Source organism: Anabrus simplex, chromosome 1, assembly GCF_040414725.1.
Source record: "Anabrus simplex isolate iqAnaSimp1 chromosome 1, ASM4041472v1, whole genome shotgun sequence".
NCBI lineage: Eukaryota > Metazoa > Arthropoda > Insecta > Orthoptera > Tettigoniidae > Anabrus > Anabrus simplex.
Window position 1 is genome coordinate 148310350 of NC_090265.1, and position 72089 is coordinate 148382438.

Consider the following 72089-nt stretch of genomic DNA (forward strand, 5'->3'; position numbering starts at 1 on the left):
ACTGATCAGGACACCCAAGAGAATATTCACGGGAGGAAGGGCGAGCATAACCCGGTTCTACAGGCGCTAGATCTGGGAGGCCAACACTTCCCGCTTCCCGATCTAGTCAGCTAACATTTGGCTTACGCGAACACTGCCGCGCCACGTGGCCAGGAACCCCACACCTGAAACATACAACGCTAGAAGGCCTAGACTGAACCCTGGTGCCCGAACTGACACCCGACCCCTGTGCGCCAGTAGGACGAGCAGGGCACTGATTTCGAAGATGATCGGAAGCCCCGCAACCAAAACATCTTTTTAATGGGGCAGGTTTATTAACCAACGAAGAAGCAGAATTATCACAGGACAAGGAAGAAGTATTCTCAACTCGAAGTGAATCAGCATGCCGAAAACCCTCCGCAGACACAACCATCGCTTCCAACTCTTCAAAATTACGAGGCTGGGACGCGAAGCATAAACATGAACGGTATAAGGGAGAAATGCCCTCCACAATTGTAGCTACAATTTGCTCTTCAGTGAAATTCAGCGCAAAAAACCTTGGCATAAAACTTGATATCCGAAATAAACTCCGATAGAGACTCATCCAGGCGCTGCACTCTGAAATAAAATTTCTGGACTAACGAATGAAGAGCCCTAGGAGGAATGAACTGAGCCAATAAATGAGCATGGAACTGATGTAGTGAGGATTGACTCGAAATAGCGTTTACTATTTTATTTGACAAAACCCCAATCGTATATGGATAAATAATCTGTAGAATTTGAGCATGCGTTAACCCAAAGACTAAGGCATGATCCAAAAACTCAACCAGAAACCGAAGAAAAGAAACCACATCGCTTGCCGAGTTTACTGAGTAACGAGGGACACCTTTCAACATCATATTCAAAGGATGAGGCATATTCGAAAAAGGTGAGCTCAAAGATGGCACAGTTGATTGTTGATTCAACGGGCGACAATCGGAAGGAGCATTTAAACGAACAGACTGCTGCGGTGGAAGCGCAGCTCTCTCCTCGTCAAGCTCACAGCTACGAGTCTGTTGATTCAACTCGCCTTCCGCCTGGGCAGGTGGGGGAAGAACGGGCTTTGATTTAATGGAAAGCCCTGCTAACCATGCCTCCACCTTCTCTAAAAGGTCAGCTGATGTGTCCTTTAATTCAAGAACCTGACCCGATATCTCTTCCTTCAATTCCAGGGAAAGGAGATCTTCCACTCGTTGACAATAATGATTTAATCTACCCTGGAGTCTCTTGAGTTGATGAGGAGAAGCCACATCATTCTCCAGAAAATCCATGACAGATGCAATATTAGAAAGGTTAGCCTGAATAAGGGACAGCGCGCTAGCGACCTCACCTTCAGCATAATGGGGTACAGTAATCGGTCTATTTAAGTTATTCCGTAACAAAATTTCATCGGCCTTGACGGTGCCTTTAGACTCTAAGTTACGTATCCCAAGTTCATACAGAAGCTCCTCCTTCCGCAGGGAACCCGGATAAGGTATGTCTCGAATGGACATGGTTGAATTGATATAAACCACACAACGACTAGAGAAATCCCGGAAACGGAAAGAATGTTACGGGCTCAAATTCCTCGGCTAATCAAAAACAAGTCCAGATCCAACCACGCTCTGCTACCAGTTTTGTTCCGTGAATTATCACTGGCGAAACTTACAGAAGGTGCGGCCTCCATAGGGTCTGGACTTCCCGAGAATATAGTACAACCCAGAGGGCAAGAACACAGATAGCCGAGGGAATCAGGTTAACAAAGTTTATTAAACAAATAGGTAAACACGAAGAAAAGGTAAAAAGAATTAAAGTATTTAAACACCAACATCACTCAGGTTCCTCCGACACGTGCCCTATTGTAATTTACAGGGATCCAGCCCCTGTTCACAGTTCATCACCAAAAAACAGTGTAAAAGGTAATTCTGGATAAGACTTATTGATAAAGCGCCACCTCAGGTGGCTCAAGGAGGAGCGCAATGTTCCCTTAACATGGCATACCATGATACCATATACATATATATACTTCCAACCGCTAAGGGCACAAGCGCCCAATAAGTTAAGTTGCAGTAAGACTGCAATAAACGATCCCAAGAGGTTCACACATACATTACGATTTAGAGGCAACTGTACTTTTATAACAACTTGAAACAACTCCAGCGCCTATTCAGTGGTTTACAATCAATAATGTCCTCCCATCGTCTGTGATCGTTACGTAAGTTCAGGGTGCTTACCTCCCATACCCCCTAGCGGTCCGGGGTTCGAAGGCGGTGCGTGAGATGCTCAAGTCAGAGAGCGATGCAAGAATGACTCTTGCTTCTAGCCAGGCCGCACGGCCTGGCCAAGAGTAGCCGTGACGCGAGACCACGTGACGCAAGGCGACACGGGGTGTCTGCGTAAAGAGCTTGGCGCATCCGCAGGGGTACGGGAGGGAAGGCAGAGGGGAGGCAGCACAGGCCGGGCCGTTCCCAGGGCGGAAATACTTCCTTTACCCTGGGAGCATCTTTTAGGAATAATTTTATTATAATTTGCCCAAAGGGACAACAACGGGCGAAAAAACACAATAATGCACAAAAATTGAAAAGCATAAAACAGGCACAATAAATAGTATAGGAGGGGAGAGAATATCAAATACATGGCTCACTCAGTATTAATCAAACGGTTACTCAACACGAATATTATTATATTTCGTACATTATTCTGTAATTTTTACTCGAGACGGTGATCGTAATAAAAGCAAGGTCGTTGATAATTTGATTTTTAATAAACAAACAAACTAGGCATGTACTCTCACTGGAGAAATATTAGAAAAAAGCTGACTAATAAATTGTTTATTATTATTATTATTATTATTATTATTATTATTATTATTATTATTATTATTATTATTATTATTATTATTATTACATTATTAATAATTATAATAGATTGTTCGTAAGCTATATGCCGCGGTACCGTCAGATGAAATGAGAGACACGGTGGTATTGATATAGGCTACTGTCATTATAAATCGTGGAATTCGGCGTGGTAATCGGTCATTGTCAACGATATATAAAATTTGATATAAGAATTTGATACCATATTACCTCAGTCGGTATTTCATACTTTCGTGAAAATGATTCAGCACTATTTTCAATGTTGTCGGAACAATAAGAAAAATATTCTTCGAACAAAAATAACGCTGAAGTATGCTGTACGAAGACGAACACACCTCAGTAATTGGGATTCTTTAAGTTTATTTCTTTTTCTAAAATTTAGTCCTTTTCGTATTTACCATTATTTAAAAAAAATCATTCTATGTGCAAAATAAACTTAAATTTTGTTGAGCGTTATGAATTTCATCTGCTTATGCAGTTGTAATGAACAGAGGATTTTAGGTTGTTTAACCGAACAATCATGAAACGAATGTTATATTATTATAAATTACATTCGGGAAGAAAATAGAGAATAGAGTAACTACTTCTGTAGCTGAATCTTCTCTCCCAACCTGAAGTATTGCACTGATAATCAGTTACCAGTGACTGTGGAGAATATCGAAAAATTTTTACTTTGGTTAAGTTAACAGCACTTTTTTTTTTTACAGAGATTCCTCTGGTTTGAGAAGAAGTAGTATTATTGCTCAACTCGACTCGTCTTATTAAACTTCAAAGTGTCGCAACATTGGTAAACTTGCTAAGGCAGCAAATTAAAAAGATATACATTTAAGTAATATTTTACAAATTTACTGCTTCCTTTTATTACAGGATTTACAAAACAATAGCATTCCCATCCGTACATTCTGTTTAAAGTCCGCAACAGCATAGGATCAAATTTTGAAGAAGTGTCTCACAATGTTGCTGTTTTAAATTACAGTACGTTGGAGAACATGTACTGGTACATTTATCATTCAGAATTTTCTCCGTTACAAGATTTGCACCATTTTGCATTACATAATGCTTATAGTGCCTATAGAAGACCTTACAGTTACAATTTAATTTCATAACTTCACAATTTGGTTTCATTAGACCACCCAAATTTAAAAGAATACGACTGTTTCAGAGCTTCTGTCAGAAAGCTCATAGTTTAAAACGTGTCTGCATATAGGCCTACCACAGATCTTGGTTTTTAATAATGCATTTCGTCGTTGCCGGGACAAAGCTTCCTATGTGATAATGTTTTTGGAGATATACTGACCCGCAGCACAAACATCATGAAGAGCAAGAATGCCTTGACAGTATTCACACAATATTGCACCTTAGATGACAGAACCTTACTGGCCAAAATTCTAAGCTAAAATATTTCACATAGGAGGTTTTGTCCCGGCAACGACGGTTTGTTGTACTGCCGCCAGGTTTAAACAAATAAATTATTTCTATCGTATGAAATGAGTTTTGACAAATATTGTAACTGTGATGTTTGGATGTTGAACTCCAGTTGCCGGACTTCGGGGGCAGTACTAAATATTGAATGATCATTGTGACTTAATTAAGGGGTGTAGTAATATCAGTGGGAGTTGGATGCAGGTTTAAGTCAACAGTTGAAACAGAAGGTATAGCAGAGGCAGTGGAGGCATAATGCAGACCAGAAGGGATTCTAAAGAACCTATATCCCGCAGTAGAGATACTACTGCAATTAGGTGCAGAACATCCCAACATTATGTAATAAATATCCACAAAAATATAACACTATTCTGTCCCTGCATGCGGTGATTAAAGCGATACGTTCAATGTAACGAAGCGAGCGCTCGTAGGAGAAACTAGAGTTTGATCACATGAGGCATTGCGCATGCATGAACCAAAATGGCGGCTAAGAGAGCCGCAGTGCTCTACTACGGATTTCTACATTGTATACAGAATTATATGTGAAGTAGTGTATACTTGTAATATTTAATCAAACCACACTGCTCTTTGCCTTACACGAGAAACACCCTGATTTTTTTAAATGACACATAGTCCTTGTTACCCGCAATATAATCTTTCAAATGGTGCAAGAAATTTCAAAACCGACCCGGTAATTTCTGATATTACCCATTACATATAAATAAACTCACTGTATCTCTTTATATGGGGTATTAACACAAACAAATTTCTACGAAACTTTGTCAGGGCGCCTATGCGTCAAAGAGGTTATTAAGTTGGAGCGAATGAAGTATTCCCAACTAATAGTTTAGTCATGAACATCAGACCGTAATGCAGAATCCACAATGGAGGTGGACTTGGACCACATCCCACGGTGTACTTTCTCTTTCAAATGTGAGGTTAACCAAAAGCGATGCTATATAAAATAATCAACGCCGATCATGTTCACAACAACCGCACAATTAATTATATTGAAAATAAACCGCGTCTCCAAAGTTGAAAACTGCTAAATGATATTACTTTACATTAAAATAAACATTCAAAGCATAAATATTTCTTCCACCTTCGTCCATAATCCTACAACTAGCTAAGATGAAAATCACAAAAAATTATCGGCGTTTACCTGTAAATCGTTACATGTAATATAAATGAATATAATAATACAAAACACGTTCAAATTCCATTCGAAATTACGATTAATTACGGTAACCGTATTCAAATGTGGATATAAAGATGTATATTTAAGAATATCAGCCCCCTTTCAATGATCCCAGATTACACTGACGGCAAACAGTTTGAGCAGCTACGTTACTCTCTGAGGATGATTTGGTGCCAAATTTCATTATGTCACATCCCCTTGCCTTTACTTTTGGGAGTTCACACGTATTATCACAGTTACTTCTCCTTACATATTTGGTCCGGAGGTTCTTAGCAAATACGTTCGGGAAAAGGTTTCACTAGATAGTATTTCTGTAATATTCGATACAAAAGCATATATAAAATAATTAACGCTGATAACGATTGCTAATTTTCGTAATGAACTGTTATATTCAACATAAACCGATTTTCCAATTTTTTAAAAAAAAGAATACTGCTGTATAGCCTAAAATGCAGTAAAACATAATCACATATTCTACCTACGTACCTAAACCTGAGTCCGACTCGTTGTCTGAACGGTCAGCGTACTGGCCTTCGGTTCAGAGGGTCCCGGGTTCGATTCCCGGCCAGGTCGGGGATTTTAACCTTAATTGGTTAATTCCAATGGCACGGGGGCTGGGTGTATGTGTCGTCTTCATCATCATTTCATCCTCATTACGACGCGCAGGTTGCCTACGGGAGTCAAATAGAAAGACCTGCACCTGCCGAGCCGAACCCGTCCTGGGATATCCCGGCACTAAAAGCCATACGACATTTCATTTTACCTAAACCTGAAAGCAGCAAACTTTAAAATCACAAACTTAATTAACATTTATTAGTAAATCGTAACAGCGTAAAAGAGATAAAATAGAAGGCTTCCAACTTAGCGAACGATTTAATGACTACTTTCGACAGAACATCACATAGACATCAAGGTTACAAACATTTTTCTTAGTTAACTGAACTACCTTTTATTCTGTAACTGGATGAATTCAGATTAATAATTAGCATTAATCAACACCAGTAAAGTTATGAAAACACACGCACGTAAACATTGAAAATGGACACTTCAGGCCTTCCTTTTATCAATAGTTGTTGGTTCAAGGTAAGGCTATAATTTTTCACCGTTTTTGTTCATAACACACATTTATCATTTCGTCGTTGCCGGGACAAAACCTCCTATGTGAAATATTTTAGCCTAGAACTTTGGCCGGTAAGGTTCTGTCATCTAAGGTGCAATATTGTGTGAATATTGTCAAGGCATTCTTACTATTCACAATGTATGTGCTGCGGGTCAGTATATCTCCAAAAATATTATCACATAGGAGGTTTTGTCCCGGCAACGACGATTTACTGAAAGGTGTAAAATGGCTGGGAGGGATTGAGGATTGAGTTTTGTTCAAATGTGGTAGGCAGTTTGGTCTATGCTAAGGTTACCATACGTGTCGGTTTAGCCGTGACCGTACCGTTTTCGAAGTTCTGTCCCGGAATCCCGCCCGTTTCATAGTTTTGTCCCAGTTGTAATGGAAACCGTTGTTATGAAATAATTCACACTGTTTCGTTGTTTGTAAGAGGTCTCGTTCTTTTGGCGTATGTTCATAACACGTTCACCTTTAACATTGACTAGCTAAAATCTATATGATTACTAGCTAAACCCTACCACGCATCACTGTGGCTCTGTCTGATATGAAATTAATATGTAAGTAAATGAATGTAATCTAGCGAACATGAGGTCAATCGCACTTCTGAACAACCGAATTAAATTATTATCATCATGTAACATTTTTTGCAACGCACTCAACGACATACCTTTTAGTTCTAGTAGAGATTTGGCAGCGTGAATTTTATTTGTTATTTTCATCTCCGATGACATAGATATGGAGAAATTTATGATTATTGCTGAGAAGACTTTTCCTGAATTTTAAATGTCGACAAAAAGAAGCTCTGCTATAACTTTAGCGCGGAATGAATTCATCTGAAATAGGAATTGTAATTTCTTATGTTTTTCAGGAAATGTTTTGTATCATCAGTAACTTAATTTATTTTAACAAACTTTTCAGTGGTTCTTTAGGCTGCTGAAGTTCAGATAGCTTCAATTTTCTGCTCGCGCAGCACATTGTCGCGCCTTCCCATTTAAATTTCATTTCTGTGCAGCGCGCACAAACTTTGTCCATTTTTCCAATATGAAAGAATTTACATGAGGTGTTTTATTGAATATCCGGTTCGTATGAAAAGAAATTCGGTGATATGAAGCTCGATCATTCAGATATTGCAACTGCATACGTCTTCGCTGTTGATCTAATTGTTTTTGGCGTTGTCGAGAGGATTGTGCTGCACCTCTTCTTCTCTTCGATTCAACTCGTAAGACTTCAAGCTTTTCTTCCCGCTGATCTGCCGGTTCTTCTGCTCGCCTTTGAGAAATTCTGACTCTAACACGTTCATTCTCGCCTAAACATTCTTGATCAGTGTGGTTTGATATACATTAACGTTCTGTGATTGCGTGTCGAGAATGACGGCCTATGTTCGAACTTCGGGGAGGCATTACACATGATTAATTTATCGACGGCTTTCTTCTAAAACCCCGTATCGCGCAATGCTCTTTCTACCTCTTATTTTCCCTAAGACTGGTGACGCCCCCCAGCCACATATGGATATGCAGCACATCTGGACAATTTTCGTTGTGTTCATTTTCATATGCGGATGTGTAAAGGAAATTGAACCCTAATGCATTATACTGTAGAAGTGCGTAAATACGTGATGCAAACAACATCCCTGCTATACGGTACGTTAAGGTCCATTTTCCTTTACACGTCGGCACACAATGAAAATTGTTCTGATGGACTGCATATCCCTAAGTGGCCGGGAGGCGTGGCCAGCCCTAAGGAAAATAATGCGTAGGAAGAGCATGGGGACATACGAGATTTTAGAAGTAAGCCGTCGATATGTGGTGCTCTGACTTAAGACTAAAGACTGCCATACTATGACTAAGAATATTATATTATTACTTAAGGATATGAAGCTCGATCATTCAGATATTGCAACTATATACGTTGTTGGTGACGCGATCTGAGAGTGATACATGTTCTTTAGATTGTTATTTATTCTATTTGCATCTTGTTATTCTTATGTTTTAAGTGGAAATAAACACGGCTCTGCACAAAACTTTTTGTGGTCCTCGAAAGGCCGGATTTTTCCGGAATTTGGTTAGAACTTCAAGTTCGGAGATAATTTTTTACGGTACGTGGATAGTGTTATTTGCTATAGACTGTAAGTATCAATATTTGCGAGTGCTTATTGATAAACCACTAATTCTTTCGTGATGCGTGTGTGCAATGGATCTTCGAGAGACTGAATCATTGTGTGACGTCAGCCTGTGATACAATCATTTATCTCAATATATATCAATAGAGTTCTCTGGATACAATCAACGACCTCTAGTGAGGATTGGATCCATTAACCAAAGAGTACTATAGAACTATACGAGAAAACGTTTGAACGAGCCTACGCAGAGCCATCTGTGTCGGACATCCAAAGCTGTTGCATTAACACTAAATACCTACGTGAGTTAATCTAGTTTATTCCTTGTTTCTCAGTACTTCCTCCTTTCTACAATGGAAGAAGCTCAGAAGAGAGCTCTTATAAAAAGACGAGCTACCATCAAGGCCCGCGTAACTAGAGTAGCTACATTTGTTAATAATTTCTCTGTGCGCTCTAATCTTAACGATATAAAAGTAAGACAGAAACACATATAGTATAGAGGAATACAACGAGATTCAGACACAATTAGAAGCTAATGACGTAAATGAACCTCATGATTTAGATCGAGAGGGATTTGAAGAATTCTATTTCCAGTTGCAGTCAAAGATGGAAACGTTATTAGAGGTTAAACCGCTGTCATCTATTAGTGAAAGTAGTGACATAAGCCATAACAATAATAGTGATCAGAAATTGCCTGCCATTTAACTTCCTAAATTTAATGGGCCACTGTCAGAGTTCATGCATTTTCATGATATATTTAAAAATTTAGTAATTGATAACGATGCCCTGACAGATATTCAGAGATACCACTATTTACTGTCGTGCTTATCAGATAAGCCACATAAGTTGATAGAGAATTTACCAGTTACACAGAATAACTTCAAATTAGCATGGGAATTGATCTGTAACCGATACAACAATCCTAGGTTGATTCTGGATATGCATGTTAGACAGTTGTTATCGTTGCCCTCTGCCATGAGTGATCATCCAAAGGAGCTGAGGGCATTAATAAACCAAACGTGCAGTAATTTAAGTGCCATTGAAGTAATGAAGGATCAAACCCATTTACATGAAATTATAATGTTGCATTACAGTTTAGAACGAAACAGTGTTAGCCTTAGAATACAATGGGAGGTCAAAACGTCAGGCCAACCATATCCTAGGTTGAAAGAACTAATATCATTCCTTGAAAGTAGTTGTCAAACTCTAGAGATAGTCAATACTAATAAACTAATAAATGAAAGAAAATCCCAAGGAACCAGATAAAGCAGTAGCAAGAAGGAAAGTGTAGGGCAAGCCTTTGTGACAAAATCATCAACGTGTGACCTCTGTGACTCTCCTCATGTCTTATACCAGTGCTTAAAATGTAGGGATATGGGAATTAATGACAAATAAGGGTATGTAAAACGGCATAAGCTTTGTTACAATTGCTTGAAGAGAGGCTATCAAACCAGCCACTGATACATTACTACACAAGGATACCGGTAATATTTTCCAACAACAATCATATTGTTCTTTAAAGGGAAAATGCCACATCTGTGAAGTGTTGCTATCAACTGCAATCATTAGGGTTACTGACAGCCAAGGTCGCACTCATGACTGTCGTACTCTTCTGGATAGTGCCTCACAGATGAACTTCATGTCGAAAAAGCTTGCTGATAAATTAGGATTAGCTCTCAGTCAACTCCACGTTCCTATTCAAGGAATTAGCAACTCCAGAGCTATAGAGTCATCACACAATTGCCTAATTCACATTTCATCCAGGATGTATGATTACAGTCGCCATATTTTTTGTACAGTTTTGCCTACAATTACTGGACAGCTTCCTCCTTCTCACATCGACTGTGCAGATTGGCATTTACCTTCTGATATTAGCTTGTCAGATACAAGATTCAACGAACCAGGAGAAATTGATCTACTGCTAGGAGCGAGCGTATTTCTTGAAGTTTTGCGTCGAGGCCAATTCGCCCAAGAAGGACATCCTACCATCCAGACTACTGTATTTGGTTGGGTGCTGGCAGGTTGCATACCTACTACAAACATGAGTCAGAAAAAGTCTGCTGCCATACGTTATATAGCAACTCATGACTCTCTTCATACTAAGGTGGAACGTTTCTGGCAACAAGAAGAGTTTCAAGGTCCTCCACTCTCTCAGGAGGAGAAACTTTGTGAAGAACATTTTATGCAACACACGACTCCAGACGAAACGGGAAGATATACGGTGAAATTGCCTTTTCGAACCCAGCCAGAGCAACTTGAAGATTCCTTCAACAATGCCATGCGTTGTTTCAAAAATATGGAAGGGAGACTGAAGCCCCAATCATCCATGAGGTAATCCTATGTTGAGTTAATGGATGAATATGCTGCATTAGGTCACATGGAACCCATTGAAGAAATTTGGCCGAGTCAATCATCGTACTACATGCCACATCACGCTGTTATCAAGGAAGATAGTACCACCATAAAACTTCGTGTAGTATTCAATGCGTCAGCTAAATCTACTAATTCCCTCTCGTTAAATGATATTCCGATGGGGTGTTTTCCATTATTTTGATATTTAGAATGCATAGATATGCTCTCACTGCAGACATTGAAAAAATACACAGAGGAATAAAGGTGCATCCAAAAGATCAAGATCTGCAAAGAATAATTTGGAGAAGCTCATATCAAGAACCTATCAAAATCTATAAATTGAACACCGTGACATACGGTACTGCAGCAGCACCTTTTATGGCAACCAGGTGTCTTGTGCAGCTGGCTCATGACGAACAAGAAGTATACTCTCGGGCTGCAGAAATCCTGAAGTGAGACTTTTACGTGGACGACCTACTTACAGGAGTGGACACAATTCAAAACGCAGTTGAGCTGCAAAAGGAGTTAGTGAGATTGCTTCACAGCGGGGGTTTCACACTTAGAAAATGGTGTGCCAACCACCCCCAAGATAATTGAAGCCATCCCTAAGGAATTTCAAGAAACTAGACTTCCATGGAGTCTTGACAGTAAAGAAGAACCCATAAAAACCCTTCGTTTGTTATGGCACCCATCGAGTGATCAAATAAAATTTGTCGCATCTAAGCATACAAAAAATACAACACCTTGGACAAAACGGAAAATACTGGCCAATGTAGCCGCAATATATGATCCATTTGGCTTACTAGGTCCTGTCATAGTAAGATGCAAGATAATTCTTCAACATTTGTGGGAATTACGAGTAAATTGGGATGAAACACTATGTGGTGAGTTCCAAGAACAGTGGCAGCAAATACACAACACACTTTCATCTCTTAATGATATACACATTCCTCGTTACTTTCACGTAAGTAGTAATAGCACCCGTGCAGAGATTCATGGATTTTCAGATGCTTCAGAGCAAGCCTATGGTGCTTGCATTTACTTGCGATGTGTACACACCAAAGGAAACGCAATTGTTTCATTGTTAACTGCAAAATCTCGAATAGCACCACTGAGAAAAGTATTCTTGCCACGTCTTGAGCTGTGTGTTGCCTTACTCCTAGCTATGCTAATGAAGAAAGTGAGAACTGCTATCAAAGAGAGAGCAGAACGTGAATTCACGTGAATTCTATTGGACTGATTATAATAGAGTCTTAGCTTGGATAGCTGGATCACCTAACTCATGGAAGACATATGTCGGAAATCGTGTTTTTGAAATTCAAGAGCTGTCTGATACAAAGAATTGGAGACATGTTCCTACTCAAAATAACCCTACCGACATCATTTCAAGAGGAGTTGATCCTCAAAATTTGAAGCTAACTAGGCTGTGGTGGGTGGGACCTTTATAGCTTAAGGAACCTCAAACCACTTGGCCAGAGTTACAAGAAAATGAAGCGAAGGAAGTACCAGAAAGAAAACATGCTGGCATCAATCTACTTTCCGTACAATTTGCCATGGGAACATCTTCTGAGTTATTTCTCCTCATGGTCAAAGTTATTGCGAACCTAGGCATATGTTCTAAGATTTACTTTCAATATCAAATGCAATGATACGAGACAACGCCTGACTGGAATATGACAACCACAGAGCTTTATAAATCTACGAACGCCATTGTCCATAATGTTCAGCTAAGTACTTATCAAAAAGAAATCAAAACGCTGAAACAAGGTCGGTCAGTTCCCGTTGATAGCAAGTGAAAATCTCTGCATCCTTGCCTGGGTGCCAATAATGTGCTCAGGGTGGACGGTAGGTTAGAGAACTCATCAGCACCCTATGATCAAAGACATCCGCTGATAATGCCTCCAAAGCATCATGTAACAAAACTGTTGATATTGTACGAACATCAAAGGTTATTACATGCCGGCCGTCAATTGCTCCTTGCATATCTAAGCCAACGCTTTTGGATACCCAACGGACGATCCGTCATCCGAAAGACCATCCATAAATGTCTTAGTTGTTTCAGACTGAAGGCTACTACAACAGAACAGCTCATGGGTCAGTTGCCTCCTGCAAGAGTTGAACCAAGTAAGCCATTTTTTAATTGTGGTATAGACTATGGTGGACCATTGTACATCAAACAAGGCACGGTACGCAGCAAGGTGAAGATAAAATGTCATATTGCCTTATTTGTATGCTTGGCTATTAAAGCAATTCACCTTGAGTTGGTGAGCAGTCTTACTACAGAGGCTTTCATGGATGCACAACGAAGATTTTTAGCACGGAGAGGTAGATGTAGTAACATTTACAGTGACAATGCCACCTGTTTCGTGGGTGCAAAAAATGAACTCAAGGAATTACATCTTCTGTTTAAGTCACGGAGTCATCAAAGTTAAGTACTGGCCTTTGCCTCTCAAGAAGGAATTGAGTGGCATTTTGTCCCCCCTCAAGCACCACACTTTGGTGGATTGTGGGAAGCCGGGATAAAATCAGTGAAGTACCATTTAAGGAGAGGAGTGGGAAACAGAGTTCTGACATTTGAAGAAAAGTACACACTCCTCACACAGATTGAAGCTTGCTTTAATTCCAGACCCATCACTCCTTTACCTACAGCAATTTTCCTTCTTAACACCTGACCACTTCTTAGTAGGTAAACCTCTTATTTCCATCCGGAGCGAGATTTGCTTCCACGTCCAGTGTCACATTTGTCAAGATGGGTACTCATTCAGCGATGCAGACAACAGGTGTGGAAAAGATGGTCTAGCGACTATCTGTCTCAACTTCAGCAACGCAGTAAATGGTCTACAAGACTACCCAGTCTACAACCTGGTACGTTGGTAATCGTTAAGGAGGACAATTAACCCCCACTTGTGTGGCAGACTGGGGTAATTGAGGCGGTTCATCCTGGGGCTGATGGGCAAGTCCGTGTTGTATCAGTGCGCACTCCAAAGGGCGTGTACTAACGCCCTATTACAAAACTTCGTGTGTTTCCTCAAGAATAATTTGTTCAATAACATTTAAAATTGTTCTTTTAACTTTTAAAATATCCTGAACCATTTTCTTACTCGTGTATGTTCCTTCCTTGTTATTTATTTGAAGTTTTATTGATTCTGGTTACGTAATTTGTTCTTCAAATTAGGTGGGCGGCGATCTGAGACTGATACATGTTCTTTGGAATGTTATTTATTCTATTTGCATCTAGTTATTCTTATGTTTTTTAAGTGAAAATAAACACGGCTCTGCACAAAACATACGTCTTAGCCGTTGATATCATTGTTCTTGGCGTTGTTGAGACTATTGTGCTGCTCTTTTTTCTTCTCGATTCAACTCATAAAACTCGTACTATGGCTTAGGAAGGTCTTAACATACGCGCTCCTTGTTTCCTCTTCTTCTTTTTCGTTAATTTCTGCTTGTTCTTCCTCTTCTTAAGGAAGATTGCAGAACAAGAAGAGAAAGGTATAGGAGGGTCATAAAATACTCTTCCTGACAACTTCTCTTTGTTTTGCGAGCACAGGACACATTTATTCATGTTTATTCACATTTAAAATAACAGGCCATGAGTTGCCTAATCACTTGATGAACCTCCTAGCAAGAAAGGTCCTTCTAACTTGGCAACGTGTTCCCATCCTCTTATATACAGCAATTCTTACCAGGCTAAATGATATAGCATCAGCCGTTGTCGCCTAACGACAATCTGTCCATCAAGGTCAATCCAGTCTTGGTACGTGTTTGTAATTAAAATAATTCTCTGACCTCATTATAAAAGAATGACCTATCCGATTTAAATCAGACTACCCCTAAACTCTTTCGTATTCAAATTCAATGTTATGTCAAGTTTTCAAGTAAATCCACCCTTAGAGTTTTGCGATTACAAACATACGCAGGCTGAATTTTTATATATATAATGATGTGTTGTTCCATGTGTACCACTAATAGTCAAGAAGGTAGTGTTTTCACGCCACATACGTCGTTAAGCTACGGGCAAACGCAATCAATGTACTGACGCAGGTAACCCGCCACTTGGTTATTGTATTCTCTGTTGTTTGGCGAATGTTGTCTTTCTCTTGCGCTGGTGTTTCTACTTTCTTTGAAAACTGCCAAACCGGAGTCGCAAATTTACGGACGAGCTTCGGAGAGAATACCCGTTTTTGAAAAAAACCGTATGATCAAGAAAGCAGTGTTACATGTTCACAATGGAGCAGTGTTTTTTCTGTGGCGCATGGAGATCGATCTGATATCGTAGACCATGTGCAATGCGTGAAGCACAAATCTGCTGTACCAAAAGCATCTAATTCAAATATTACCTCCTATTTCAAAAGCACCTATCTTCAGAACAAGGAACTTGCATTAACTGCTGAAGAAGAAACTTTTCTTTACCACACAGCTATACCAGATTTGTTTAGTTAGAGTAATATTAAATATTTCAACTTATGATAATTTAATGATGGTGATAAATAACACTTGTCCTTACCTTTGAGAATTCATAGTGTCCCGGTTTGTGGAAAACAAAAATATGCTAACCCTATCTATGCTACTGACTTATTGTTACAGGGAGATTTAGCTGATTTTGCAATGGAACTTGAAACTTGAAAATAGTTGGCGTGAGTATGATTGGAAAATGAAAAATCCCAAGAATATAGTGATGTCAGTAGGGAGGAAACCATTCAGGGATTAATTTCAGATCGTGGACCCATTACTTGAACAAGCATATTATTTCAGGTATGTAGAACGAAATTAAATATGTAAAGATGGGAATATGGGAACAAGCAAAACGAAGTTTGATGTAGTTTTATTTTCAATACTGTTAACTAAAAGTTTCGAGAACCATATATTTTCACATCAATTGACGAAATATTCAAAGTGTACCCTAAATAGGCCATTCTATCCGTAGCAGGTATCCAGCGCTCTCCTGACATTTGCCTTGCCACGAGAAGCTGTCCTCCTAATTGCCTCAGAATGTCATCGTTCTTTGCACTTCCCATTAACGTTCTGACGCCATTCATATTTTATCTCTCTTTTATGTGCGGCACGACGATTTTCTCAGGCTTTGTGTTGTAACCACTTATAAAATCTCGCTCGTTTCAATCATTTCAAGAGCAGTTATACCTCCATAATATATCCCATCATACACAGTGAGATCCCTTGCCAGGTTTCACCTGCTGTGTAAATTTTACGCCGCCTTCCCACGTGAATTTAGTGCCTTGGAACACCTGCCTTTGTCAACGTCCACAGTATTCAGTCACCAAGAAACTTCTCCTTTGTGCTAACGTTAAGCTTCTTGTTTTTATTCTTCTCCATTTTTAACAAAAGGAGGAGTGTTTGCATAAAATGAATCACAATAAGACCAAGACATAAGCGAAAAACCTTTCTTTCCGAAATGAGTGAAAAATAACGTCTGAATACAATATCGTCTTCAATTATAAGATATTTCCACCATTAATATTGCATTTACATTTAAGATACTATATTTCAAATGGAAATTTTTAAATGGAAACATACGTTGTCTTTAATGAATATCAAAATTATGATATTTAAGGAGTCCAGTATGAAGTTTAATTTGAGCTCGTATGACCAGGTAAATGCAGATAAATCGAAGATCTAGTGACAGAAGAATACAGTAATGAATTGCACTACAAAAGATCATTCAGTAATGCTAAGAATTGTCAAAGAATTGTTTGACCATCAGTTTCCTTTGATCAGTAATCACTTGGGTTATTCTTTGCATTGTTCGAAGAAAGATTACCACTTCCGAAGGTGAACATGGCCCTGAAGTTCACTCAGCCTATAAAATAAATGAATACCAGATTAATTCCTGGGGGCACAGGCGTCCGAGTATAGAGATAACCACTCTACTCCACCAATTACTATTCACAGTAATCACTTTTGTTAGATTATTGTTAATTTACTGCACACCCAGGAAATGAATTAATATCTTCTGTTAATAAAGTATTCTTACCTAGCTCTAAGTTGAATATCATCTGATACTGTTACGTTCACACTTCAGTTGCTATCAGCTTTGGGTACTATATAGTGGAAATCACGGGAGATTGAACTTGGCCTCCATACATTCTATATACACGTAGGAGGCTCCTAGTTTTTCTTTCTCGTACCCAACCAAGTTAGTAAATTATTGTTTCCATAAACACCATACGGTTTATGGTTCGTAAGATCTAGGGTGTTCTTTATTTTTACGCCTGTCAATACAAACCCTTTTCTTCTGTTAGGACCATTACTTGTCGAAAAATGAAACTTTGTTCCCCTTTACCTTCTGATGGGAGTTATATGATTAGGTAATTGCATTTACCCGTAATTGAATATCTACAAAGGAGAATTAACTTGCTTGCTCTACATTCTATTAGCTAGTTTAGCATGGATGTTTATGGTTTAAAAGTTTGAGAAAGTATGAATTTATTTCTACCTTGCAGATGAACACACTGTGTGCCGCTATCCTAGCAAAAATTAACATCTTTTCTATGATGACTTTCTATGCTAAAGAACTGGAGTGAAATACAAACGTGAGACATACAACTACAACTAAAAATGTTTTTTATCTCTGAGCATTCACAAATATTGATACTCTCCAAGAGTGAAGTGTGGTTGTAACCTCTCTAGCAACAGTGATTTCACAGCTTTTCGTACACAATACATTCATAACTCATTATATTTCGAATATGAAATGGAAAATACTTTACAAAAATATTTATGTGGTGATTATTAATGACTTTTGCAATGGAAGGATCTTAACATATGATATTCTAATTCCCACTAACACCTCTCGGAGCTCTCATGTTAATGACACGAGGATTAAAATGAGATTGCTGTGGTTCCTTATACAACTTAGACAAATGGTCTGAATATTGGAAAAATGTCACTTGGGCTAAAATTATAAGTTAGAATTGGAGAGTTCAAATATAAGTTGAACAATATTAACTGAAGGATCCTAAATCTTATATTCATAAAATGTCGCCATGATCTAATGAATGTACGGAATTGTGTAGAGAACGAACAAAGAAAGAAGGAAGGAAGGAAAGAAATGAATAAAGTAAGAAGGGAAAAGGAAGCAAGGGTGTTGATAACTAATAAATAAAGAGACAGGCAAAGAAAAGTATTCAATATTCAAATTGCATATGTGTTAGGGGGTAATTTTCTTATCGTGTTTAGTGCCATATTTTAACACCGTATATTTTGTTATATCATTATCGCTTTGAACTAGGCATTTAAGTTCATCAAATCAGGTCTAGTCTTTTCGCCGGCACTGAATTTTATGGTCTCCAATAGTATTGCTTACTGAGGTCGATAGCTGCAGTCGCTTAATTGCGGCCAGTATCCAGTATTCGGGAGGTAGTGGGTTCGAACCCCACTATCGGCACCCCTGAAGATGGTTCGCCGTGGTTTCCCCATTTTCACACCAGGAAAATGCTGGTGTTGTACCTTAATTATGGCCATGGATGTTTCCTTTCCAGTCCTAGCCCTTTCCTGTCCCATCGTCGCCTTAAGACCTATTTGTGTCGGTGCCACGTGAAGCCAATAAAAAAAAGTATTGCAATTGCGATGATTTGCTTAACAATTTATGAACTCTTACGAAATAATTTACTTAATACGACGTTATCTAAGGTCGGTAACTGTATACCAGTAGAATAATTAGAAATATCGTCCAGGTGTCTCATTGTTACTGACTTTATCACAATGTATTTATTTATGCCGTGACTGTACTTACTCTAGATCAGTTTTTCTGCCGTATTTTGAAAGCATGTGCATTATTAACAATGAAAATGAGGCATAATTCTTTACAAAATAATTTACCCATCCTATCGCACACAACTTCTGTTACCGTTACATCTAGAATTCCGTTTAAGACACCTGATTGAAAGTCATATTCTAAAAAAAAAAAAAACAGAAAAAATTATGACTTCAAATTTCAAATACGACCATGCGAATAAAATTGAATATTTAATTTTCAGGTGAAATTCACATTAAATGTCTTTGCAATTAATAATGAGTTTGAGTACCATACATTTTATGCTGCCTTTCAAATACAGTAATGACGAAAACATATTTTCTTGTTCCTGTTGGTTCCACCCTATGATTTAGTTAATTTTTATTAAAAGTAAATTATATTAAAAATGCTCTAATTCAGTATTTTATGTAGGAAGAAGGCCAAAATATTATCTCCTTGTCGAAAAAATGATATATAAATGTGTCAAAATGTACACCGCATATTTGCATAAGTGTATCGCAAGCGATACTAAACCCAAATAAAGTGTCGATAGCCTAAGGAATGGAAAAATACTTATTTCATACATCAAATTTCAAAAATTAAGTATATACAGTTATTTCATTAAAACTAGAATTCCAATGCCATAAGCATTGCCAATTGTATTGACCCAGTACTAAGTATAAAATTATATTTTAAAAATGTATATAAAAATTTATTACGGAAGGGAACTATATTAGAAAGTAGGATACTAACGTTTTCAAATTTTAATTCGAAATGACCCATTAATACATATTTTATTGCCACTCTCGAATTTTGGCTCGTGAATTTGGTTCGAGATAAAAGTGAAAAAAATATTTAATTTCTCGTTAGGTTGTTTCGCGTTAATAGTTCTGGGGAATGACTTGCTATATAGTGCTGAATTAATAACATATTAATATTGACAAATTAATAAGGAAGAATCCTCACAGCGAATGCAAATTATGTATCATCCATGTACTACTAGATGTCATTGTCAAACATTTTTTTCTGAAATAACTTTAAGGGTACTATGAGGAGATTTGAAATGTAATGTCAATATTTTGATAAATTTTCGTAAGGAACAAAGGGGACGGATTAATAGGGAATTCCAGTTTTTTGTATTGCATTTCACTGAAGAATGCGCATTCGACTAACTCTCTATTTAAAACTTGAATATAACCCTCATAGTTGATGAACTTTCGAAATGTATATAGCGACTTCGGCCAGTAGAAGATTGTGGAACAAAGTTGTGCAATTAGGAACTGTCTACTTGGTAGATATACGAAGAGAAAGCACAATTCTCTCTGACGAAATTAAGTTTTAAGTTGAATAAATAGCCTTAATACATGACGTAGATAATATATGCAGAACAAAGATAGAGAATAATGTAAAATAAATAGTATAGAAAGTCCACGAACCAATCTTTATGACATGTGCATTTAAACTGCTCCTCATTTCCATGCCCATTGGCGATGTCTGTTTAAATTTAGAGTAAATGTTTAAGAAATGTTAGAAGAATAGAAGAAGGACAGTAATTGGAAATTTACAGGTAATTTAGTAACTCAGGGAGGAGTTTATCATAGGGACAGTTATCACTGGAATGAAGCGATAATGTATTACAATAGGCAAATTTTATTTTATTTATATGGCCATGAAGAAGGTTCGTCTACAGTGGGGCTGTGTTTTTGATCATCTTCCTGTGTTATCATGTATATCCAGTTCGGTAGATGCAGAGTAGGTCTTGACCCTAAAGTGGCCACGGTTGTTCCGTGGTCCAACAGCTCTGTACTCTGACCGGCCAACCAAGCAGAGGGGATGTGGCCATGGCTCTTCCGTGGCTCTAACCCTCTGCATTCGGGAGACGGGAAAGGGCTGGACCTCATGGCTGGTCCCAACAATCAGCTGTCCTGAGAAAGGTTTTCCGTGGTTTTCCATTCTCCTGCTCTAAGGCGAATGTCGGGATAGTTCCTAATATAGGTCACGGCCGCCAGCACCCTCATCTTCTCCAAGCATCTCCTTCATCGTAACAAATCTCCCGGCCTGAGAGACGGTGTCATCGTCTAAGAGGCCTGCCTCCTCCTTAAGGGAAGGAATGAATACATTTTAGTAGTAGTTATATCCACATTAAAGATCCCCAGAATATCCCAAGTATCAACAGTTCTAATTTATGATGAGGAGTGCTTTCGTGAAATGTTCGAAAATAGTCCTAGACCGGATCTCCGGGTAGATACAACTCAAGCATTAACTTCAAATGAAATTCAACAAATCTAAAAGAGAATAGCAACATGGAATGTTCGTACTTTTCTACAATGTGGTAAACTAGACAATCTAAAACTAGAAATGGAGAAAATGAAAGTGGATGTGTTGGAGTGGCAGAAAGGACATGGCCTAATAATGGCGATTTCTGGAGTGATAACTATAGAATAATTCACACTAGTACCATAAGAGATGAACCTGGCAGAGGAGGTGTGGGATCGTGTTAAACAAACAACGAGGCAGAAAAATTATAGGTTATAGGTTGCGTGCAATACAGTGGTATGATTATTTTAGTCAAACTTGCTTCAAAACCAGTGCACGCAGTAATAATACAAGTGTACACGCCTACATCGGAACATGATAATAATGAAGTAGAAAAATGTATGATCAACTTAATACAATAATAAATGGAATTAAGGCGAGTGGAAACAGAATTGTCATGGGAGATTGGACCGCTGTGATCGGTGAAGGGAGAGATTGTAAAGGAAATGATGGAGGATATAACTTGATCGAATTTTGCTTAAGACACCAACTTATTGATGCGAGCACATGGTTACAACATCATCCAAGGAGGAGACACACATGGAGATCACCTGCAGACAAGTTAAGATACCAGTCTGCTTACATTTTTGCTAGAGAAAGATAAAAATCAACTGAACAATTGTAGAAGTTACGCCATTCGAGACAGTAATGGTAATGAGAAAATGTAACCTAAATTTAAAAGGCTGATGAAAAAGGCAAGCAAGTTTAACGACGCAAAAGTAACAGCAGTATTTAATGTATAATACATAAATATTTAGAAGAAATGAGTTCAGAAAACAGTATCGATGAAGACTGGAATAAAATACAGAATTTCTTTACGAAATTAGCTTTACGTGAACAGAAGATACAGTTGATCTTATAAATAGACGCAGGGATCTTAAAAAAGATATTACAAACGAAGGTAAAAATTGTTGCAAGGCCATAAGGAATGAATTAAACAGAAAATGTAAATATGCAAAAGAAACATTCTTACAAGAAATATGTAAAGAATTTGAAGAGAAGATGATGAGTGGAAAAACTTAACTGCTTATGCTAACATAAAGTCATTTTTGGTAAACAGAGATTTAAGGAAGATTCAGTTGAGGTAGAAAATTGAGCACTCATATATGATCAGGACGAGAAAGAAAAATGATGGAAGGAATATCTAGAAAAATTGTACATAGGAAAAAATGTACCGATGGAAGTTCTAGAACCTTTTGAATAAAGAGAAGAAGAAGAAGAAAATTATATTCAATTCTAAGGCAAGAATTTGATCTGGCAGCGACCAGATTTAAAAACAAAATATCCCCAGGCACTTGCAATATACCAGCTGAGAGTCAGCAGGAAACCACACTATGGTTACATTATATGGACTTGTATACAAGATATATGAAACTGGAGACATCCCAACAGACTTCAAAGTGTGTACACTTTTATCAATACCAATCAAGGCCTCAGAAATAAAAGTGAACAATATCGTACAATTAGTTTACTATCACATGCTTCTAAATTTCTAACAACATAATTTAAAGAAGAATTGAGTCCATGAGAAATCCTTTACTTGCTGAAGATCAATTTGGTTTTAGGAAAGGAAGAGTTACGAATGAATCAATTCTTATGCTAATACTAAAAATAGAGAATCTTCCGAGGATGGGTAAAGAAACGTGATACTGAGATTCCGTGGCTCACAGAGGAATAGGAAACACATGGGTTAAATAGCTCGACAGTGGCTTAGAGCAAATTCAGATTTTAAGAAATTAGGAAATTGTACTTCTTTCCTATCTTAAAATTCTAGAGATAGAAATGTAATGGAAGAACAAAGAACAGTTGAAAATATTAACAACGAGCAGCAATGCATTGAACTAAGAAGTTCTAAATCAGGTAGTAAATAACTTGGAAGAAACTCCCAGTTGTTAAATTACGTTCAAAGAGCATAACGGCGGCTTACTTATAAATTCTCGTATGTCCCGATGCTCTTCCTACGCATTATTTTCCTTAAGACTGGCCACGACTCCCGGCCACATATGGATATGCAGTCCATCAGAACAATTTTCACTGTGTTCTATTTCCTATGCCCAAATGTTGAGGAAAATGGATCTTACCATACCATATAGTAGGGTTGTTGTTTGCATCACGTATTTACGCACTCCTACAGTATAATACATTTAAGATTCAATTTCCTTTACACATTAGCATAGGAAAATGAACACAACGAAAATTGTTCTGATGGACTGCATATCAATATGTGGCTGGGATGCGTGACCAGTCTGAAGGAAAGTAATGGGTAGAAAGAGCATTGCGAGATACGAGGTTTTAGAAGTAAGCCGTCGATGAATTCCCCTGACAGGTACAATATTATGGAGGAGCTTAGTCGCTCCGAACAAGTACAATTTCTAGGAGTCTCAACTCCAAGATAGAAGAGGCTAGCGTCGAACAGTCAATCAGTTGCTTTTGACACTATTAGTTACACACGGCAACCCCACTTCAAAGTGTTCATACACGGTTGAGATCTATTGCAAGGTTCCACAATCATTTTATGTACTGTTCCCAAAGGGAACCAAAACATAGACACAGTTACCCTAAAGAGGATAAAGGGGCATAGTTACCCATAGTACAAGGCCTTAAGAAAAAAAGGAAAGGTTACACATAGATGGCCTTTAACAAAAGGCAAGGAGGCGAAGCATCAGCACTCCTTAAAAACGTTTTTGCTGAGATGATAATCTACGTGGGCTTAAGGCCCAGTCACACAGACGCTAATCCCATGCTATAAAGGGTGACTATTTGTGGAGAATTTAAAAACCGAGACAAGATTTCCCAAAATTTAGAGGTTGAAAACTTTAGTTACCTAAATCAAAAGTTGAAGGGGAGGCAACTGATTGTCACCACTCGTGCTCCATTACATTAGATATGTTCCCAGAAGGGAAGGGAAATAGAGTGTGAAGACTGCGCAGGAGATTCTTCATTTCAACTCCTAAAAGGCAAGATTACATGTTAGATATTAAGATTGTTATGCTAGTGGCTTTACGTCGCACCGACACAGAAAGGTCTTATGGCGACGATGAAATAGGAAAGGTGTAGGAGTTGGAAGGAAACGGCTGTGGCCATAATTAAGGTACAGCCCCAGCATTTGCCTGGTTTGAAAATGGGAAACCACGGTAAACCATCTTCTTGGCTGCCGACAGTGAGATCCAAACCCACTATCTCCCAGATGAAAGCTCACATCTGCGCGCGCCTAACCGCACGGCCAACTTGCCCCGCAGATATTAAGAAAACGGTTGAAACCTTCCCCTTGAAGAGCCCGATTACATGTTTACTACACGATTACATGTTTAGGCAAATTCTGCCATGACCTTGTAGTGCTGGATCTTCTTCAAGCCGACCGCGCCCCTAGCCCCCTGCCCACTCTGTCCTCCGTCAAGTTGCACTCTCAAGAAGTGGAGCAATTCAGACAAGTTGGCCCTAAAGTGTTCTCCTTAAATAGTTCCGTAGGGGAAAACTCCAGATTAAATTAAAATATAATACGCAGTTAGGCTGAATTTCCATACACAATCCCGCATTTGATTTGTGAGAGTACATAGTTACAAGCATGTGATAGGTAGATCACAATGGATGAGGTAGCAACTAAACACTCCAGTGGTCGCGCGGATCACAGTAGTGATCCAGCCATTTCGTTTTTTTCGCTCCTGTTTTTAGGTATGACTGTTGACCTTGAGCACCTGTGTACCTTCCTCGCGCCTCATCCACTATCTGATAATGCAGTAGTCTGCAAACCTGGACTGATTGTTGTTTCGTTATAAAGCAATTTATTCTTGTGGATCACAACTGAGATCAGTGCGACCACTAGCGAGTCTTCTTTTGACTTTGTTTGTTTTCTTATTACGGTGTCTAATCTCAGTTCATGTGCATATACCTACTCCGTTTAATGAGTTTATATTAATTGTTGGTATATAAGTACAAAATGGATGGCTATGAGAATATGAATCGATGTCTGAATGAACCAGACAGTGACGTACCTTATGGAGGGAGTAAGCGAGACAAATCACAATGTTCGGTAATTTTTCAGGTATTGTTTATAAATGCATGCATAATTATATTGTATTGTATTGTACAGAAAATAAAGTTCTTTTCACAATGCATAATCATATTCATTGAATAAATAGCACGGAATAGCCTTATATTACAAAGAAAGTACGGATCACAATTGTGATCCGAGCGACCACTGACGTGACTTTTCTTCGCGCGAGCACTGAAGTGTAAAGTGTTGATAACTTCGGTACATTTAAAAAATCCTCATAAAAGGTTTACCAACTAGCAAAAATGAAATTTCCTCCGCAATCAGCTTGTTTGAAGTCCACCAAATATCATTATAAAATAAATAAGGGAGCCAGATCACCATCGAAGAAGAAAGTTTTCGGAGTTTTTTGAAAGTTCGTATTGACTGACACAGACGGCCATAGAGAAGGCGCACAGTTTGAGTAGCCAGGAAATGTGTACCCCTGGTACTAAACCTATGTTGCATATGTTGATCGAGAGATGGCATTTAGTAGAGTGAAGTGGTATCCGTTGTTCCAAATGCTGGAAGAAACAGGAATCAAATAAAAGACAGGAGGTTTATGTAGAGGCTGTACAAAGAAGAAGTGGCGGTGATAAACTGCGGTGTGAAAAAAACGAAGGAAACATAAGACAGGGCGTAAGACAAGGATGTACCCTCTCACCAGTGCTGTTCAACGGGTATATTCAGTAAGCTCTGGATGAAACAAGGAAGAAGCTAGGACAAAGAGGTGGTTTTATGATTCATGGAGAGAGAATAGGTACAATTCGTTTCGCTGCCGACATAGCAATAATGAAGGAGAGTGAAGTACAATAAAAGACAATGCTGGAGGTAATGGACAGTACTTTTACATATGGATATAAAGTGAACATAAATTAAGACAAAACAAAAGTAATGGTGATATGTAAGCAAGAAAGAAATATAAAGATAGCTCTGCGTGGGAACCAGCTCAGTAACTTTGAAGAGTTTTCTTACTTAGGAAGCAAAATAACAGCTGATAACAGAAGTAAGGGAGATCTGGTCAGCAGAATTAACCATTTAATGATAGCCATCAATAAACGGAGAAAGCTGTCCACATCTAAAAATATCAGCTTAAAACTAAAGAAACAGTTAAGGCATATTTGTGGATCGTATTTCTGTACGGAAGCGAGACCTGGACATCATGGGTGGCAGGAATGAAGAAGGTAGAAGCCTTTGAACAACGGTATTATAGACGCAAAGACGAATTCTGAACATTTCTTCGGCAGAAGGGGTTACTTATGAGGAAGTAATTGAAAGAGTTGGAGGAACCCCGAGCTTGTCAATGGATATGAAGAAAAGAAGAAATACATTGATTGGACATACAAACAGACATGAGAGTTTACTAGCCTTCACCCTGGAGGGCTCTGCAAAAGGAAGAAGTTGTAGAGGATGTTCAGACTGGAATATATAGGTCAACTCTTCGAGGAGCTGGAATGACTCTCTTATGTAGAACAGACGAGGATGGCACAAAACCGGAGCCTTTGAAGAGCTGCTGCCTACCAACCTTAGGATTTAAACTTTAGTAGTAATAGGCAAATCAAACAGTACCATTCTGTAGACAGTTGGATATGGAACAAATGATATAGGACATGTGTGAACGAAGATTTGTGATACATATAGACACATTCCATCTTATACGATACGTGATCATTTCTTTATGTCGTCCCTGTTCTGCTAAAACGGCGAATGTTACAATGCTCTTCCTATCCATTATTTCCCTTAAGACTGGTCACGCCTTCCAGCTATATATTGATATTCGGTCCTTCAGAACAAATTTCGTTGAGTTCATTTTCCTATGCGCGTGTGTAAAGGAAAATGCTTGCTTGTTGCTTGTTGTTTAAAGGGGCCTAATATCGAGGTCATCGGCTCTAAAGGAAAATGAACCTTAAATACATCACACTCTATGAGTGGGTGAATGTCATGCAAACATACATTCCTTCAGCATGGTACAACAAAGTTCATTTTTCCTTTACACAGGCGCATAGGAAAATGAACTCAACAGAAATTATTCTGATGGACCGAATATCAGTATGTGGCTGGAAGGCGTGACCAATCTTAAGGGAAATAATGGATAGGAAGAGCATTGTAACATTCGACGTTTTGGTAGAACAGGGACGATATGAATTCGTATCCCCGTTTTCTTCCTCTCTATTAACCTGTTTTTAAATTCATAGGAATATTACTGTACTAAAATGGACTATTCCACTTGCTTTATTCTTCTACCTACCTTTTACACTTGTGTGCCAATACGGCAGCAGGAAATGCTTCCTCAAACGCAGTGACTTACAGTATAGCGTGCCACCTAATGACGGACGAGGGTACTATTTCGTCAATGAGCGATATTAGATTGAAGTGAAATAATATGACAGTAATAAAACGAACGCGCTCCGTCGTAGTTAGCTTCTGAGGAAGCTGGTGGGGGGTGAGGTCTCCACTAAACGTTGCTTTTCTGAAGATTGTCTACTTCATGTAAAAAGGGAGCCGCAGTCTGAGGTTTGTCACACAGCTTCCCAGGCATCCCATACATAAATTCAAAAAATTTAATATCAAACCCCAGTCGGTAGATGCAGAGTGGGTCTCGGCCCACAAGTGCCCACGGCTGATTAATGGTCCTACAGCTCTGCGCTTCGACAGACCAACCGAGCAGAGGAGGGGTGGCCACGGCTCTACCGTGGCACTACGCCTCTGTATTCGGGAGACGGAGAGGGACTCGTCCCCACCATCGACTGTCCTCAGAATTGTTTTCCGTGGTTTCCCGTTCTCCTCACTAAGGTAAATGCCTGGACAGTTCACTTTATAGGCCATAGTTTCTATACTCTCACTTTCAATTCACTTCAAATCACCGTTACACATCTTCTAGCTTGGAAGTGGGCATCGCTCTCCAAGAGTTTTACCATACCACTTCAGGATGTGGAATGTAAACCAATATATCTGTGTTGGTTGTAAAAACAGTGTGAAGCCACTTAACATGCAGGAGGGGACACTGTAAAGTAAGACATACTTGTGTCAATAGCTATGAACTGATCTTCGAATATGCGTGAAATGTTCTTTATTACTACGGAAATTAAACGTATTATAATGCTAAATTTCAAATGCGACTTTCTCAACATTATGCTTTTGTGACTTAACAATTCCTGAACATCCAAAGCAGATATATTTTTAAAAATTGAAGATTTTCAAGTATAACATTGGGGACAGTGTTAAATCTGCCAGCATCATTATGTTCACAGTTTCAAATTACATGACACAAAAAGTGGTATATTGGAAAGATTCCCGATGATTTGTTTTAGAACTAATTTCGAACAAGGTAGGTACCAAAAGAACTATATATAACAAATACCATGTACCATCCCAATTTTTGAACAGTTCTGTCACTTAGATTATGTATAGAATGTAGAAGGAAGGTATTCAAGATCCTCAGAATTATTTTCAATAGTGAAAATGCCAGTCTCACCCCAGTGTGGCAGCGGGGACGTCAGTTGTATTGCAACAGCTCTCTGAGACCCTAGTGCTGCGTTGATACATGTCTGGAAGCCTCCTTTGAAGGACAATGCATTAGCGATCCAATAGGAGGGATATTTATCAATCAGTCACTCAATCAATCAGCACTGATCTGCATTTCTGGCTGTCACGCAGGTGGCATCAGTTTATTCCGTCTGAATTAACAAGTCACCTCCACAATCCACTGTTTGCAACTGACTCTCTGACATTCTTTAGTTCAAAATGAAAACATTATAAACTGAGCCCTACCAGCATCACCATGATCTGCTCCTCTGCCTACTCCAGTATTCTCCGTGGTAACATTTTCTCCTCTGTCAACCTCATTGACCTTACCAACCAACCCAATTCAAACGCACAGCATCATCCATAGAGTTCATCAGCAGCTTACTACTCATCTCCATATTTGGTGTATCATTCTGCAGTTTTATCCATCGTTTTGTACAAGTAATCATTATTGCTATCTTCAAGTTTGTTGCTTCCAACTTACATAATATTCGTATATCAATTCTTAACCCCAGTACGCCAATGACCGTCTAAAGCTTGACACACTCATAATTAAAATATCGTCGTTGCCGGGACGAAACCTCCTATGTGATAATATTTTTGGAGATATACTGACCCGCAGCACATACATTGACGACAATCACACAATATTGCACCTTAGATGACAGAACCATACCGGCCAAAGTTCTCAGCTAAAATATTTCACATAGGAGGTTTTGTCCCGGTAATGACGATATATAGTCTAGGGTATACAGTGCGTCACATGAGGAATGGTCAATATTCAGGGATGGGACAGGTAAGCTCATTTGAAGCAAATACTTCCTATGCTTTTTTTTTTGCTAGTTGTTTTACGTCGCACGGACACGGATAGGTCTTACGGCGACGATGGGACAGGAAAGGGCTGGGAGTGGGAAGGAAGGGGCCGTGGCCTTAATTAAGTTACAGCCCCAGCATTTTCCTGGTGTGAAAATGGGAAACCACGGAAAAAACATTTTCAGGGCTTCCGACAGTGGGGTTCGAACCTACTATCTCCCGAATACTGGATACTGGCCGCACTTAAGCGACTGCAGCTATCGAGCTCGGTATACTTCCTATGGATATATGCCCTATTCAGAATGGTTTCGGAGACATAAAACATTTAATGTACATTTTTTGGCTAGTGGAACGCACGCATATCTCTTACCGTTGCAACCTCTTTGATGTTTTGAAATAGGTACAAGTTTCTCGCATGTAATGTTCACCATACACGTGTTCGTGGGACATGGATACGTGCAGAAAGTCACCGTTTGCTGGTAGTACGTCTACGCTGCGCCATTCCAACAATGTATTGCTGTTCCTGCACAGATTGCTGAACTACACGTTCAGAAGAAGTATGGGAACTTGGAAGAATACCTACATCATGCAATGTGCTGTAAACTCTGGTAAACACATTACGATTAGGAATTGAACGTGTCGGAAATTGCCGACGTTATTCCCTGACAGCACTCCAATCGCAGAAGCCATATCTGCAAATTCTTCATCAGTGTAGATGTGTATCATTTTATCCAGCGCGTGTACAAACACAGTTAACCGATGCTTCTCTCTGATACACTCTCAATCCCTCACACTCCCTTATTCAGAACACACAATGGATAATTGCGCGTTAAACGGGTTACTTTAATGGCAGAAAGACATCCTGATCAAAGAGGTTGAAAGCAAAAGACAGGGTGTGCTAGAATAAAATGTACCGAGCTCGATAGCTGCAGTCGCTTAACCCTTCATTAGTCGCGCAAAAATTAATACGTTACTAGTCGCGCATGGAAGTAACCTCCGGGGCTACAAATGAGCGTAATTTTCGTCCTTCGAGATGTTGTTTTGGCATGTTCGTTTGCAGTATTCTCCGGTATAATTAAAAGAAACCCTTTTAAGTATTAGTAGGTTATTCTTACACAGTTTGTTTGATCTAAAATCAGAATACTGTAGACCTTAACTGTGACGAATGGTCTTATTATATTACCTACGACGATCACATCATATGAAATATGAAATAATATTTTTCTAAAATACGTCTAGAAGAACAGAACAACAAAGTCATCGACCTAGAAAATAAATAATATGCGCTAAAATATAAGGAATTTTGCTTATTTGCACACGGAGGAAATGTCCAGGTGATGTCACTTGTCACAACAATGATCCCACACTCGCTCAAAGGATGCACGATCGCGCCGAAATGCTGACAGGACGAGTCCAAATGAACAATGAGAAAGGTATAGGGGTGGAGAGACCAACAGTTCAACTGAGAAGTTCAATACCCTGCAAAATGTAATCGGCCCGGAGGGAATCTCCGTGAGCGACTAAAGGAAGGTTAATTGCGGCCAGTATCCGGTATTCGGGAGATAGTGGGTTCGAACCCCACTGTCGGCAGCCCTGAAGATGGTTTTCCGTGGTTTCCCATTTTCACGCCTGTACCTTAACTAAGGCCACGGCTGCTTCCTTCCCACTCCCAGCCCTTTCCTATCCCATCGTTGCCATAAAACCTATCTGTGTCGGTGCGACGTAAAGCAGCTTGTAAAAAAAATAGAATCAAATGTCAAAGAGTTTGGGTGAGTAAGACACACGCATGCGCGCCACTAGCCCGAAAAAGAAATGTACCTTAAATGTGTTCCCTCTTGGAAACCATTTGGAACAGGACTTATGTCCATATGAAGTTTTTGCTTCAAATGATGGTTCCAGTCATATCCCTGAATATTGACCATTTTTCCTGTTACACCCTGTAAATATAATTATATAAATAAATACGAAGGTAAGATTGTCGTTCCATAGAGTACTCCTTTTTATTCTATCAAAAGTAACTATATGTGGAGTTTCTCAACCACGGTCCATAAGTGCACTTATTGTTCGGGTAATCTGAGACCTGTATAAAGTTTCATATACCTTTGTTCGGAATGAAGGAAATGTTTTTCTTCGCTCAACTCACCTGAATTTCAGCCAGACTGACTGGAAGTTGTTGTATGAGAAGGGCTGCTTTAAAAGCTTTATTGAGCTTTTCATTCAGAGCACAAAACAAAGAAGAAAGCAGGAGGGCTCTCGAGAGTTGAGGCCATTGGACAACCATGCAGCAAATAGCTCTTCCTACTACACTTCCTGACATGATCTACAGTATATATGAGTGGTAAAACTACACAAGTGAGTGGACAATTGACAAAGGTGATGAAATTCAGTAAAGTTTAACGAATGTAAGGAATGTCATGAAATTAGTATAAAAAAGTTACTATTGTGTACTAACTGACTGTAGAGGCTTAAGGAAAACACGAAACTCTTTGCATCAATAAATAATAATAATTGAATTACTATGTTGAATCCTTGTTAACAAAACATCTAAACACAAATTGACTAATGAAGGAATTTAATTGTCAGTAAAGTCAGTTTAACCACATGTCTCTTAAGAAGTGAACATCATCACAGTCAATTTCCACTTATTACTCTACGTTTAGTTATATGTAGACAAACATTATTATTTCTGACTCAAATTGGACAAAGTCTTGAGAAGTCAAGGAGGTTTGTGTGCTGTTACTCATTTCAAATTCGTAACCTTCTTTAAAATCTAGAAATGCAGGCTTTCAAAATAGGCTTACCATTTGAACACAGCATAACACTTTATGGAATGTCTTCATTACTATTACCTACCCTACATATAATTGATTGGATCATAAAATATGAAAAATTGAATTAAACCTTTCACTTAAGATATTCAAGGTTTTCTTTTCAATTTCTCTCAACTTAACCCTAGTGGTTAAATTCGCCCCGTTTTAAAGGAATAATATAATCCAGAATAAACTTTAGTGTATCTTAGGTGGGAGAAGATTGTCACGAAGAACTGAATACATCCGCACTGAAAAATCGAATTCGAATTGTAGCAATGTATGAAGGTAAGTCTGAAAGCGAAGAAAACATGAATTAATAACAAACTTTTACGCACCAACCAAAAACTTAAAGAGAAGTTCGTACTAATGAAATCCCTAGAAAAATATATATCGTTCCTGTTTTGCCAAAAGGGCGAATGTTACAATGCTCTTCCTATCCATTATTTCCCTTAGGACTGGTCACGACTTCCAGCCATATGTTGATATGCGGTCCATCAGAACAATTTTCGTTGAGTTCACTTTCCTATAAGCGTGTGTAAAGGAAAATGATCTTTACTGTACCATACTGAAGGAAAGTATGTTTGCATGATATTTACCCACTCCTAGAGTGTGATGTATTTAAGGTACATTTTCCTTTACACACGCGCATAGGAAAATGAACTCAACGATAATTGTTCTGATGGATTGTATATCAATATATGGCCGGGAGGTGTGACCAGACTTAGGGGAAATAATGGATAGGAAGAGCGTTGTTACATTCGCCGTTTTGGAAGAACAGGGACGATATCCTCGAGAACTTTACGAGAGGACCGTGCTAGGAGGGAAGGGCTTCACAATTGGTGCCCAGAAGGAAAAGAACGTTAAGTACGCAAAGGATAACCATTTATGCGCCCAGTATCAAACATTTTTCCACAGAAGTGACTTTCATTTTTCGTGGTGTTAAACGTTTCTCGAAAGTATAAAATAATTTCCACCATCATACTCCCAGAATGTGTTAAGGGAAATATTCGAGATATTAAGGAGGTAAGGGTACGTAATAAGTCTATCAAAGAAGCTCCATTAGAATTATCCAGTTCGTTGGCATTAGTCGACTGGTTTTGCTACTACTGCTGTATATATTTAAACATCAAGAATCGGCATTAAATGGCGATCATTGCTGTCTATATCAATAAATGTGGTGGTTAATTGAAAAAATTACGAACATGGTATCAATCGCCTTGAAACCATGGACTGAGGAACAAGATACGTATATTGACACTTGAAGAAATAGAAGTATGGAATAAAACCGCACCATAGAAATCACTTACGTACATAACTTAGTGAATGCACTTTTGCCCTTCAATTTTAAAACCGCTCTGGAACAACTTGCCTGTATATTATGTAACATGATCTATTCCATTTTAAATATGCATTTATCATTGAATATCGATCAACTGTTTCCTTGATACTCATTGCAACTTTTACATACAGCGAAGGGTATGGACATCACTTGTAACAAGGAGGACGAGCAAGCTTCTCGGGTTGTGGAATAACACATCGTCACTGCGCCTCGAAGTGCCGCTGGTGACAATGTTAAGAGGAGAAATACTGACCCACAACGCATGTATCACTACGTATACGTACAGTTCATGCAATACTGAACCTTAGATGACAGAAACTTTCTGTCAGAGTTCTAAGCTGAAATATTATCACATAGAGGTTTTTCATAGCAAATTCAGCACCGAATTGTTAGCTGTGTTTGAGGCATTGTATGAAGCTGTCTTGTTATCAAGTATAACCCACATTCATGCCCCTCAAGGGTGGAATATTTTATGGCGCCCTCAAAGAATGAGGCTATATGGTCTACGAGGAAGTGTCCGAATTGGCGGCAAATAGATAGGCAAGTAGATATCGCATTCTGCTCAACCGGAAGAAGTCGATTTAGAGAAGAAGAGTATTTAGGCCTATTACCTTACAGTCTCCTATTACAAAGAAGAATATTGACACCAAAATATATCAGTCACAGGTTTGATGGTGAGAGCCCGGGGAACAATTTCTAAATTTTTATTCCAGTTTTGAACTTCATTAGGCATAGAAAAATATATTTTGACAAACATAGCGGTAGCTGCTATCCGTGGTTCAGTATTAACTTTAATAAACTATTTTTACAGTCAACAGCGTCGGGTATTGCGTACGTACTCTTTGCTTCTTAGTTCCTTTTTGTATGTTAGGCCTATCTAAAGTATTTTTCATATTCCCTGCTATTATGATTTATTAGATACCAAATTTTATAACCTGTTTTTCAGTGATGTTAAGTTGCGTATTAAGGAATGAAGTATATTTTGTTCTAGTGGAAACCCTACAATTAGGAAAGCTATAATGGAGAATAAACAAAGAAGTATAACAACATTCTACACGCGAACTTTAAACTTCTACTTCAAACCGCTCCGGAGGAGTTATTTATTATGGAACTTACCCCCATTTAAACATCTCAGGAGTGGCATACTTTAAAGTGTTTCGAATAACATTTTTGACATCAAATGGATATATCTACAAGGTTGTTTATATGCGAATTCGAAATTTAATATTTTCAAGATGTGTGCTCTACTTTTAAACTAGATATGTTTACATTTTCATATCCTACATGTGAAATACAGTATTTTGTTAAGAAGGAAGCCTTTTTTTCAGTTTCGACTTTGCATACTTTTGATTCTATCGAAACATGAAAAGAAACCTTCAAAACACTATAAAATTGACGTAAAACATTTCACATGTAGGATATGAAAATCTAAACATATATTTTTAAACACCTAGGATATAACATACCAACAATCTTGCAAATGTGAAATTTGGAATTCGTAAGTCAAATCACTTTGGAGATATAAATATGTTTGTTTAGGTTTCAATCCGCATTTAACTACCTCAAGTATTGAACGTTTTAAAATATTACGCATTTCACATCTAATACAATTTACAAGCTATTCAGTCTGTCGAAGTACGAAATGTTACACTTATAGCCTACCTGTACAAATTTACAATTACAAGTTGAATGCTTATGATTGTCCATTTGTACCGCTAATTTATCCAGCTCCATGGATAACTGGTTAGCGTGGGTGTATGTGGCGCCTTCATCATCATTTCACCCCCATTTCACCGCCTACGGACTTCAAATCAAAAGGCCTGCATCTGGCGAGCCAAACTTGCCCTGGGACACTCCTGGCACTAAGAGTCATACGCAATTTCATTTTTTGCCGTTATTTTATAGTTTTCTAAGCCTTAAATTTCACATTCGGACAGAATGAAAAGTTTGTAGTGTCGAAACTGTAAAAGGAAAGGCTTTCTTCTTAACAGAATATTTCACACCTACAGTATGAAAATATAAACATATTTTTTAAATACTTAGGATTTAATAGAGCAAACATATTGAAAAATTTAGAATTTTTATATATATTAAAGAGAAACCGTCATGTAAAATTTCGCTTTGCACATCAAACTGTTTTGGAGAAATGAACGTACTTATTTTTTCGGATCTGGAACCTAATTTAATCTTCTGAGGGGAAGTATATCTCAAGACCAGTTCTGATTCAATATCTACTTTGTGACGTTTAAAACTCATACGTCAATGTATTTCGGAGGAAGGAACATTCTTTTGGAGCTAAACTCCATTTAAACCCCACAGGAGTGAAATGTTTAAAATTATTTCATAAGAGAGCAACCATCATGCAAAATTTAGACTTCGTACGTTAATTCATTTTGACGAAAAGAGTATTCTAGTTTTCTGGCCTTAACCCCCATTAATCCAGAAGTATGGAATGAATTAATTACATTTCCTACCTAATATCTAAAACATAGGAGAACAACTACCATATGATATTTTAACGTCATACTCAAAACGATTTTTGGATGGACTAGTTTCGGAGCTATTCAAATCCTTAATGTGGGAAATATTTTTATCTTAACAAACATATCTAGGACGTATAAAAGGAACCGAAATATGAAATGTGAAGTTCATAATTCAAATAGTTTGGTTCTTAATTCCATTTAATAACCTGAATGGTAAAATTTCTTCAAATCTTGCCTCTTCAATATCTAGGATGTACAGGAGAAATCATTATATGATATTTGAACTTTTTATACAGCAATATTTTTCAAAGGAATAAGCATTTGATTTTCCGGGTTTAACATCTGTTTCATTCCCTAGTGGTGAAAACTTTTCAAAACCTCCTTTAGTGAGCGCCTAACATATAAGCCAACCAATGTGTGAAATTTGAAATTTCCATGCTTTGGTGATATGGAGATACAGTGACAGTCGGTGAGTCAGTGGATTTTCGCTTTTATGTAATTTTACATATTTACCACGTAATTATAGATAATGTGTAAATAACAAACAATACATTAATAATAATACAATGTTATTTAAAGTAGGTTGGGTGACGGAACATCAAAAGGAGTGGCCTATAATGGGTGGGACTTTTACAAGACCTAACTGAGACTTCGTGTTCACACAGGACTGAACCACCTAGAAAACATATCAGAAAAGAAGTTGGAAAGTTAGGTGTACTGTTCCATTTAGGAACGCGAAGTAGAGCAGGAAACTACTTGGCAAGATAGGACGAAGGCAATGGTTACGAAGGGAGTCTTCCGTTTCATTAACCATATCTTATTCATTTAAATCAACGGTACTGCAAAAGGAATACACGTAATGATCGTATTAATGTAAATTTATCACAGATATTGTTGCCATTCGCTGGGTTTGATGTCGTTTCTTCCTCATGAAAGTTTATTTCTCGTAATTTTAGTATGCACACAGGACTCATTGAGTAGATCATATTTATCATCTAAGAATGTTACATTCATATATGCCGATATTGTAAAATTGGTATAAGGAAAAAGCTTTGAGGATGTAATGGGTATCCATTCGATGGAATATAATTTATTATATGGATGAAACTACACGGGACAGAAACTGAAATTACTCGTAATTCATTATCAGACATAAACTAACAAGATTCATCCAAAAAAGTGGATATATTTCGGACATCCTTCGTCGACTGCAATGACAGTTTATACCACTACATAATTCTTCACGTCCGTCAACATCCGCACACCAAACTCCAGTACGGCGAGTTATAGTCGCTTGAAAAGTGTATAGACAGGTGGACTGAGTGGTGCTCGAATTGAGGATTCACCTCAGGACAGGTATTCCTATTTCAGGGACTTTTATTTTCTGCTCCAAGCTCACCGAGAGGACAGTCTACGTCTCTGCCTTCTCCACCAAATATTGCAGAGCAGCAAACTGGATCATCATGTATCATAACGCCGTCACCACCACTAATGGGACCTGTACCACCACTACATCGACGACTTCTGTTGAGTCAGCGGCCCTCGACTCGCCACCGTAGTCTACCGTGCTGCCATCATGTCCTCCTTCGCTGATCTCAACTACCAGGCGAGATTTCTACCTCAAGTTCCATTTCCAACGTGGGACACCTACAGCCCTCAGTATAAAAGGTCCGCCCCAACCACCCCTCCAGACGATGCACACCAACCCGACGCTTGGCGGTCAACATGACAGATACTCGTCAGGAAACTGCATCTGAACGTCCTTTACCTCCCACCAGCGACTCACGTCCAGTCTCAGGAGCCCGCCGTCCTCTCAACAATTCACGCTCTCTTCACACCTCACCTACTGGTACCCACGTCTATCTCCTTGAAAATCCTACTCAACAATTTCGATCCCCACGCAACATCCTTTTCACTCTCCTTAGGTTTAATATGCGCCGTGAAGAGATTGCAGACGTACGGCCAACCACAAACGGTATTATCATCAAACTGAATGGAGAGCTCGCTGCCCAAAAAGTCAGTCTGTCCTTTGGAGCAGGTCAACTTGGTTCCACCTGCCAAGCTTCTGTCACAACCAGCGCTCAAGTCACCACCTCCGCCACCTAGACATAGCCTCTTCAGCTGTGTGGTTCGTGGTATAGATCCAACTATCACCGAAGAGGAAATCGTCACCGAATTGAACACCGAAGGTATTCCAGCTCGTAAAGCCTACCGAATCCGGAATGCAACAGGCCCAACGTACATGGTGAGAATTCTACTGCCTACCACCGCAGATCTCAACAGGGTGCTGGCTTCGGGTGTGTCCATCTACCGACGCCACTACAAAGTGAATCCTCACGTGCTCCTCCACCGCAATCTACTCGCTGCGAAAGATGTCTGATATACCACTCACACACGACGAACAAGTGTCGAGCTTCGCGCCCTCAGTGCTGGAATTGTCCACAAGCACATCCAACGTACAAGTGCCCTAACACAGCGCAACCTCCTGTCCGAAACTCCTGTGGAGAAGCACATCCGACTTACGCCCGCAGATGTAAAGCTCGTCCTGCCCCTCCTCTTGATAACCCCGAACTCGTCGCACCTATCCGCACAGTCGATTCACCTACCGGTCCCAGACGCTCTTTTTTCTCATCTCCTACCGTCGAGGATTTAATTCGATTCGTCACCATAGCCCTCTACAGTATTCACCCGTACCACCGTCCTCTAGTCCTAACACGCCTACAAGCTGCCTCAAACCAAACCCTCAACGTCCACTTTCAAACTGCATATTCCGGCCTAAATACTCACTTCCATTTCACCCCATTGGAAACTCTTGTCTGAACCCTGTCCGTCCTTGCTCCCCCGCCTCTAACTCTTCTTTTCAGTGAACACTGCAGCATCCAGTCAGCAAACAGAACAATGGTGGGGGAAGAAAGCTCCAGTATCACATCAGCGACAAACTTACATTGCTTTTTCAGTTCCAGAAGGACCATCGGTCGATCTCAGCTCAATAAAGACTCATCTCTCGTTTGTAAAAAAAAAATGTAATCTATGTATACAATCAATCCCTATCATAGCTATTGTTACCGTATGCAATAAAAAAATATAAAATCTTTCACCCAAGAGGCAAACCCCACCCCCATCTTCTTCATTTTCTTACTTCCTTTACCCTTTTCCATTATATTTAATCCTTGCACAAATCCCCGATAATTAAATACTATACGCACACACCTCGTAATTCCATACATCAAATTACCCTCCTACCCATACCATCACCCCTTCTCCAACCTGCCGAAAATCCTCCAAATCCCCGATAACTAAATACTATCCGCACACACCTCCTAATTCCATACATCAAATTACCCTCCTCCCCATACCATCACCCCTTCTCCAACCTGCCGAAAATCCTGGCCAGAGTGAAGGCGTTACCTTCAGGGTGGCCCGCCCCTCCCCTTCAGGGAGGGGAATAAATGCTAGAAATGATGATGATGATGGACATATTTGGATATTACTATAATATATTTATTATCCCACAATATGTACTGTATGAATAATTATTTATATTATATTATATTATATTATATTATATTATATTATATTATATTATATTATATTATATTATATTATATTATATTATATTATATTATATTATATTATATTACATTATATTATATTATATTATTATTTCTAATATTATTAATTATCACGTTTACTCTCCCACTGTATAAAATAAATATTTTGTAATATCTCTAAATAGCAATCCTGCTGTGCGAGAGGGAACTAAGCCACGCAGTAATATTACATCAGCTATTAGTAGCCAATAGCACTAGCGCTTGCTGTCACATGTTTTAGTTTTACAGTTCACATCATGGCTGATGGTTGTAGGTGACTACTTAAGGTTGGTGTGACTTAAACCCCAGATGCTCTTAGTAAACCTTAAATGCAACATGAAAGGCATGTTGAAGTTAATACAAACCTAATTGCATTTTAAAACAAGTAATTGATGAAATTTCTACTGTTGTAAAAGAGACCGAAAAACAATTTAATTTGTCAGATTTGGGATTTGGAGCTGAATTTTTTTTCAAATCAATATTAAAATATTAAATATTAAAATATTAAAATATTATTTTAATTTTCCTATATTTTTGGACTATAAATAATTGTTTATGACCAAAAAATTACTCTTCTCCTTAAAATTGTGAAGACTACTGAGCCGTATCCTACCGGCCCATAATAATAATTAGAATATTATTTGACCCGATATGCAAAATTTATTCATAAAAGTTACAGTCTAACATGTTAAAGCATCGTATCCCAAGATAGTTGATACCGGATGTTGAGCAAGACAGTGACTCGCTGGATATTGCTTCATATTTCCGTATGACCGTGAGAAAAGATAGCGGTACCCAAGCGCTGGCAAGGATCGACACGTGTATTAGATGCTGACCAAGCAAGATATTTCAGCCAATGGAAACTTAAGGATTTGGCAAACCTGGAGGCTACACCGCGCCAAATCTTAATTCCAGGATGACCAACGTGCTCTGTGGATAATGTCAGTTTCTGTAGGTAATCGGTTTTCCACAGTTTCAGAAGTCAAATATATTTGGAAATGTATTATAAAAATTGGTGGAAGAGATTTGCTAGTGTTTGAGCTGTGTTTTGTAAATATACCACAATAAGTATTGTGTCATCATATATGACGAACTCTCTGATTGGTGGTTGGTTCAGACACCCGGGAACCCCAACATTATTGGCGTCACCGAAGCCTCCTTAGTAACCCTTAGCTCTGGAGAGCGTCAGTCCGTGTTAAAGATTTGAACAGTGCGGATGCACTAATTCCGTTACTCTGTGGTAAAGATTTGAACAGTGCGGATGCATTAACTCTGTGACTGGTGATCGTGATTAATGTGGTGTTATTCCAGTAATAGTAACTGGTTCTCATTGATACTTTAAATTGTGCAGTCGCAATATTTTACTGTACTTGAGTAAATGAAATAGTATAATTATGGCAGAGTTTACTTTCAATCGATAAAGACGGTGTTTAGTGACCGCTGAGTAACAAGTGTAGTGGAAACGTGCTATTGTTTCACTATTCCGCGACGGGCGCGTTACGCGTAGAACTTCCGTACCGAACCGTGTGCTGCTTTTCAAACTGTATTTTTACCCTTTAAGTGAAGTGTGTAATATATATGTGAATCAGTGTGTTTAGCTGATCTGGTAAAGAGAAAGGGTATTTCGGCTCGCAGCATTAAGCAGCGAAGAGATTATCAACTATAATCTTCTGTGTTCCAGTGAATTATTTTCCAGCAAGAGGATACGGCTGCAGAGGAAGGAAGTGCATTCCCACATGTTAATGCTGTGATTAACATGGTGTAGATCCATAAAGCAGTGGGGATGTAAGCTGCTATCCTGGTTTCCCGAGAGTCATGTAAAATACAGTAAGGCGCATGTAATATTTATGGTATGATATGTAAGTTATGTTAAGGTACTAGGGCAGTGTAGATATAATTTTTATTTTCATGTAAAGTAAGCCTGACGGCATGTGTTTGTTTAATTTTGTTACTATGATAGATTCGGATACGAGAATAATGCATGTTTATTTTATTTTTATTTTGCTTTATGAGTAGATGTTTGGGAAAATGAGGGATTGATAGGATTAGTTGTTGTTTATTTGTGTATGTTACTTAGCGTAGCATATTCCGAGTTTTCCTTATATATATATGCTAGAAGGGCTAGATCGATAGGTTCATTTTTATATTACGTCAAACACGTATTAATTCATTTTATTTCGGTTATTCAGAGAGACAGGTATAGTTATTTTGCATGATGCATGGTTTTACAGAAGCTGCCAGAAGGAGCTGCTGAACGTCGTTGTTAAAATAAGATCTTTGAAGTTAAGTTGGATTCTGTTTGCCTGATGGTCTGCCGAGGACTCGAACTGCGTCTCATTATGTGGAAAGGCCAGTGGGATTCATGAGGAATAATGAGATAATAATTGCATGCTGAATTATAATGTATTGGTGCAGGCTGATTGTGTGCCTGACCAGATAAAGAGTATTGTGCAGATGTGTATGCCTGCCTAGTGTCTTCTGAGTGTATATTGTGATCATAATGGACAGTGTGAATTCCAGACTATTGAGTCTGATGTTGTTTAATGGCCCAAGCATGCTGAGAAGGAATGAATATACGTGAGTTTCCGTGTAGTTGATGAAAGGCGTTATCTCATGACAAGCTGATTCCTGGCCTGTGTTTATCTGTATGTGCGAAGGAGACAGTATTTCCTTGTGGCGGCCTCGGGAGACAAAATCCAATCTTTAGCATAGTGGAGTTCAACATTTCTTTACAGCCCGTAATCTACCCGGAAGTACATGACGGATGACCGCGCTGTTGAGCGCTCAAACGCAGCAGAAGGAGGCAATGTTGCCCATTGCTTTCTTCATGATATCAATGGTTATTTATATGTTTTTCCCTTACAGGATGATGTTTTACATTATTATTTGTGATTGTATACCTTGTCTCGTTGTTTTTAATAGGGAACAGTCCGAGTGCTGAAGTATTGTTGGTTTATCTAGTTCTGTCTAGATCTTTTGCTGTGAACCGGGATTCACATTAGAATCAGTGTAGTATTTAAGATTTTACTCGATATCCGATGTATATATATGTTTAGTTTGATTATTTGAATTGTTGTAAATACAGTGTAGGATTTGCCCCTAGTATTTTGCCTAACTTACATAGCGTCCATTGCGTCTTAATTATTTTTCTTTTCGTAGTAATTTTTTTATATAATGTAACTTTTATTTAATTGCAATTTCGGTGACTCTCGGGATTAATTTATTTTGAAACCGTATCGTTGGGATGTGATAGCGTGAAACTCCATACGGAAATTCCACATGGCAGTGTTTGCTTACTTGTTGCCATACAATATAAACATTGGACTATAAGAAGAAACTCAGTCTTGATTTATATAAATGTTCTTTGTTGAACTTGTTCTTTTTAATGTCAAATTTGTATAATCATTCAATTAACGTTTCTAATTTCGATTTTTTCAATACTTTGAGTTCATTTTTTTACAAATTATTATTTTTCTTGATTTAATTATTTCCGTGTGAAATGATCGGGGATATTTATTAATAAATCCATCTTACCCCCTATGATTGTTTCTCATTCGTGTTATACCTCCATTTCCTGTCATTGATTGCTATTTTAGAGTAGAACTTCGACTTTTTATCCTGACCCAATCGACAACCAACCCACACTCTGCCCAACCCTGAGTTAGTCGGATGTTCACACAGGAATGGAGGCATCGTCGTAGAGGGTATTTACCCCTGGGTACGGTACACTACTACTGTCAACAAAATTCAAAGACTTCAGAACAACTACTCAAAATGAACACTAGTCATGCACTGCTTCGTGTGACAATAACATAGGTTTAAATATGAGACAACTCATTACTTTCACATTAATATCGTATTGTATCCAAGATCCTCTAACAATGATCATCCACTTAAGTATGTAAAATTTGCTTCCTTACCGTGCCATAGATTAATATTTTGACGACTGTTTATACGTTCAAATACTTATAATCTTCGGAATGATATTTTAAAACACCATCATCAAATCATACGTTGTCTACTTTCAGTATCACTTCACACTTCGATTGATGAACATATTATCTAATTATTCTCAACCTTAAATTAATTGAAATTCTCGAAGATTACGCTACATTTCCGTAATGCTTATTTCCAACGGACCATGCAATTACAACAACCGCATTTATCACCTATAATTCTATCGACGGCCCTATCCTTCACAATTCTTTATCACTTTACATGAGCACCATGCCTATTCATAATTATCCTTCCAAAACTATATAAGCACATATATCCAAAGAAACTATCTCATAACCTAATACATGTCAGAATCATCTAAATGTTAACATGGCAAACATAATCATACAAAATCACACGTATAACATGAAAATTATCCTATAAGAAAATATCAAATCAACACACATTAACTATTTATATCCACCTCTCATGAATTATCCACGCAATTACTAGTATGTCACTTCAATTACGAAGACAGTATCTTCTGAGCACACTGACAATCTTTAGAAAATCCTGGAATAATTACCACGATTGCGTGCCTATCACCAGTTGAGTAATGCACGGAACTCTATAGCTTCAATATCTTCTTATTAAGAAATTAACTACTATTCACGGAATTATGAAACATTTGCGACGATCACATTATGTTACTCAAGTTGTATCTTAATTATGTCACCTTATGTCAACATAAGTAAAGTCTACAATGCTACAATGCATTCTACATGATATAATAGATGAAGGACAATATTTTGGAGTACTTATCGTTGACGGATTCTTGTAGATTAACACCATCTTCTCGGTTGCTCGAACTTCAGATACTTATTTCACTACGCATAATTCCAGACCCGTCAGGTCTCTAATCCTGAATTAAGCCTGCACATTTGTTTCGATTGAAGTATTACAATGACAATTTTTCGCCCTCGTTTACATTCTGACTTGAAACTTGTACAATTTGAATTAATACATTATACAACGCACATAAATATTCCAGCGTTAATTTACAACACTCGCCTTATTTCCTTGTTAAACGCTAGATCTTAAATTACTACAATTCTTTTCCGTGTACTCATACAATAGCTTTTCAAATTCTTATAATTAGATTAGCTTTCTTCTTAACGTGTGTAACAATTTTTGTACTCGACCTTCAATATGTATATTACCATTTCATTGTTCATATAAAAAAAAATATTTCAATATTCAATAACAATGGTTCGCGTTTTTGTAATTCCTAACAAATCGCTGGTTTGTGATTTCCCTTCCGTGTGTTTTTGACATTTGAGGAATGACTTCTGTGACAAGATCACTCTTATTTGAGAATTCATGCAAAGGAACACGCTTAACCATTCGCTTTTTCTTTTTAACGTGTACAATCGATTACTTCATAAACGCCTTCTTTATCACTGAACTTACATCATTCAAACCATGCCATGGCCTCCGCCTTATATGTCATTGCTGAATTACTTTATTTTCCAGCTGATATGTGATCTTTTTATTTACCGGTTTCCGCTTGTACACCAGTTAACGCGTTTCTGGATATAATTATCCCAAAACAGCGGGGTACTGAGCTTTTGAATTTTACGCCTTCAACCCATCTCTATCAAAATTCACTATTCGAAAGAGCGAGTTATATCGACCTACAGGCATAGCTGGACGTATAGTGACTGGACGTGTAACGGCTGGACGTACACTTCCGTGTAATTTCCGTTAACTTATTCGTTATCATAACCTTCAATGGTTCCTCTATCTCTGATCCGGAGACCATTGGAAAGTTATAATATATGCACTTATCTTTATTTTCCTCCCTCTAAAAAGAATATAAGTCTACCGTGGTCAGTATTAGGACGAATATATTGAAAAAAATCATACATCCAGACTCTGCTATATGTATGTAATGAAAATATTATTGAAGGATTATTTAATACATACAAGTGTATTAAATAATACCACGATGGACTTTAACAGATAATATTTGAAATATACCGTTCTGTTCAATGAACCAATATTACGCTTCATTCCCGACTGCTAGTATCAGACGGAGCTCTAGAATTACTTAAAATCAAGTCCTATACTACAAGTGTAATGGTAATAATACGGCAAGAGGTTACACTAATAATTTGAGAAACATAAAGCCTGAATTAGGGGTAAATCAACCTGGCATGGAACGCTATTCCGGTTATTCATTCCGTGATTAGATTCCGATTATATAGTAGTAACTTTCTCTGTGTACAACGCAATGTTAAAAAACATGTGAATATGATTACGGTGTCTGCATAACAATTATTTATAAGCGATAAGATTGCTTAACTTTCATTAACTAGTGAAAGTAAAACGTTCTCCGCTGAGGCCATGAAGAATACTGGATGAATGTATATTCTAGAGGTCTTCCACATGCCTAACCACGGCACGGTCGGGAATTTTAACCATCATTGGCTAATTTCACTGACAAGGAGGCTGGATGTATATATAGTCTTCATCATCATTTCACCCTCATCACGTCGCGTTGGTCGCCTACGGGCGTCAAATCAAAAGCACTACACCTGGCAAGCCAAACATATCCTCTGACACTCCTGGCACTAAAAGCCATACGCGATTTCATTTTACCACGCCACTAAGTATTATGGAGTAATAAGCCCTATATCCAGGTACCTTTGGAACAGAAATAAAGTTCGTACTCATTTCTATTCTTGGCTAAGTAAATCTCAGGGCCAAGTATATCTCTAGAATTATACATATTGAACCATTCGGTTCATTACTTAATGGGCGATATTTAACGCAATGGTAATATTGCGCAACAGGACGCTAAGTACAAGGGCGCGATGCAGTATAGAGCGCGGGAGCTTGGAGGTGGTTCCCTAGGTAGGGTGTGACCATGCATGATTGAAACATAAGATGTGTTAAAGAAGGAAAGAGAGAAAAAAAATTTGTTTTGGGAAGTACCACGCCACCTTAACAACATTTGAAGCGGGAAGTGTCAGGTTGACCACGTCACGGGAATTGAGTGATACCTCCTCTACCGGAGGGTTTTCCAGGATAATAAAATGATGAAAATTCTTCCCAGAATTTTATGAACATAATGATATTTCAAGTGACGAAATTAATTGATAACACCGCATTAATGAAACCATCGTGGGAAGGAGTTTAGTGGCTGCATAACAAACTCAAGTGTGCTTGATGGGAGATCACCCCGCGTGGCTTCACTTTTTGCTCCCTATAAGAGATGAGAGATGTGGAGGGAGGCTCCTCATTCAACGGTAAGATTGCTGCCAGTGCGTGTCGCTGGCCTGTCTGTGTTATTGCGCCATAAACTGTGGTGTATTTGAGTGTGTGACGTGACGGTTGGTATGGGTAGGTCTGTGTCGTATTTAAGGTAAAGTATGTACGCTCAGAATATGATCTCGCCATGCACCAGAATGGGAATGGTAAGACAATGCACCAAAAAAAACACAAGGCATAAACCAGGATACTAATCCAACTGACGCAGTACCAATCAACGCACGTGATGGCGTAGCAAAAGGGGTGTAACAACACTCCAAAAAAAAAATATAAGTCCGTCCGTGCACAAGTTCTCAGGTAGTTTTCAATTTTCAAGGTGAAAGGTTTTCAGCAGAGCGCATAAATGGAAGCATTTTCACTGAGTCCATATATTCAGAGGAACCGAGGTAGGTACAAAATTTGAGAGGGCAAGGAAAGGCGTACGACAACAAAAAAGGGCAATGAAGAAATAGTTTTTTATAATAACAATATATTAGCAAAAAACACCCAGAAGAAACATTTACAAGCCAAAGAAAACAACAATCATCCAATGGTCAGTTAGTTCTGACTTCCAAAAGAGAAAAAACAGATGGGACGACCATATTAATTTTCAGATTTGTTTTTCAAAGAGAACAGCTAGACTCGAAACCTTCAATAATAATACAACCTCTTTTACATGAGGAGTGTCCTACACAAGGAAAACAGAAATTTACTTATGAACACGAAAAAACATTAAAATTTGAAAGACATATGGGCCACTGTACAATAATACATGTAGAAGAAAAAAAAGCGCGGAAGGGATGCGGAATAGGAAGGTGGGGAAAGGGGAGGGACGTGAAAGAAAACAGTACCAATGGCTGCCAACAGGGATTTGGAAAAATAGGATCAGTCAGTATCGATGAAATTCCAAAATAGCAAACAGAAGCTAGGTGATAGTTCAATTGATTCTATTCATGCGTTTGCTCGGGAAAACAGTTGAAATTCAATGGTTCATATCGCAGCAATCACTTGACGTATCACAAAGTCCAACTTCGGAGTGAGATGGTAATGTAATTCCAAAGTAAGGTACCGCTATCAATAGCTGCAGTTAGCTTATTATCAACATGAACTGTCATTGGTAGCCAGTAACGGCAATTTGAAAATTAAGGAAGTGCAGCATTAAAAGAAGGTTCAAAGAACAACATGGAAATGAAATAAATTAAAGTTTTCGCTCACCCGTCCAGCAGTCGTAGCTTTTCAATGGTATACAAAAGCACATTTTAAAAGAAACATTGCATACAGTCCAGCTGGTACCAAAATAAAACCATGTCCTCCCTCCACACAAATCGTCGTGTTCATCCCAACTCGCTGCTCAAGCCCAGAGCAGGCCAATTTATATTCAGGTAGAAGCGTCCAGAAAGGACGAGAGCATACAGTACCCAATGCGCAGCGAAGCGGTAGGGGAAGGAAAGAGGGAGGGTAAGCAGCACGAGCAGTTGAAACTGGACGGGCGAAGAGAGCACAGGCAGGTTAGTAGCGGCATATGCAGCGTAGTAAACGTAGAATCCATAAAACAGTAGAAAAATTCGGAGCACGTTATAAAACCATTGTCTAAAACAAAGACTAAGATTACTTTTGGACTGTTCGCGCTAACTTCATTCGAACTGTAGATATGTGAATAATACGGTAGTTTTTCTAGTGAGATTAGATTTGTTTCGTCGTAATATGATCATGAGCATTTAATTAATTGATTTGAAATTTTGCCAGTGGCATAGACTTCTTCACAGAAGTGGTACGGATCAGCTCATAGTATGATTTAGATCGTCAGTAGACTGTAATCTGTGAACTGAAGTTATTTCTGTGTTTCAGAAGAGGGCGCGTGTATAGTTGAGTTAGAATAATCAGTTTAACTCAACAAATAGGCGATAAACTCATGTATAAATAAGCCTTAACACATCGCAGTGCGTGTTTTATTTTTAACACCACACTAAACGATGTTTTAAATTCAGTACGTTTCGGATTTGCCTAGTGTACGCAGCAAACGACGTCTGTATAACGACTTTGCTGTGCGGATGAGTAACTATATATTTCATTCTAGGTATTCGGGAACCGAGTTTCAAGACCGGGTGGACATCACGTCGAGCGGAGCATCAAGCACTTGCCACGGATGGACCGAACTGGAGACGTCAGTACGAGTGGACCTACATCTATGGACGCCATCATCATACTTGGCTAAATGGCATAGCCAAGTCCTGAACGAGAGAGGAGGTCACCGAATATGAGCTAAGTGAACCAAACTTGTAAGCATGTGGTAGGATTAGTGACAGTTACGCAGAAAGTTAGCAATTAATTATGTAAATAGTACCCAGTTAAGCCCTTTGACAATTAGAGTAAGACTTAATCATGACGTAGGAATCCATCAGGCTATTCTGTTAAGATGATTTTGAAGTCACTAGTGTTTTCAATATACAGTACATAACTTAGCATGGGGGGGGATTTGCACCGTGTGTGATATTATTTTATGGGTGATCCAGGAGCTGGGAGTGATTTAAGGTTGTTTATGTTAGTGTTAGGTCAGCATTTTCTCTATGCTTCGTATCTTATATTTTTCCTGTAAATAAGGGTCATCTAAGGAAAGCTTGTCACACTCTGAAGTCAGGAAGGTTAGAAAGGTTAACATAACGTTGTAGTTGCATGATGAATGTGCACGATTTTTCGACATGTTTCACTATGAGTAAAGTCTGTTGAGTGAATTAGAACCACGTTGTGGGCAATGTCATCAAAATTTCTGACCAAGTTTCGCCCTGCCTAAGATATAACTCGAACCGATGTCTAGGGGGCATGAAGTCGCGCCATGTGTGGAAAGTGCTGTGTTGTTCTGAGAAAACAGTACGGGATAGTACTGTGAGTTAAATGAATTAGACCCGGAAGCGGTCTTGTAATCGAGCCTGATATTTAGAAACGGAATTGGTTCCTTAATTGTTGTAAGAAGTTGTGTAGAGGCTCATATGTTGGTCGAGATAAGATGTGATTTCGAGACCAGAAATGCAGCCAAGACAAGGTCGGTGTTAGCGGCGTTTACGATTTTTGTGTGTGGTTGGAGCTCCTCACACTCCAGACAGCTAGGTTAATTGCACAGATACCGCATCCTAGAAGGTGACGGCCATTTTTAAATACTGCGGGCAGTAGTGCGTTCGTTCTGTTTCCGGCCAAGATTTATTGATGACAAAGATTTATTCCTTCCACTTGTTTGTCCATATTGGTGTGTATTGAATATGTGATATCTTTGTATATTACTAGATTTGATGTTCATTGTTAGATTGTCTGGTAACTATGCAGTTTACCCACGGGATATGAGTTCACACTCCTATAATTTGAAGTGAAATCGGGCCACAAGTAGCTTCAGTGTTTTGTTTCATTTTAGTTGGGTTTGATAGCGTTCATTGTTTTCTGTTTATATGTAACTAGCATGTGCCCGCAGCTTTGCTCGCGTTTAATAATTCAACCGTTAGATGTTTCTAAACTTTTTATTAAAAGCAAATTAAAGCATTATATATATTCACTCACATTTTTTTGACGTAAATTGCGTGTCGCGGGCCGAAAATGGCTCCCTACTCAATGGACTTACAGTCCGAGGAATACTACTTCGCCCGCGGCATGCTCAGTCATGATGGTGGCTTCAATAATATTCGTCATCAGTTTCAGAACCGTGTTCATTGCAGAGGGAAGGATTCATATTCCTGAGAAGGATAATCGGTGCCACAATTGTCTACCCCAAGATGTTCGAGGGTACTCCAGGTGACTCCAAATCGTTCAAAATCTCTGTCGTGTAATTGACAGCCTCATCTGTATAACATGTTGTGTCAGTAGACTTTTCAATTTATAGGAAACCGGATAATTCTTGTGAGTGTTGCTTGTTGATGACTTTGGCAGCTTCATGTGATGGTGCAAGAATTGCTCTCAGACACAGCCATGCGTCTTAGGTGAAAACCTGTGCCCACCTATGACAAACATTTTAGATCTTTGTTTGCCGTGGATTTGGCTGAGCATCGCACACATGAACACAGACACACATCATGGCCTGAAGTAAAATGGCTTCCAATTGCACGGACTTACAATGGCATCCTGACTGATATATGTATTACTCCTTGTGTATTATTATCGTCTATCTGGTGTCATATATGTTTCCTCTAAATGTATATGTGTCCAACCCTTGTCCCCTTTCTCTAAGGGGTTTGGGTATGAAGTTAGATGAATCTTCGTAGCGAATTTTTACGACCGGATGACTTTCATGACGTCAACTTAATCAGATGAGTTAATGAGATGAAATGAATGACATATGATAGCAAAAACGAAGAGGATGAAACACGGCGCCGGGTGCCGGCACGTAGCCCACTCCTCTCGAATAGATCAAGACTTTACGTCCCGATCCGGCGGACGAATCGTCATCAATACCGTCATATGCCCTCACACCATATAAGACCAAAAACGGTTTCCTACGCTCTGGACGTAAAATGGCTCCTTGAATATTGTGTTCTCTACCTACCTTATGTACGTTGCCTAGCGACAGCGACTCTATGCATTTGATCTTGGTGACAGCACGTTGGAATGTCATACCCTATTCCACGTTTTCCGATGGGTTTTCTTTCATAACTCACCAACGAAAGCGAAAATGAAAATTCCGGCTTCGAGGTGCATTCGGACCCCTTTCCATCTACCTACGTTCAAAATTTTAGATCTCTGCGTGTTGTAGATTTTTCTGGGCATCGCGCACAGGCACACAGACACACAGACAGACAGACAGACAAACACTTCCTTTTATAATTATAGAATATCTCCCAGATGTAAGGGGACCTTAATGGTAAATTTATTTCTGCGGAACGTCCCTAATCCTAGCACCAAGTTTCATTTTCTGTAGGTCCAATGGAGATTATCTCCGAAGGATTTTCTAACCGGTTCATTTTTTCATCCATCAGTACGTCGGCGTTATTTTATTTTAATTTTTAAATTATAAATGTACGCCATCACTTGAATTTAATTTTCGCATCACGAATGTGACCTATTGTAAATAATTGATGACACCACAAGAGATTTATGAATGGACTGTGCTTTGTCAATTAAATAGTTAAAATAATGATTGAGTTCCTCATTTCAAAATTAAGATTAATAGAGTAGTATACCTGTCCTATTATACTCTCGTCACAAGAACCCAAGACGCCTATTCTCCGGTTGCAAATAGCCTGGTGTAATTTATTTCATGGACAGGTAAGAATGTAAGTTAGGTAACCCACCACTTTTTGTGTGATTGATCAATTCATTTAAGCCCTGAAGGGTATAATATATCGTCGCTCGACCGGTAAAAGGTTGTATTCCACAAAGCTCTTCCTATCAATTATTCTCCTTAAGACTGGTCACGCCTCCCAGCCACGTATGGATATGCAGTCCATCAGAACAAATTTTGTTGTGTTCATTTTCCTATGTCGTATCGCTGATCAGGCACTCCCGCATGTCATACTGCGTGAGCGAGCGGTTCGAAAATAAATTCGAACCGCGACCTCACAATGCAGAAATAAAAGTAGATATAAGAAATGTTGAGTCAGAAAGTGAAATAAAACTTAAAGGTATCAAGAGGAAATAATTATATGTGTAAGAAAATGAGATTGAAATATTCATTGGGAATTACTAAAGGAGATGCAGTTCTGAGCTTTCAGGCAGTGGTGAAATGTTTGAACAAACACAGGATATTGGTCATTCCTTGTCACTGTATGTACATGGTCAAGGATGACAGAGCGCGGCTTAAACCGCACGTAGTACAGGGAAAATTCCGAGGTTCGACCTTCTGGAACAATTGAGAAGGTTGAGAATTCCCTCAGGGAAGGGATGCTGCCAGCCAATGAGAATAAGACAAATCAGAAGTACACAGGGTTCAAAGTTCGGCTGAGCATAGCAACAGCGAAATACAGAATTAACTTAAGGGAGAGCAGAGAGAGGTGATCAGTTAGTTCATAGCTCACAGTCAGAAGAGGTAGTTGGGAAGGAAGCTGAAGGTCTGGCGGGGACATTGAGCCAGTCAGGTCGCGAACAGTACTTGAAGTGAAGTTCGAAGTCAGGAATATTATCATTGATAATAGTACTCTTAGACAATACGTCAGGAAGTCTGAACGCTCCAGTAAAAGAGTGGTAAGGTGAAGGGAATGCACGGGCGGACTCGTAAATTAACGAGAAAATAAGGGAAGCCTTTTAAGTAAATTAGGCTTACGCGACCAGGGAAAAGTACCGGATTCTGACAAGCAGTGGAAGTACATAATCTCTACTGCTCTAGTAAAGACGTAAAGTAAAGGGTGACAATTAAGGACTTTGACTGTTCTTCAATAGGAGTGAAGTTCTCTGGAGGAACCCACTCGATAGACACTAACTATACAGAGGAGGCTAGAGGGAAGCATCACTCAGGGACTAAAGTCTCCTATTATCAAGGAAACAGGGATAAGACTGTACAAGATTGGGCCGGTCAGTAGGGAAGAGGTAACCACGGATCGACAGGTTCCAGTACAACATATGAACTCAATCACCTGGGGATTGGCCTGGACTGTAACATTGTAAATCAGAACTGCATCTCTTGGGGAACCAGTGAAGGGAAGAAGTGTATCAACGTGTGCTAACGTGCGATAGTGAAACTCAGGCTTCAAGAAAGAAGACGTCGTAGAAGAGTCCCTTCGCTTGGAAGATAAGTATTAACTAATATTGAATGAACTAAATAGGGATCTAAGAATTTTTAGCTAGAGAGAAAGTTGTGCAGGATTAGGAAGTTCCCTAATTCAAGATCAAATTAGTATCAAGAGTTGTATATATAGATGTATATATTGTACAGTGAATAACTTTGGGAAATTTCAATATATTGATTCTTGGCATTAAGCCACCTTAATTTTGGTGTTATCATTGTAGAGTATAGTGCATTCTAGAACCCTATCCAGTCCCCAGCTTGTCATATCCTTAGGATATGACACCTATGCCCATGTACCTTACAGTACCGTACTGTAGGAATGCACGTTTGCATTACGTATTTACGCACTGCTAGTGTACAATGCATGTAAGGTTCATTTTCGTTTAATCGTCGACATAGGAAAACGAACACAACGGACATTGTTCTGATGGACTGCGTATCCATATGTGGCAGGGAGGCGTGACCAGTCGTAAGGAAAATAATGGATAGGAAGAGTATTGTGGGATACAACCTTTTACCGGTCGAGCGAATATATTTAGAATATTATTTGGCTTTCTGACTGGGAATTAAACCTGCGCCCTTCTGGATAAACCAGTCAGCGCCGGTAAGAAAAAGCAACTGTGCAGTTCTACAATTCAACGTACCTTCCTACTAGGAGGAGTATCAAGGGAATACTTTACCTCTGCCAGCAATCGAAATAACTGCGGGTTTCGAGTTTATAAGTTCCTGGTAATTACTGCATGTTTGGGATAGAGTCTTTGAACGGCGAATGTTTGGGGTTTTCCCCTTTGAGGGCATATTAATCTATTTTTGTAATATAATTAAATGTGACGTGTACTGGATACTTCTGAAACACACCCGCTGTTACTGAAATGTTCTTATTTTACGTGTATAGTGTATTGAAAGTTCCACTCATTCTCAGCCTTTTGTATTATGACAGGTTTGTGCTACTTAGTCAGTTAAATAGATACAGGAACTTCCTTGAGGCTTCTGTTTTCCACGCTGACATTATAGATTTACTAGAAACGGTTATGATACTGATTATGAAGTTTTCTCATGCACAGGAAGTTCGAGAAGTATTGTGTATAGTTGGCCTTCAGGAGCAGCTTGCAATCATTCGGTGCAGTATGTGTATAACATACGGCACTAAGACACTGGAGGGAATAACACTGTCTCTTGTAACGAAATTTGTTCAAAACTTTAGCTCGGAAAATGACATTCTGGAAAAAAAAATACTGATGGCGATCATATAAGAACTTAGGGATTTATCAACAAATATACATTAGTGTTACTCATCAATTAAGCGAAAATATGAAGGAGCGAAATGCATGATGCTAGAAGCCTCTCATTCACCGTAATTAACTTCAGGTATGTTCCAATTGTGATGTGTGATGTAGATGGTATTCATTATAAGCTAAAGTATTTGGAACGGAAATAACCCTTGGTTGCATCACCCGCCTTGTGGCCATGATCGTTAAGGTGTTAAGAATTCATGGTCCAACAGCGTGGTTAGCTGGTTCGAGTCCCATTTGTTGGAAAATACAGTATTTTCACTATAACTTTGTTTGGCCCGCAGAATAGAAGATGTGGAAGTATAGAATTCCTAATCTCTAAATTATATCGATGGCTTTCTTTAAAAACCTCGTAAGTCCGAATACTCTTTCTAGCCATTATATTCCTCAAGACTGCTCACGCCTCCCAGTCCCATATTTATATGTAGTCCAAAAGAATAATTTTCGTTATGGTCATTTTCCTCTGCCAATTTGTAAAGGAAAATGAACCTTAAACATATTATACTGTAGGAGTGTTTAAATTTGCCATGCAATCAACATCCCTACAATATGGTATATTAAGGTCCATTTTCCTTTAGACGTTAGCAAAGGAAAATGAACACAGCGACAATTATTCTGATGGACTGCATACAAATATATGACCGGGAGGCGTGGCCAGTCTTAAGGGATATAATAGGTAGGAAGAACATTTGGACATACGAGGTTTTAAAAGAAAGCCATCGATATGCAAGAAGCCTGGGTTCAATTCCAAACCTCCCCGCTTTGTTTATGTGGAATGAGAACATATGGGACTGCGGATTGTAATTCGTCCGTCGAATGGGGATGTAAAAACTTGAGCAGACCTCTTGGTTTTGTTGTACAGCAGTAGACTATGTGCGGATGTTTAAACACCCTCATTATACGTCAGCAACATAACACACACACACAGAGAGAGAGAGAGATGCGCAGGTCACACAATGCCGTCAAGTAGAAAGACCCTCATCAGACAAGCCTACTGACGATTCTGGATATTAAAATAAGTCATGCTCATTGCGTCAAACGTACTGTATTAACACTTGCTTCCTCAATGAGGAAGGACATAGAATACCCCTGCACTCCTCATCTTGTCTATTACGAATCTTTATAGCTCCGTACCTGTTACAGAGACTATCCTACTACGGCATAACCTCCACTATTACTATTCGAAACTACAACCAGCTACCAGGCTGATGAAATAACAGACAGACAAGTTAGAAAATTTTCCTAGTAAATGCTGCGTTGAGAATGTCAAGTTATGGTAAGTATTGCCATTCTTATTCAGTTCACAACACGCTGACTGTAACCGACTCCTTCTGTACTGACCAGGACCTGTTCTAATAAATGCGCAATACAATCAACAAACGCAAGGCAATATTTTGCGTTCTAGCCTGTGTGATTTAAATTGCTATCACATTTGTTACGTTTTAAAATGAGATATTCGTCAAGTGAGTTTGTAACTGAAGCAAACATCTGTTACAATGTTGTTGTTATTCTTCTGTCACCTTTCTCCACACTTGTGGGGTCGCGAGTGCGAACACGTTGAGTTGGCCTATGTGTAGATTGCACTTTTCTCTGATGGTTGATAGTGTAGCGTGCTTTATATGAATAGGAGATTGCTGGGACTAACACAAACACCCAGTCCCTGAGTCACGAGAATTAATCAGATGTCATTAAAACCCCGACACAGCCGGGAATGGAACTCGGGACCTGCTGAACGGAAGGCCTCAAAGCTGACAATGAGTCGGATATCAGATACTGTCTTCTACTTGGTAACATTTAAAGATCGATTCATGCATAATCTGTCCCAAGAGAACCTCCCCAGTGCAAAATATTTAAAACTTGATTTCTCATAGCAAGATAACGAACATAAAATACATGCAAGAACATTTAATATAGTGTGTGTACCTTCTAGCCAGGGTCTAATTATTATCTGTTTTAATGAGTCTGCCCAAATGTCACCACCAATCAATATACCTCGTTATGTTCCTTATTTCAACACCTCAATGATCCTATTTTTCAGAACATAGCTGGAAGGACGTAACTAAAATTTTGTAAATAGGGAATGAAATTAAATTAAATAAACTCGTGACTTCCATCTAGGTCGGATGAATTGAACCTTATGCTACACAGACTTCGATCGAAATACTATAAATAACAGGTTTATTTAACGAGCCACGTTCTGTAAGGCAGACGATTTTCCTTTCCTTTTTCTACCATACTGCTGTTCACTCAAACTTCACCAGTTGGATCACAGATTTCAACTGGCCCAGTTTTATGACCGAAATTCACTTCCTGATGCCCACCAGTTGGGGAAGGATATAACGTAGTCACTTTTGCATGTTCCGGTGGTGGCTGGCAGTGTGATGTGTAGTCTGTGGGTGAAGTTTTGTATATTAAGACGAACATAAGCATGCAGTTCCCTAGCAAGAATAAATGTGATATTTATTTAAAATCTCTGTTCCACCGTGAATCGAAGCCGGTGTGCTGTTCTCTGAATCGAAGACCAGGTCAATAAAAATCTACAAAGGCGGATTGAAAGGGAGTAAAGAATGAAGTATGAAACGTAATAAACGCCATAGAACATTCGGCTTAACATCTGGGGAATTCTAGTTGATTTCAGCGTGCAAATGGAGAAGAATATTTAAAATCAATAATGGAATATCATTAATTGAGCTTCTAAACACAACTGAGCTCACTCGTTTCAAAATGAAAGACAATCAATCTTCAGCAGCACTAATAAAACTGCTGACTGAGATTAATGTTAGAGTAACTGCTAAATTTGGAGACTCGTCATAAAATTGCTGGAATTCCTGTACTCATGGACTACCTCGCCTTGACTGCCAGCCTCGTCACTGGCTAGTTTCGGCTTTTCAATATCCTCTCAGACTATTTATAGGAGCTTAACCGTAATTGAAGCAGACCGAATTCATAGACCTATAATAGATTCCACAGATTATCAAGAATAAAACGAATGCCACAGCTGTGGACCTTCTTCATAATCTAGTATAATCCTTAAAAGTGAGCGCTAACATCAATAATGGAGCAGAGAAAAAAGGGCATAGAAATATTTTGAATTTAGAGCCAAGAATAATTCAAACCGAACTGCTACAATAGAAAGTATGCTTCATATATCTCTGTTAACATATCACGGTCCATCGAACAGTTCTTTTGGCAGATTTAAGGAGTCAGCTCATTCATTTTTAAGTGCTATATATTATCTAAATGTTGTTCCCGTTATTGACCGCTCATGTTGATGGAATGGTGATCACCTCTGTCTAAAGATGACTTCAGTTTGAGGTACTGGAAGCTACATACTGTCGCTGCGGAAACAATGCAGCTTATCTGACGATGAATGCTCTTCCTGTCCATGATTTTACTTAAGACTGGTCACGCCTCCAACCCACATGCGAACATGCAGTCCTTTAGAGTAATTTACGTTGTATTCATTTTTTGACGTGTGAAGGAAAATGAACCTTGCCGTATTGTAGGAATGTATGTTAGCATGACGCATTTACGCACTACTACAATATAATGTATTTAGCATAGGGAAATGAACATAACGAAAAATGTTCTTATGGACTGTATATTCAATTCTTAGGGAAACGAACGTACATGGAGAGCATCGTCAGATATGCGGTATTGTTTCTCTTTTTACTTTTCATGCAACTAATATTATAATAAATATTTAAAAATATTTCCTGTCTTTCACCCAGATTAACGTTTAATTTCGAAGTGAAAGAGTGCTCAAATATTATTTTCATTGCAGTAGAAAAGATAATTTATTACTTCCTCTCCTAAATAAATTTACAACTTTCATTTGCCCTTTTAAAATATTTATTTTTTGCTACCATTCCAACTTATTTCAACAAGAAAAGTAGAAAGTGCATGAAACTAAGTAACCTTTTATCAAACAACGGATTTACACTGACTATTGCTCAGTTGCCTATCATTCAGGCGCCTTGAAAGTGTACGTAATAAACAGGGGCCTTAACCAAGAACAACATTTGTAAAATTATGAGATTTTGTACCAGCTTCAGTTTCACGATAACCTTCATTTTCCTAGTTGCTTTTACGTTGCACCGACATAGACAGGTCTTATGGCGACGATGGGATAGGAAAGGGCTAGGAGTGGAATGGAAACGGCCGTAGTCTTAATTAAGGTACAGTCCCAGTATTTGCCTGGTGTGGAAATGGGAAACCATGGAAAACCATTTTCAGGGCTGCCAACAGTGGGATTCGATCCCACTATCTCCCGGATGCAAGCTCACAGCTGCGCGCCCCTAACCGCACGGCCAACTCGCCCGGTCACGATAACTAGCAGAATAACATGATCCATGGACAGCACAACACATTGCTTACACCTATGTGACTATATGATCACATCGCTTTTAGTGTTAAACGAATACAGCCCTTCTGATCGAAAGAGTTACAATAGGCAATTTAGCATAGATGAACAACAATGATAATATTCTTGTCCTGTTCGTTCATTCAGAATAGTTACCTCACCCGAAATCGCTCTTTATCACAATCATTTTTCTTTCCCTTATAATTCTGAGAAGTATTCTATAAGTTAGATCAATTGTGCAAAAGTCTTAACCCCTACTTGAAAATTAAAAATGAAAATCGACAGCCTGTTTCCAGTCATTTGACGGGTTCAGGAATGGAATGAATGAAGCCCCTATCTAGTGGCGAGGATATATTCACCGCACCTTAATTAGCTCAATTTTTATTAGTACGCGTATGTTCTAGTCAGTCAGAGAAGTCTCCTTTATAATGCTTTCCATTTTTAGAGCCTAAGTCTAGAGCAACGTGTAAAGCCTGAAGACTGCTTGCTACAATGAAATACGAAAGGTGCTTCCAATCAGGGTCTATGAATGCCATATTTATATTGGAATTCTTCAATGCTCAAATACTCCAAAGCAAATCTCAGATCCTTCAATGGTATATTGATGCTGCATTCAATTTTTCTATTCTCTTGCAATTCATTTGTATTTCCGACATCAGTAATGCTTACATTTTCACGTTCTTTCATTTTCATAAGAAATATGCATTTTATCTGTTATTTTACGACCTTCTTGCTGGTTCAGTATGTGCACAAGTCGAGGATGTACATTCACACGTTCCCAACGAACGGTGTCACGAACAACTTCTGTAAATCTAAGTTGCAAACACTGGTACAGAGAGAAATAACTAGTTTGCTGATCGTTCTCAGCATTATCGAGTTTAATTTAAAAAAAAATGTTTCCCCTGCGACGATGCTTTCACCAACATCTACTCTGAACAATTAATTTTCTCTTGAAGGTGTTAAACACTACATCGTGTGTTTGATAGAGGAGCTATCAATAATATAATCGGTAGGCTGATGACACATTTCTAATAGCCAGAAAATTGGAAGATATGCAATGCATTGCTGCTTGAGAGTATCGCGTGAATCATGGTTTCGGATTTGACCTCGATGTCAAGAAGGCGAAAAATATGATCATAATTAAAAGTAGCTATGCTCGGCATTCTTTCAACAACCAAACAACAAACAATAATAACAATAATGCTAATTGATTTATGTCCCACTAACTACTTTGACGGTTTCCGGAGACGCCGAGGTGCCGCAATTTAGTCCCGAGGGAGTTCTTTTACGTGCCAGAAAATCTACCGACATGAGGTTGATGTATTTGAGCACCTTCAAATACCACCGGACTGAGCTAAGATCGAGCTTGCCAAGTTGGAGTCAGAAGGCCAGCGTCCCGACCTTCTGAGCCAATCAGCCGGGCTAAACAACAAACAAACCAACCGGGCGAGGTGGCCGTGCGGTTAGGGGCGCCCGGATGTGAGCTTGAATCCGGGAGATAGTGGGTTGGAATCCCACTATCGATAGCCCTGAAGATGGTTTTCCGTGGTTTTCCATTTTCACACCAGGCAAATGTTGGGGCTGTACCTTAATGAAGGCCACGGTCGCTTCCTTCCAACTCCTAGGCCTTTACTATCCCATCGTCGCCAGAAAACCTGTCTGTCTCAGTGCGATATAAAGCCAGTAGCAAAAAGGAAACAACAAACAAACAGAGATTTACGACGTGTACATTTCTAGGTTCTAGCATAAATGAGCATTTATGCCACGCGCTCGAAATCACATGTACGATCGTGAGAGTAGGAACCTCTGAAGAAGATGAAACACCAAATATCCTGATTAGACCTGAACCTAAAGCTGAAGAAGAGTATCAGGAAATACTGTGTCCAGCTATGAATTTGACATGGCATTAAAATTTGGAATTTTTCTGCAGCTGATGTCGAAATGTGAATGTTAAGATGGATATTGAGGATATTGTGGACCAAACACTTAAGAAGTTTCATCGTAAAAGAAAAGTCACCCTCAGTAGATGATGCAAATTAAAAGGAATTTTCTTGACCATCTTGGGTATGTTATATAACGTGCTCCAAATTGTTCAACTATTCTACGTGATTCTACGTCTGCTACGCTTGAAATGCTGCTACTAACCTCTGTGTGTGTCCTCTCTTCGCCCGTCCAGTTTGTACTGTTCGTGCTGCTTACCCTCCCTCCTTTCTTCCCCCACCGCCTCGCTGTGCAATGTGTACCGTCTGCTCTCGTCCTTTCTGGACCTTTCCATCGGAATATAAATAAGGCCTGCTCTGGGCTTGATCGGCGAGTTGGATGAAGACGACGACTGGTGTGGAGGGAGGACTTTATTTTACTTACGCTAGCGGCTGGTCCGTGTGCAATGTTTTTCTTTTAAATGGTGTTTAATGTTCATGATTGAAGCTCAAGGACTGCTGGACGGGTGAGCGAACTATTAATTTATTTTCCCTTGCCACACTTCACTTTCTTTTTAATGCTGCGCTTCCTGATTTCATCGTGCCATGCTGGCTACAAATGACTGTTCACTCAAATAATATTGCTAGTCTGAGCTGTTGACAGTGGTGTTTTTTCTTGCAACTGCATTACGATCTCTTTTCAAAATTTGACTTTCAATTACGTCGAGTGATTGCTGTGATATGAATCACTGCATTCCAATAGACTTGGTGAACAAACGCAAGAATAGGACTAATTGGAATTTTATTAACGCCTAGCTTCTGTTTGAAAATATGAATTCCGTCAATGCTTGTAGGTTCTATTTTTCCTAATCCCTGTTGCCAGCCTTAGGTACTGTTCTCTTTCACGTCCTTCCCTTTTTCCCCACGTTCCTGTCCCGGGTTTTATCTTTTCTTCTACTTTTGCTATTGTACAGTGGCCTAATGCCTTTCGAACTTTCTTAAAATTTTCTTATCAATGGGTAATATCTGTTTACCCTTTTGTAGGATACTCCCAATGTAAATTATTGTAAAATTCATCTTGCCTCGAGTCTAACTGTTTTCTTTAAATTGAAATTAGTGCTGTTAAATGGTCGTCCCATATGTTTATTTTGGAAATCAGAAGTATTTAATCTTTAAAATATTGTTGGATTCTTTATTATCTGTTTCACTTTCTTTGGCTTGTAAAAATCCTTCTTGTTGTTTGTGCTAATATATTATTGTTATGACAAAACTGTTCCTTCTTTTTTCCCTGATTTTTATCACGCGCATTTTCCATGTCCTTTAATTATCTGTACTTACCTCGGGTTCCTCTGGAAAAATGGACACAGTAAAATGCTTCCCTATGCGCTCTGCTGAAATCCTTCGCTTTGAAAATTGAAATCTGAGTACTTGTGCATGTATGGATTTTTCCGGAGAGTTAAAAATCTTTTTCGTGGCATGCCATCACTTGCATAGATTGGTGTTTATGTTACTGCGTTTGTTGGACTAATGTCCAAGTTCATGACTTAGTTATATTCTATGATTGTGTTTGTTTTGTTGGTATTTTGACTTACCATTTCCACTCTGGTGTATTGCGAGATTATTCTGAGTGTACATCCCCTACCCAGACACGACACCATACCCAAACTAATAACGTTACAGTTATTAGGTACGAATAAAATTATCGACCACTACAATTTATAGTACGAGCTAAACAGAAAGAAGAATTCACTGATTGATAAACTGAGAGAGGAGTATACAGTATTTAAAAGGTTACGTCTCAAAACTCACGAGTCTCAAAACTCACGGGCTATAATTGGTAACAAATAGTATCAAAACTCAGGACTACAAACTGGTAGCTACAGTAAACATTCTAATGAGTGTCAAAATTCAAGAATCCGGACAGCAGGTGCTTGAGATGAATGCAGGAGGGATGAGGTGCGCGGTGACTCACGCTTCCCTTCAACCCATGTTTTTTCACCGACTTAGGGCAGTCACCCAAGTAGCAGTTTGCCTATCAGTTTTATCTAGTCTTTTCTTAAATAATTTAAGAGCCCCTGGGGACCCTGTTAGTCGCCTCTTACGACAGGCAGGGGATACTGTGAATGTTATTCTGCCACCCCGACCAACAGGGGAGAAATAATGGTTAGTGAATGAAAGAGGCAGAAGTGTATTATTATAATTATTTTAAAATTACTTTGCTGTTAACTTAAAGCTAATATATCGCTTTTTTCCCTTACACATAAATTTATAATAACGGAGAGGTCTGGTGCAGGTCTTTAGAGTTGACGTCGTATAGATGACCTGCACGTCTTTGAGGATGAGGACCTACCTGAGATGAAGTCTAATGCTGAAGACGGCACGAACACCCAGTCCCCGAGCCATATGAATTGACTAATGAAACTTAAAATCTCCCACCCGACCGGAAACTGAACCCGGGACCCCCCTGGATCCCTTGGACCAAAGGCCAGCATTTAAGCATGCAGCCGGACGACATAAAATTAAAGTAGGTATATTGCCCACTGCCAGTTTAACTGTCAGGTGGTAGTACTTGTACTTGAATAAGGAACTTTATTTAGAGATATTACAGATCAAGACAGTTAATTCACTCGTTTAGTTTCAACATTTGGGGATTCATTTGGAAAAAGGCGTATATTTATTTTTCGTAAGCGTTCATCTATTCGCTTACTTCAACCGTTTATCTACCCGACATACTTGAACCGAAAAAAAAATTCATGACGCATCCGATTATTCTGCACTATGTAACAGAGTGATATTTGAAACTCATTCGATTATTAATTGATTTGATTATTCATTCTATTATTTAAATAAACAGATGGAAGTTATTTGATTGTTAAAAGTATTCGATTATCTCATCACTAATAAGGTGGACATGTATCCATTCAAAGAAGAACTGACCTTGCTCGTGAGTTTTAAGACCCGCCCAAGAAGGGAAACTTACGGTACTATTTCTAATCTTCTTCCAGGAATTCGTGAGTTTTGAGACTGGCCCAGGTAGAGAAACCTATTCTTACTAATCCTCTTCCAGGAATTCGTGAGTTTTGAGACTGGCCCAGGTAGAGAAACTTGTTCTTACTAATCCTCTTCCTGGGATTCGTGAGTTTTGAGACACGTGAGTTTTGAAACTCGTGAGTTTTGAGACGACACGATTTAAAATCTGCTCATCAAGTTAATACTGGTCTTCGCAAACCAAAGCTAACGCTGATGATAGCCAACGTCGGAAACGAATAAAGAAATCAAAGAAGAAGGTAACTATTAGTGAAGGATGACCATACTATTTTCAACAATAATAATAATAATAATAATAATAATAATAATAATAATAATAATAATAATAATAATAATAATAATCTATAGCCTCACTGTGAGTTTTCAAGCTTTACAGATTGTTCTAAACTTAGACTATGAAAATGAAAATTATTATAAAGGAGGCTTATCTGACGCCCTGTATGAATGGGCATAACGAAACAAGAAGAATCTATAGCCTCAGCTAACATAACCAGGCATTTTCATTTCATATGTTTTAGGCTGCCTGTTTGCCAGTTTCGACGTTCCATTTTACTGTATTAGACTGCTGAAAAACAGGAATTTCATCAATCAAGCATGATTGAGTTTAAATTAATTTTCTGTCCGACTCGTTGGCTGAATGGTCAGCGTACTGGCCTTCGGTTCATAGGGTCCCAGGTTCGATTCCCGGCCGGGACGGGGATTTTAACCTTCATTGGTTAATTCCATTGGCCCGGGGCCTGGGTGTCTGTGTTGTCCCCAACATCCCTGCAACTCACACATCACACATAACACTAGCCTCCACCACAATAACACACAGTTACCTACAGATGGCAGATGCCGCCCACCCTCATCGGAGGGTCTGCCTTACAAGGGCTGCACTCGGCTAGAAATAGCCACACGAAATTATTATTATAATTAATTTTGTCCGGCAAGCAACAAATATAATATACACCAGGTATAATTTACGTGCCAACAAAGTTTACCTAGTGGATTTATATCCTCCTGATAGCCTCTACTGATTCTTAACCCATCATCTCCGGAACCGTAGACTGACACTCTACCACTGGTTCTCAGAGTGGCTTTTGAAATAAACGTCACCTCTTGTTGATACTAGAAGTTCCTAGCTACTGAACTAAAACTACCTTACAATCTAGTCTCTCTAACGATATTGTGAAATCCATAAAAATTATTGGGATGTTCTACCGATGACTGCTGCTTGTTGGCTCTCATCATTGGCTATAGCTTCAAAGCAGCTTAATTTCCCATTATACTCTTTTACTGAAGCAAGAATTTTATGTAGCGTAAGGATAAGAATCTAGTAAGTCCGTAGCTCGCACCAAGTTATACGCATTATGTGGTTATTGCCCTACACGACTTCAATAAGGACAACGGCACTAAAAGAGGTTTATACCCTCGTAACCGCCGGTATCGGCATCGTAAATGACGCTGGAAGTACTTCGTTTGTCCTACTAAACTAGTAAAAAATGTGCTTCTGTTAGTGTCCTACAAATGTTAGGACAATGGCGTTCATTCGATTATTATCACTGCAATTATTATTATTATTATTATTATTATTATTATTATTATTATTATTATTATTATTATTATTATTATTATTATTATTATTATTATTATGATTATTATTATTTGATACTGGCTTTACATCGCACCGACACAGATACGTCTTATGGCGATGCTATTACAGCAAAGGGCTAGGCCTGGAAAGGAAGCGGTCATGGCCTTAATTAAGGTACAGCCCCAATATTTGGCTGGTGCGAAAATGGGAAACCAGGGAAAACCATCTTCAAGGCTACCGACAGTGGGATTCGAAGCCACTATCTTCCGAATACTGGATACAGGCCGCACTCAAGAGACTGCAGCTATCGAGCTCAGTATTATTATTATTGTTACCGTGTTTTTGTGGTAGTTAGAGGTGAAAGAAGGTGCGGGTGTGAACGGGTCTCAAGCTACGAAATTATAGTGCATGTAAAATTAACAAGGTTATATTTTCTTTTCAAAATAAAGAAATAACAATCATGGCAGGTACAGAGTAGCAAGGCAATAAAAATACAATTACAATATTTACAGGATTTGGGCTTCGAGCCCCAGCCTCACAATTCTTGAGCAATTAGCCCAGTTTTACCCCAAACACAAGTTTCAACAGAGGGGCAGAAAATCCCATTCATGCCTAGGAGCACTTGCTCCAAATTACACAGTAAGGCCTCCTTGAGGCGCGCAGAAAACAAAATTTTCGAGAAAAGAGCAACTTGCTCTCAAAATTCAGGCCTGTCAAAGGCCACACCTAATTCCACTTTCAAGCTGTCCTGTAAGGACATATACACAGGGGTAAAATACCCAATCTACTGAGGTCTATTAAATGAGAAGAAGGTTAATTACATGACCTCTAAAATAACAATTTGAGAGGGGGCGATCTGCACTCCTAATGCATTTGTTTTAAAACCGAATCTGGCTCTAGGCCACTAATGCAAGGGCTAATCCCATACTACAGAGGTGACTTTAGAAAAGAACAATTTACTTTACATTAATGAAGAATCGGTTGTGAGAAATAAGTTCACCTCAAAACAAAATGAGTGGGAGCTCGAGAGGGTTAAGCACTCTCTATCCCAATATGTAGCCTTAAAAGATAATAGATGCTAAGAGTAGTTACATTTTAGGAAAAGGTTACATGGTAGAAACGCTTCGGACCCGCCCCGAGAGTTAAACTGCTGAGCTAGCAAGAAAAGAAGATATTAAAAGGCCATTACCTTGGTGTAGAACTGCTCCCCGAAGAAAGAGGCGCTTCCCGCCCCCTGCTATGTACTTTACACACTGAACGATGGTACTGCAGTGGCGCAGAGGCCCTAAAATCAGCAGTTTATATACTCTCGCGGAAAGTTCGAGGCGTTTCAGGAAGGAAAACACACGCCCACAATCATTTTATTGGTGGATAACGAAATCCCCTACACAATATGAAGAAGAAACACATTATTGGTGGAAAATTAATTAAAGAAATTCGGGATTGGCTAGATACAAAACAAGGGGAAAAGAGAGGGGTATACAGCCAACTTGAACAATAACAGAAAGAAATTTAACAAGAAACAAACTTTTGAAATAAAAATTTCTCCAAAAAAACAGTTCTTTCACGTCGCACGAGGGTGCACCATTGCAGTTTTTCAGTAGTGTCCTCTAGAAGAGAAAGTTCACACTTATTACTACCGGTAAAACAAAAATACATCAAAAGTGGCACAGTTCAAAAACTTCAAACTTTCCACGTAGTGACATCTTCTGAGAAACTTGAAAATTAATACCGTCAATAAACTTCAGACTTCCTCCAGCAGAGGAGTTTCAATTGGCGCACATTTTAAATTAGCGGCGTGGAGGTGTACCGCCCGGTACAGACCTCCCCCCCCCCCAAAAAGTTCCTCCAGGGGTGACACTTGCAATTTTTTTGGAAACAAGGTCCAAGTTTTGATGTTGATATGGAGATTAATTGCAGAAGTATTTATAAGATTTTCTTAATGTGGTTTGATTCAGTTTCAAAATTTTTGTTGTAACTGGTGAAGTAAAGTCTTTATGTTTGTAGAAGTTGAATTCAGAAGATAAACTTTTAATACTTGAAAGTGAAGAAAAATTTTGCAAGGTCCACCAAATATTGCTGTTGAATTCCCAAGTGTAGTAATTGCTGATAGTAAATGTCCATGTAGTTGATGTTGATTAAGTTGGATGGCCAGACCGGCCGTTGCAGCTTGCGTCCAAAGGCGGCCGCTCGGACCCCACAAGTACCCTGAGATACCGCTCGCCCGCACTATGAGGGGAGCAGTGGTGTAGAAGCACGCCGCGCCCGCGGTGAACATATACAGGCTGCGGGCAAGTAGCAGGTCGTGCGCCGCACATCAGCCTTGGCCGGGAGGAGGGCTCCGGCTCGCCGTACACTGGTCGACCTCGCTGGAAGAGAGGGGGCCCTTCCTCTATTCAAGTAGCGGTACAGCGCCGCGCGGCTGTGGGGGCACTGAAACATTAAAGCTAGGCGGCAGAATTTTGTAGGACCATCATCTTTTTTGAGGGCACAGGCTTTGTGGAGAGGTTGAGGGGCCAGCGGCGTGCAGATATCCATGGCATTTTGTATAAGCAAGCCACTGTGTGTAGTGGAGCAGGGGACGGGAGCGTGGTAATGGCCGTGGCAAGGACAGGATGGCAGTTCAGTTGATCGGGGGAGGTTTACAAAAATGCTGACATATAAAACAAAAGATTATAGAAGGGGCAGAAAGCCTTAAAAGTGAAACTTCTCAGAGAAAGAGAGAAAAAAGAAATATAACCTTCCGATTTCTTTCAAAATAATATGAGGCAAGTTAGCACAGAAATTATACAGGTTTCACCTGCGACAAGTGAACCCTAAATATCCTCTCGGTGGCTGGATTGCTTAATAACAACGTAACCGGCGTAAGGAAATCGAGAATGACACACGGCCCATGGAATCTGGGGGCAAGCTTGCCCGCGGGAACAAAATTCTTGACCATTACTTGGTCACCTACGTTCAAATGGGTGGGTCTCCGTCCACGATCATACCTTTCCCTAACCTTTTCATGAGACACTTTAAGATTGGCTTTAGCCTTCTTCCAAAGATCTTTAATGTTGTCCGGATCTATTGTCTCAGGTAGAATGTCACTCAGGGACCAGAGGTTAGAGAGCGGCGTGTTGGGAACAAACTTGAACATCAGCGAAGTTGGAGTAAATTTATGTGATTCATGAACCGCCGAATTCAAAGCAAAAGCTAACCAATGCAGGGACGTGTCCCACCTGGAATGATCTTCATGATGATAGGCAATAAGCGCGGACCTGAGATTACGGTTAACCCGTTCAGCCAGAGATGGTTGAGGGTAATAAGCAGAAGTAGTTACATGAGAGATGGACAAGTCAAAACAGAATTTACGAAAAAGATTTGATGTGAACGCCTTAGCATTATCAGACACAATATATTGGCACGGACCAAAAGAGGCAAAAATAGAATTTAAGCAAATAATGGTGGACTGAGCGGTAGCCAGCTTAGTCGGAAATAACCAGGAAAAAATTGTAAAACCATCTACGCATACAAAGATGAACTTGTTGGCATTTCCCTTTGACTGGGGGAAGGGTCCTACATAATCAATATACAGGCGTTCCATGGGGCGCGACGCTTGATGCGAAGACCGAAGGCCTACCTTGGTGGACATGGTAGGTTTACTGAGCAAACAAGATTTACAAGCTTTTATTAGTTCACGGATTTCACCGTCCATACCCTTCCAGATGAACCTTTCACGAATCTTTTCACGAGTTTTAAAGATTCCAAGATGCCCCCCTAATGGGGTCTCATGATAGTATTTGAAGATCATAGGCACAAGAACAGCTGGAACTACAACCTTCATCATCTTATCATGCCTCGAAGGGCAACATAGAACACCATTCCTCAGAACATAAGGGACAACATGTTCCCCAGAAGAAAGGGTTTCCATTATCGGAGTCAGCGTCGGATCTTCACGTTGGTATTTCTCGATATCCCTAAAGAGCATGGGAGCATCTGTTAAGATGGCATTAACATCAGATAGCATGGACTCGGGAGGAGATGAACTATCGACCGGTTCATGGTTCTCAACGTCGTTGGAAAACATACGGCTGAGTCCATCAGCAACAACATTTTCGGTACCTCTGATATGCCGGACATCGAATTGGAAGGCAGAAATACGGATGGCCCAACGGGCTATACGACCAGTACGACGCGGCCTACCTAAGACCCAGCTTAAGGCTTGATTATCTGTCTCCAGGTCGAATTGGACATGTTCCAGATAGAGACGGAACTTCTCTAAGGCAAATAAGACTGCCAACCCTTCGAGCTCATAGATAGAATACTTGGCTTCTTGAGCCGATAGAGTCCTAGATGCATAGGCGATGGGTCGCCTCCCTAGTTCAGTCTCTTGAAGAAGGACTGCAGCTACTGCTGACGACGACGCGTCGGTTTGGACGATGAATTTCTTCGAGAAATCAGGCATAGCAAGTACAGGAGCATTACAGAGAGCTAATTTAAGATCCTCAAAAGCGGCTAGTTGAGAAGGTCCCCTCTCGAATCTGATGCCTTTCCTACGAAGAAGGTTTAAGGGCGCCGCTCTATTAGCGAAGTTAGGAATAAACTTCCTGAAGAAATTCACTATACCAATGAACCTGGCGATACCTTTGATATCCTTAGGGGGTTTAAAATCACGGATGGCCTGTGTTCTAGAATGATCGACTGCCACACCATCAGGTGACATAATATGCCCTAGGAATGACATAGAGGGCTTAGCAAAGGCAACCTTGGACAACTTGACAGTTAACCCAGCCTTACGAAGGCGATTGAGAACTTCTCGCAGATGATCTAGATGTTCTTCAAAGGTCTCCGAAAATACGACGACATCATGCAAGTAGTGATACAAGTACTCAAATTTGATGTCGGAGAAGACCCTATCTAGCAGCCTAGTGAGTACAGCTGCTCCCGTGGGGAGCCCGAAAGGCACGCGGTTGTATTCGTATAAGTTCCAGTCCGTGGCAAACGCTGTAAGATGTTTAGACTCTTCGGCAAGGGGAATTTGATTATAGGCCTGATTCAAGTCCAAGATAGTAAAGAACTTGGCCTTACGAAACCATGAAAAACAAGAATGAAGGTCAGGAAGGGGCACAGATTGCAACACCACCTTCCGATGAGAGCCCTATAATCAATGACAGGCCTGAAGCCTCCTTGGGGTTTCGGGACTAGAAAAATAGGCGAAGAATACGCCGACTTAGAGGGCCTAATAATACCACCCTTCAACATTTGATCGATGATTTCTTTCAATGCCTTCATTTTAGGTGGAGATAGCCTATATGGTGGAAAACGGACAGGAATCGAATCCGTGACCTCAATTTTGTATTCAATAAGGTCAGTAACACCAAGAGTATCAGAGAACACCTCTGGAAATGACTGACATAATTTACGAATACTATCAGCCTGCTCCTCAGGTAGATGTCTAAGGTCTAACAACATCTCATCCTGGGTAGGCGAAATAGATGAACATGATACAGAATTACACTTTAACAAGGGAATTTTACAATTGGACGCAAATTTGAATGTGCACGACTTACTCTGAAGATCGAGCACAAGACCAGTGTGAGCAATGAAGTCAGCTCCCAATATGATGGGGCAAGACAGGTGCTTAGCCACAAACAATTTGATTTTCCATGTAAATTTAAAAATACGAATTTTGACATTTACAGAACCTAGGATTTCCAATGGGGATGAATTAGCCGAAACATATTGAACAGGAGATGAGATATAGTCAGGTAGTTTACAAACAGATTTCAATTTTGAATACCATTGATCCGAAATAATTGAACAAACACTCCCTGAATCTAATAGAGCTGTTATAGGCTCGTTATTTAACTCAATCTTAAGAAAAGGAACAGGTGCGGGGGTATCCGCCGCAATCCTAAGACATTCTTTGGGGCATTCGAAAGATGAATTTGAAGATAGAACATTCCCTGAATTGTCGACCTGTTTACCAGGGGCTGAGCCTCGGGAAGAGGGATTAGTCGACTCAGCCGAAGCCACTAGTCATTTTTTATTATTGGCATTGGTGGAGTTTGCACCAGAAGTTGAGCAGGAGGGGGTGCTATTTGAATTTGGGCAATTTTTGGCGATATGTGAGAAAGCCCCACATTTAAAACAGCCTTGTGATGAACCAGCCCCATTCCTTGTCCCACTCGACTTGATCAGTGGACACTTATTGCGCAGAT